Below are 72,089 nucleotides of genomic sequence, written 5' to 3' on the forward strand. Positions count from 1 at the left end.
AGGCCTGAACTTTTCTTGAAAAAATTAGACATCTCATTTTTCTCTAGATATGTTAACTGTTTCTAGCAAAAAGCAACCTTTAAATCCCGAAAATTTTTCCAAAGTTAATGCATCACCAGGAAGTGAAAAAGTTTCCCTTTTCCCTGGTGATCACAGTCAGTTAATTGCAGACTCCTGGCGTCCACTGGCCCACCCGGTGTTTGTACGTCCCACGCAAGCAGAGCAGAAATCACGATTGCTGATCAAGGAGAGGTGAACCCCATCACTAAACAGTTTTCAGAGGTTTAGCAAATCATTAGCAATCTCCTCAGCAGTGCAGCTAATCTCATCATTCGAATGTCTTGGTTGTTCTGTTTTTCTCTGCCAGATAACACTTTATCAGACTGAAATGGAACTTCCCTCTGATCAGGAATAGGGCATTCAACAAACTATACATATACCTTTGATAGCTTCCTTTTTGGAAAGCGAGGGAGTTTAATTGATAAAGTACCAAAAAATGAAACTGGAGTCCTAAAGTCTAGACACAGTTTTAGCAGCCAAATTGTAAACCAATGGGCTTAGTTTTGACAATCATGTTAAACACAGAGAACTAGAAAAATTTGCTCTCATCGTCTTTCCTTAACCGAGCATGTAAAGCAAGAAAAAAAAAAAGAAAGAAAAAAATACAAATAGAAAATGCTTACCAGCAGTCTGGAAAACACTTTTGAAACAATGTCTAAAAAATCAAAATGTTTAATTAAATTTACATTTATTTAAAATAAACAATCACTCTATGCATAAAATTTTAATTCTTGTGTTTGGGTTTTTCTCATCTTAAATTAGTTCTTATTTTTAGAAGATGTCTATATTATATATTCTACATAATATATTATATATTCTGTATAATATAATATATTTTATATATTATACATTCTTTATATATGTAAATAATGAATATATATAAAGAATATATATATTAAAGAATATTATTTAAGATTATTCTTTAAGATTTAAAGAATATATATTTTATTTATATATATAGATTTTTATATATATATATATAAAGTTCCCTAAAGGAGTAATATATATATCTATATATTCTTTAAGATCTCCTATCATTTTTTCTCTCTTTTTTCTAATCTCTCTTTTTAACAAAGCAAAATACAGGTTGAATATCCCTAATTCAAAAATTTGAAAATCAAAATGCTTCAAAATTCAAACTTTTCTGAGCACCAATACTCAAAGGAAAAGTTCACTGAAACATTTCAGATTTCAGATTTTCAGAGTGGGGTTGATCAGCTAAGTATAATGCAAATATTCTAAAAGTCCAGAAAATCCAAATTCTGAAACACTTCTGACGCCTTTTGGTTAAGGGATACACAACCTGTATACATAAGAGAACTAAGAGAACACTCACAGACGCTACAAGCACCTGACTACTAAAAAGACTAAGACCGGGGCTTATAACTACACTGATGAAAAAAGTCACAAAAAAAATTAAGAACCACTTTGGAAGACAGTTTGGTGGTTTCTTACAAAACAAAGCATACTCTTACTGTAAGAACCAGTGATCGTGCACCTTGGTATTGACCGAAATGAGTTGAACTTATGGCCACACAAAACCTGAACATGAATGTTTTTAACAGTTCTATTTATAATTGCCAAAAGTGGAAGCGACCAAGATATTGTACAGTGGAGGAATGAATAAGCAAGCTGTAGTACATCCATACAATGGATAAAAATAAATGAGCTGTCAAGGCATGCAAAGACATGGAGATACTTTGAATGCATATTGCTGAGCAAAAGGAGCCAATCTGAAAAGTCTACATATTGTATATGATTCCAACTACATGATATTCTGGAAAAACCAAAAAACTCTTGAGACAGTTAAAAAAAATCATTTTCCCAGGGTTCAGAAAGATAAGATGAAGAATGAATGGGTAAAGTAGAGGGGACTTTTTAGGAAAGTGAAACTATTCTCTATGATACTGTACTGGTAGATACGTGACATTATATATTTGTCAAAACCATGGAATGTACACCGCAAAGCCACAAAGCAAGACCACTAATGTAAACCACATATTTTAGCTAATAATAATATATCACTATTGGCTCATCAATTGTAACAAACAACACACATTAATACAAGACGTTAATAATAGGGAAAATTGGAGTTGGGGGAGTGAGGGTGAACGTGGGAACCCTGCACTTTCCACTCAACTTTTCCATAAACCCAAAACCGCTCTACACATAAAGTCTATTAATATTTTTTAAATAATAGTCTTAAAAATGCAAACTAATAATGGGTTAAAATGTCATTGAAAGTGTCTATGAGTGTCATTCCACAAATATGTCTTCAACAGCTTAGCATTTTTTTGATATTTTTTGTTCTGATTGGCTATCAGAGTAACCACTAATTATTTTCCTTCAATAAATTATTTCATGATTAGCATTAGGGAGATAAGTGATTCAGACCTTAAAACTTATTTAGATTTATAGTCTATAGAAAGGAACACATGTTTCAATATCCTACCTGCCTTTACCAGTCTAACTCCAGCAAAATGAGATTTCTTCCACTTGCCCCTACTAAATCAGTTCAGCTTTGACAGTTGATTACTTTGTAGACACAACCTTACCAAGAATGCTCTTAACCCCATCTTTCTATTCAATGATGAATTATCCATCTCTCCAAGGTTGACCCCTCATTACCCTTAATCAGTATGTCCTGCACTGTCCAATCTGCTGCTAGAGCATTAATAACAACCCAGGACAGGAACTTCCAGTGGCTTTTACATGGAGACCTGGGTCTGGCAGAGGGGCCCCAGGGGTTGCCACTTCGTATGTGTTTGCCACTTCCAGCCACCATCCCAAGTTAGAAAGGTGCTCAAAACATATCCTACTTTCTATATTTTTCCATATTGAAGTTCCAAGTAAAATTTCTTCTGTTAAAAAAAAAAAAGACTTTGCTGCCAAAATGCTTTTTTGAAAAACCACTGATATAGACCATATCATCTGCTTTATTATAATAAAATTAACTGAATTCTTTTTAATTTGATGTTGAAACTGCTCATTCTGCTAGTAAGGGATATTGCCTCTAAAACAAATACACCGATAGCTAAAATTATAACAAGTAGCTACCACCCAGCAAAAACGTAATGAGCAGATCGAAGCAGCAGATACTGACCTAGAAGAAGACTGAAGAGGTGGGAACCTGGAGCTTGGGAAGACAGGAGGATTTCCATGTTATTTAAGATTAACTGGTGGCAGGGAAAAACATGTGTGCTATGGTTAAATATGTCTTCCAAAAAGCATATGTTGGAAACTTAATCCCCAATACAACAGTGTTGGGAGGTAGGGCCTAATAAGAGACGGTTAAGTTGTAAAGGCAGAATGAGTGGATAAATGCTGTTATCTCAAAGGGGGTTTGTTACTGAGGGAGTAGGACTTTTTAAAACGGGGAAGTTCAGTCCCCTTTCACACACACACACTCTCTCCCTCTCTCCCCAACCTTTCCTTTCCACCATGGATGACTCAGCCAGAAGGCCCTCTGCAGATGCCAACACCTCCACCTTGGACTTCCCAGGCTCCAGAACCATGAGAAATAAATTTCTGTTCATTACAAATTACCCAGTCCCAGGCATTCTGTTACAGCAGCAAGAATAAACCAAGACACTGTGAACAAAGGGAACCTGTTAATATATTTATCCAATTCAATGAAAAGATTTTGCTGGACAGAATGACAATCTTCATCCCCTAGGAACACTTATATTAGTCACTTTTATTGAGACAACCTGGGTATGTTGCCTGAATGCATGAGGCCCCTTCAGCCTTCTGGTGGCAAATATAGTGCTTCAAACCTGTATGCCACATAACAGAAGAAGTGAAACACTTGCCTGTGGGTGTGGGCACAGGCACCCCTAACAGAGACCACCTTTCTAGTTTATTTGGAAAATAAATGTGTTTTGTTTACTTTCCCTTTATTTCTTTGTTTTTCATCAGTTGTGAGTCAGTCCAATGAGATGCTCCTTGGTCTGGCTCCCCTGCAAAACTGCTGGCCACGCCTTCCTTCTTTCCACAAAACTAACACAAGGCTCTTCTGTGCACTAGAAAAGGCTTTTGTCGAAGACCTGGGATAACAGCAGGTAATTACTGCACAGGCAGGGAAAGACATATGATTGAAGGCACACTAAAAATGTATGTACCATCCCCCACCCCCGGCACTGCCTCACTGGCCAACTGCTCAGCTGCCACCAGCTCCCTGTAGTTCCGGATCTCCTTTGCCATCCCTTGCTCTCTCACCTCCTTTCTAAGCCTGAGCTTCCTTCACAAAGTGACTGCAGCAGGCTCAAAAATTCTAGGCACTTGATTCCATGTGCATAAAAGCTCTGCATCCTTACTATTCCTACTGGGGCAATTTGTTCCTGCAAAATTTAGGGCTAATAGTTCCTCATCATAGGTTGTTGTAAGAAGTAAGTAATTTTTTTTTTTAATTTAGTGCTAACACTGAGTATTTTATAACTTTTTGAGCACAGTGTTTGCCACTCAATACCCGATAGCAATTGATACTACAATTATCTTTCTCATCCAGGAGGCTGTGATAGACATGACTGTACACAGCAACATTCACTTTTTCTGAATGTTATACGCCCACAGGCCTGTGTTTCACTCCTTCTTTTATGTGGGATGCAGGCTTGAGCCACTGTATTTGCTATCAGAAGGCTGAAGGGGCCTCATGTCTTCAGGCAGTATACCCAGGTTGTATCAATAAAAGTAACTGACATAAGTGTTCCCAGGGGATGAAGATTGTCACTCTGTCCAGCAAAATCTTTTCATTGAGTTGGATAAATATATTAACAGGTTCCCTTTGTTCACAGTGTCTTAGTTTATTTTTGCTGCTGTAACAGGCACATATGATCTCACTTTTCTGTGCTTTGCTGTTAGGCAGGGCCACGAGCCTAGACCACGAGTCTGTCACATGGATGGAGACAGCAAGTGATATGCAGCACCTCCAGCCAAAGCCCAGAAGAGCCGGTGTGACTCCCTCACACTCTCTGCTCCCTGCCGTGACTTAGGGGCCTTGTGCTACCTTGGTCATGGCAGGCCCCTAAAATTGAGTCATCCTGGACTTCTGAGTCACCCTGGGGAGGACAGCTACCCTGGTGCATCTTCTAGAACTGCACCAAGTGGAGAGTGAGGGGAAAACGCACAGTATCATGTACACATCTGAGATGTTTGTGATTCTTGTTGCTGATACATGACCTAACCTAACCTGACTAGCAGGGACATCAGGGATGAGTTTTTGTGATGGACTGAATTGTGTCCCTTCTGAAATTCACACGCTGAAGCCACAATCCCCAAAGTGACTATTAAGATGTTAGGATGTTGGGTTTTTTTTTTTTTTTGAGATGGAATTTTGTTCTTGTTGCCCAGGCTGGAGTACAGTGGCACAATCTAGGCTCACTGCAACCTCTCCTTCCTCGATTCAAGTGATTCTTCTGCCTCAGCCTCCCAAGTAACTGGGATTACAGGCACCCGCCACTATGCCCAGCTAAGTTTTTGTATTTTTAGTAGAGATGGGGTTTCACCATGTTGGCCAGGCTGGTCTCGAACTCATGACCTCAGGTGATCCACCCTCCTCAGTCTCCCAAAGTGCTGGGATTACAGCTGTGAGCCACCGCACCCAGCTGATATTGGGCTTTTAAGAAGGTAATTAAGTTAACAAGAGGCCTTTAGATTGGGGCCTAATTCAGCAGGACTGGTGTTCTTCTACAAAAAGAAAGAGGCTCCAGGGATTCCCATAGACACAGGTCCTGTGAGGACCCAGGGAGAAGGCGGCCATCTGCAAGCTGAAGAGAGAGGCCTCAGGGGAAACCAACCCTGCCAGCATCCTCATCTCAGACTTCCAGCCTCCAGAACTGTGGGAAACAAATTTCTGGTATTTAAGTCACCTAGTCTGTGGTATTTTGTTCTGGCAGCATGGGCAGACTGATACAGCTTTCCGAAGGCTGATAGTACCAGGCACCAGTCCGAGATGGACCAAAGCCCAGGAAAGAAAAATTTAGAGACCAAAAAGAGAAGCACTTTTCACATTGATAATATTGTAGGGCCGAGAGTCTGACTAACAATAAACAAGGGAGATTTTTGTAAAATGCGGGACCCCCACCTGCCCCAGTCACTGGACCACCCCACTCTACCTCTGGTCACCGCCTCTGCAGTTTGATTCAGCCTCTGACCTGACCACACTGGGTAAACCTCCCTCCAGTCAAGACTCATCCTCCCATGGGAAAGCCTGTAAAGAGAGTAGGGAAAAGCAGCTACAAACAAAGATATTTGTATTTGGAAGAAGACAAAAGAGCTATGACTAATACTTTCTAGGATGTCTTGCCTCTTTAACCCTCTCCCTGTTTATTATTTGTGCTAATCCTGTCTGCTCCCCTGCAGTTATATCCAGCCAGGACAGACCTCTGTGTCTTGTATGAGAGACCTTGGAGCAAAGAAGGAGGGAGGGCGTCTCCTGCTGTGCTGCAGACTTGGAGAGAGAAGAATACAGAGAAGAAGGCAGTTAAGGAGTGAGGCATCGTCACATCCCTGAGGCCCTGGGGAGAAACAGATGAACAGAATTGGCCTTGGAGTTTTAAGAATGAGGACAGCCAGCCTGCATTGGGTTATAGACCTGAAGTCTGACGGGAAATTACCTTGGAAGCAGAGAGTAAAAGAGGACAATCTCAGAAGTGATGATCTAAACGTTATACCTTTAGCAGATCTTGATAATAAATTGTCAGAGGGAATTTAGTATAAAGTCAGAGAAAAGCTAAAATTCTCAAGGAATTTGACATCATGTTAAAATGTACAGAGACCTGGAAAAATACTGAATTTTCTAATTAGGGTTTTCGAATAAGATAGGATTTGTGGAAAAAGAGATCTCTGAATCAGCTGAAAAATAACTGATCTATCAGGCAGGTTTACAGCAACAAAAGGCTCCATAACACAAGATCCATCTGAAGCATACGCAATGGAGAGGTCATTCGGAAGGTGTAGGCAGGGTTTGGGGAAACATCCAGGGGTGCTCAAACACCCAGGGATTAGCAAAGTCAGGGGAAGAGGTCACCACCCTATCCCTGAAGGGACGAGGAGTGATATGGTTGGGCTCTCTGTCCCCACCCAAATCTCATCTTGTAGCTTCCATGATTCCAATGTGTTATGGGAGGGACCCAGTGGGAGATAACTGAATCACGGGGGTTGGTCTCGCCTATGCTGTTCTCGTGATAGTGAATAAGTCTCGGGAGATCTGATGGTTTTAAAAATGGGGGTCTCCCAGCACAAGTGCTCTCTCTTTGCCTGCACCCATCCGTGTGTAAGACGTGACTTGTTCGTCCTTGCCTTTCACCTTCCACCATGATTGTGAGGCCTCCCCAGCCATGTGGAGCTGTAAATCCAATAAACCTCTTCTTTTGTAAATTGTCCAGTCTTGGGTATGCCTTTATCAGCAGCATGAAAATGGACTAATACAAGGGGAGAGTGTGGTCTTAGCAGAGTTTGGCAAGAGCTGGACCAGGAAGATGGCCGGGGTTGAAGCTGGAGTGAGCAGAGCAAAAGGCACCATCCACCAGAACCCTGGAGGCAATGAGGAAGCAATGGAGTGAGCCCCCCTCCTTCCTGCCCCTCCCATCCTCCAAAACCACCCCGTGTTCCCCAGTGGTCAAAACCGCTGGGAGCCAGAGGGCAAGAGAGCCTGGTGCTTCGGTCCACAGAGCCAGCCTCACAGAGCACAGGGCAGGGCAGGAGACCCAAAGAAGAGCAAGCACATCTCATCTTAAAACGTCAAGTGGCTTGGACTAGACAGACCCATATACCCTGACTTCACCAACAAAGAAAACGTGTCATCTCATGGGTAAGGTCCCAAGATAGGCCTGATTCCTCCAGGAGCTCAACAAAATCCACAGGAAGCCATGCTCCTTCTCTCTCTCCCTGCACCTGGTGGCCTTTTCCTCAGGCCAGCTGTGCTCCCCAGGACTTCGAGGTGGCCCTGCAGGTGGGGGATCTCCGCCCAGTTCAGGGAATAACTACGGGTATACTGTCTGTAGTGAATGTGGAAACAATAATAAAACCAGCTGAAACTCTGCTTTTGGTTATCCCCATGTGTCTGCAAAGCTGAACAGTATCAGTGACAATAATACCCTCCGAGACACAAACTTCCGTTCCGTAAATTCTAAGCAATTACTTAGCAGTGTCAAGTTTTAGTAATATACATAAGCTTCAAATTAGCACATTTTATTACTTATCCTTTAATAAATAAAGTTTCAGAGAAATCCTGGTTATGCTTGGCCCCTGGTATACCTGCAATCAGTACCACATGGCAGTTTCAACAGTGACTTCCTAAAAATTTGGAATTCTTTGAGTTCACTTCAGCCACAGCTCATGTCCCCAGTTCCTGAGGGAGGAAATATTCCAGCATTTAAACAGTGGCTTTGAAATAAGCTATAAAAGCATAGCAACTGTGTAGATGACACAGTTAGAGATGCTTCAATTCTCTCAGTCTACTTGGAGATCTAGAGAAAGTTTAAAATCTATGACAGTGAAATAGTACAAACTAAACGTGTAATATTTTTCTCTGGTAAGTGCGAACTTTAGTTCATACGTGAACTATGTTACTGATATTGAATACATTCTTTAAAATAAAAACTCCATTTTTTAAATCGTTAGTTGCCTCAAAACTAAAGAACAAATCAAGAAAATATGATTGTAAGTGATTATCATTATAGCAGAAAAATATGTGTCCAGTGTACGTATGTGGGGGCAGGGAGGGGATGTTAAAATGGCTATGCCCCTCATGCCAAATACATCTGCTGTGCAGGGCTCAGCCAGTCAGGGTGGACCCTCCACGCTCCACAAGCTGCTGTAGGGTAGGCCGTATCCTCAGGAGGTCCTTCATATCGGCAAAGTCTCTGAGAACTCCTGACCGACTTCCCTTGGGTGGGGACACGGCCAAACCATATCAACCATATCAGTGCCCTTAGGCAGGAAAGCCTTCATCCTTTGTCTCTGGTAGCAGATGTGCTTTTTTTTTTTTTGAGACAAGGTCTCACTCTATTGCCCAGGTTAGAGTGCAGTGGCATGATCTCAACTTACTACAACCTCTGCCTCCCAGGCATAAATGATTCTCCTGCCTCAGCCTCCTGAGTAGCTGGGATTACAGGAGCCCGCCACTTCCATCCAGCTAAGTTTTGTATTTTTACTAGAGGGGTTTCACCATGTTGGCCAGGCTCATCTCAAACTCCTGACTTCAAATAATCCACCTGCTTCAGCCTCCTGAAGTGCTGGGATTACAGGCATGAGCCATAGCGCCCGGTGAGATGTGGTTTTTGATTCGAATACTGAATGAGGCGCATCACTACCGATTGACAGTAATGCATTCACAGGGCAACTACGACTAAGGAAATGAGTATATCTGTCTGAATCTAAAATAGAAGGAAAAAAAATTGAATTTTGGACAATTTTAGAGTTAAAAAAAGTATTTGAACTATGTGATTTTTTGAAAAATGCATAGTTTAATGTAATTTATTTCATCTTATCTAGTGTATCTCTTTATCATCAAAAAGATAGATGCTTAGGAAAACTTTGGACACATGTATCAGTTTGGAACAGACTGCATGATTAACAAGAACGTCCATAATCAGGTTCCGACATGCAGAGGTCAGTGGCTACTGGCCTTGGTTCAGCGTCTGGGCTAGTGCCTCCCTAACTCCCTAGAACTTTTCCTAATGACTGTTGCATCAGAATCACGAGACAGCTGCTCCACCTCCAGTCATCAAGTTCAAACGCCAACTAAGAAGGAAGATGAAGGATGAAGGGCTTTCTCAAGGCTGTGCCTCACTGAGGGAGACTAGAATTGCAAATATTTAGCTTTCTGCATTCTATGGGCCTTATTTCCTAAGTTGAGAAAAACAAAAACCAACCAACAAACAAAAAAAAACAATAAAAAAACAAATTCATATTTCTTCCCTTCCACTCCAACTCTTTCATACCTGGATAATTGACTTAATGGGTTCACTAGCAGAAACCAGAATAATTTCGAACCATGAGCTGACTCAGTAACTTTTACATTTGGACCCCTTAGGCTTTGAGAAATGAGTAGCCAGGAGTCAGGATGGGAGTCGATCCCGTGAGTCCACAGGATGTTTCAGACATGGTCCTGTCATCCCATGGCAGAGCCTGGATTTTGGAAGCCTGGTTTGGGGTTCTGGGTTCTGGTTTCATTTTGCACTAACTGAATTCTACTCTAAGCCTCTGTTTGCTCTGCATAATTGAGGAACAACAGTCATCATTATCCTATTGGAATATTGGGAGGTTCAGATAAAATATTCCGAAATGGTTGTGAAAACCTAAAAACATTATAGCAATATGAGTTACTATCATATCCTCCATGTTAAATTAGTCCAAAAACAAGAATAAAAAATGTAGACATAGGTAGGAGTATGTGGCTAGCTCATTGCTTCTCCTAGAGGCCTGTCTCAGTCTATCCCAATTTCCTTAAAAAATAAAAAAAAAAAAAAAAACACCAGTGCACAAATCCTCCCCTTTCTCTTCGAGTGCGCCTTTCACTTCCTGGACAGGCCCTCGTCTGCTCATCTCTCTGAGTTCTCTCTCCTTCCCTGCTTTGGTCTGCCCCCAGGAAAATTTACCCTGCAGATGTAAAGCTTTGTTTTCATAAACAAAACCACTGACTCCACATGGCTAGAAACAGCCCATACTTTTGAGCACTGAGATGTGCCATCTTTCATGTCTGAACAGGTTTAGTGGCACAATCGGTATTCGGTGCATCCAGAAATACACTCGCATATAGTAAGATAACTGCATTTCCATCAGAATATCATGACTATTAGGTGAGATAAATATACTGTCAAATGTAATGACATCCTCCTCCCAGCTCTGTCATAAAGAAGTATTGAGAACACATAATTGCCCTCAAAAGATGTCTATTTTATGATAATCATTACCTAAATATTACACACCAGAGACTTGTACTATTAAAGAGGGCTGGAATTACTTATGAAATATTAGCTTTTTACTTAAGCTCTTTGGACCTAATTCATAAAAATTAATTCATGGTTTATAAGAATGTTCTCTATTCTTTAATAGAATACTCTGTAATTCATTAAATTCTTTAATCCCATCACCCTGATCACGTACATTTCAATTTTAGTCCTTCAGAAGGAAAAATAGACTAACTTTTAGTGAGGAGAAGAAACACTGGTGTCAGCACCCAGGACCCACATCTCAAAAAATCATGAAGAAATGTACAGAGTATGGAGAAAACAAAGGTGAAACAGTCAACCCAAATAATGCTGCTTCTCCAATATATCTGTGATTATTTGGGAGTAAACCTAAGCTAAGAAAATGTTAATTTTTGATTAATTTATTTGAGAATATGTGGATGCCTTCTGAGGTTGGAAGTATTATTTCTAGTTTTCCTGGTACAATCCCAGGGTTTCCTAGAATGACATCCCCATGAAGTTTTCAGTGTCTTTAAAATGCTGTCCAGAAGTAGTGTTAGCCCTTGGGGCCCACAGATTGTGGGTCTGTGTATGCCAGTAACTTTGCTCAAGAGTCTTCAGGGAAACAATTTTATAAAATGTCATTTATTATTTCTCACAATCATAATGGAGTAATTGTTTGCTCAATGTATTGATTCACATCTGTGTCCACCTCTGGACTGTCGTACCCACAAGGGCAGGCAGGCTTCGTCTGTTGGGTTGACCTCTATATCCTCTAAGCTAAGCACAGTGTTTTCCACATGATGCTATTCCAGTCAATATTTTTCAACTGAAAGCCAACATATTTTACTAACTTCACAGTTGTCCAATGAGGATCATTAATATTAATTCAAGTCACAATATGCCTATTGATTTTTCTACTAAAAATAAAGGCTTTTAAAAATGAGGAAAATAATCTCTTGTACACATTCACATTAACCCTATGAGGGAGGAGGATAAATTTTATTTTCTATGTGTTATAAATAAGGTACTGAGATGCCAGGAAGTGAACATCAACAATCACACAGGAGGGTGAAAAAGTAACTTAGTATCAGCACATGTGGGTTCTCTTTTCAACTTTCACCATTTACTTTGAGCAAGTCACTTAATGCTGGTGTCTTTGTTAGAGACATTATCAAGAGCAAGATGACTTCCAAGTCCCTTTCTAATTAAACTACCCTCTTCTATAGAGCACTGTCCTAAGAGATATTCAGAGAAAGAAAAAAGTTAAAGTGTGCCTGGTGTCTGCAGGACATTGCATTTGGGCCTCATGGAGTAGAATCTGATTGTAGGACTGTAAGCACATGGAGAGTTATTTTCTCACAAAACCCAAGTCCTGGGGCAGAAACTCAGCTGGCCCAATTGCTCACCCATGAGCCAGGCATTTACTGCCATGTCCTTAGACGGAGACCCTTATCTTCTTAGTTAAAAGTGGCCATTCCACTTCCAAGCTTCAGTAATAAGTTATGGGTGGAAAGGGAAACTAGAAAAGGCTCTTCCTGGTTGAGTTTTCCACCTTAGTCAATATCATAAAAGCTTTTCTGAAAACCGTACCCCAAAAACTTCCACTTGAATCTCATTGGCCTAAACTGGTTATATGGTCACCTGTGGCTAAAGGGAGTATGAATTTGTAAGTGTGTCATAGTGGACATCGTAGCCTCTTGAACAAAAGCGTGGTTTTCTACCAAAGGAAAAAGGGTAGAATAGATGTCAGCTGGGCAGCCAACAGTTTACCACAAACCGTAGAGTTATGGAGTTCTTTTAGTGAAGAATTTTTCAAGTTTACTTTGAGAGTCCATATCTATGTGCCCCAAGGATCCATACAAAAACAGTTCATAGACGGATTACTGGTAATAAGGAAATCTGGAAACAATTTAACAGGCCAGAAGTACCCAGACAATTTTTTTTTACAAGAAAAAAACTGCAGTATACTTCATGAAAAAAAGATGCAAAATATTAGCCAATCAAATACAATAATATATAAAAAGAATATTACCACAAACAAGTGGGTTTATTGCAGGAATGCAAGTTTGGTTTAATATTTTAAAAAATCAATCCAACTGAAAAGAACCAAAAACAAAAAAGAAAGAAAATCAATCAATGTAATTTACTATATTAACCATCTAAAGAAGACAACCACATGATCACATCAGTTGATAAGGAAAAATACAGAGCTCTCCATGGAAAATACACGATTTGTGGGATGCAGAACCCAGGACCTAGAGGGCTGACTTTGTGACTTTTTGTGTTTGAGATTCTGCAGGCTTGACTGTGAGATTTGAGCATTGTCAGATTTTGATATTCATGGGGGCCCTGAAAGCAACAGCCCCAAAATACTGAGGGACAACTGTTCATGACAAAACTCCACATCCATTTACAATTTAAAAAGAAGAAAAAAAAAAAGTCTCCTAGCAGACTAGAAATAGAAAGGAATGTCTGATAAAGGACACCTACCCAAAACAAACGAACAAAAAAAACACACCAAAAAATCAAAAAGAATGAAACTTTAGCTAATATTGCACTTCATGAGGAAGACTGAATACTTCCCCCCTAAAAAGCAGCCACAAGGCAAGGATGTAGCAAGGATGTCTCTCAATGCTCTTCAGTATCACACTGAAAGTCTTACACAGCCCAAAGCGGTAAGGAAAAGAAATATAAGGCATACAGAGTGAGAAGGATAAAGTAAAATTATACTTATTTGCAGATGATGTGATTTGAAGCTGGGAATATTTTCTCCAAAATGGACAGGTACAATATATAAAAGTATATTCTTAAGGAAAAATGGGATCTTGACTCCCCTGGAAGTCATCTTTTAGAATTTATTTTAAGTCTTTCTTATGTTATTATATGAAGGTCTGTATCTTATGTAAATGACAATATGGTATCCCAATATACATTTTTTGTACATTGTGCAATAATAGATATTTGGATTGATTCTAATTTTTGTACCATTACAAACAGTTACTGCAAGTTATATATTCTCTTTTATGCAATTGCACAAGAGTTTCTATAGAATCATCCCTAGAATTGGAATAGACAAAATAGTTCAGTTATGAACGTTTTAAGTTGTATTAGATTATTCTTCAAATTACTCTTTTAACCTCTTGTACTAATTTGCATACCTGCCAAGAGTATATGAGAGTGTCTGTTTCCCCAAACCCACAATAAAGAATGATCAAACTTATGGATTAATATTTACCTTTTCATCTAAAAAAATGTCATTTGTATTGACTTAGATTTTGTGAGGTTTGGCATATTTATGTTGTGTATTTTTATTTCTTGTTTTCTATGCCTGCTCATATCACTTGCCCATTCTTCTGTTGGAGGTTTTATCACAGAGTTTTAAAACCTCTTTGCATATCATAAACAGTAATTGTTCCTTATCATGTTTCAATGTTGGTTTCTAGTTTGCCTTTTGTATTTTGACACTGTAGTGGTTTTGTAATGGAATTTAAATTTTTGGTTGAGTCTAATCGATCGCATCTTTTACGACTTCCAATTTTGACGTCTTGTTTAAATTGTCTTTTCCTTACTCAGATACGTTTTCCAATAACAACTGTGAACACACCTCACAGTTAATGTTAATAGTCTGCACGATCTTTGCACAAGCACACCTGGAAAACCCTCCGTTTCCCTGACATTAGTACAATTATCTCCAGGACCTGGAGGACAGAATCAGCAAACTGAGTTGGTTAGCTTAATATATTTTTTTGTTTTCAGTTTAGAGTGCTGGCTTGCATGTTATTTTTACCACAAGGGCTTTCTGCTCCTCCCAGGGAGTCTAGACTTGACCCTGGCTCAGTTGAAGACCCCCAGAGTAGATGAGAAAATGGATATTTCCACAATTTAAGCTAACAGAACTATTAGACTCTAATATCAACAGATCAAGTAAGCAGAGGGCATTCTTATTGTACTCGTACACTATCTCACATATGATCTTTGTCTCTGCTCCACAAAGCCCATTAAATAGACTTTTTACCAGTTGGAGACCATTTCATCTCTTGGTATAGAATTCCACAGCCTCTGAAGCAGCCAAGGATAGCAAGTGCAAAAACGCAACTTCATTTACGTTTTTGTGTGTCTTGTGTGTGTGTACATATGTATGTGTGTGTATGTATGTATGGTACCTACATATGTGTGTTTGTGTATTATTGGCCCTTCTCTTATTTTCAGTGAGCTTTTAATTGTGAAAAGATCCTTGATAAGGTCTTTGTTCATCAGAGAACGGAATAATTTGGACAGGAATAATTGAATCATAGACCACCATCAAACAAAACTTCCCTTATGTACCACAGGGAAACTTTGTTTTTTATTTCTTCGTAGCAGCATAATCATAGTCCAGCTTCTCAAAAGTCAACCTGCAGCTGCTTGTACTCAGGCATAGCACTGGGAGTCTATCTCAGCCACCATGGCTTTAAAGAACCCTACAGGAAAGGAACTTAAAGTTCACGGGTCAAAGTGTCCAGATTCTAAACAAAGTTAAGGTTTTCTTTCTGCTTCAGCCTAGCAGGGGTGTATTTCCCATGAGAGGTTTGTTTTTTTAACAATGGTCTTCGTAACTGATCATCTAATGAAGAATTAGTAACATCTCCCCAGGAAGTATTAAATTAGTGCAAATGATTGTGTCCTAAATGGGTGGACCACATAACAAACTTCTCCCCCTTCTCCCGTTCTTCAAGAAGGAACACAGTAGGATTCAGGGAAAAAATAATAATTTGTGATGAGCATTTACCACATGAAAACACTTTACAGTTGTTATTTTTAAAGTCTCAAGCTTTCAAGAGGAAAGACGTGTTTTTCTTAGGAAAGATTAACAGTAAGATGCTAGGCCTGTGATGGCCAAAGAGAACATTCTCTGGGATTACATCATTGCTTCTTCATATTTAGGGATGCAGGGAACTTCCTAGAATTTATTTGGAAAAGAGTGTAAAAGCTAAGAAATTAAAGTTCTTTGAGGTATATTAGAAAATCATTTATTTAAAGGAGGGAAACCACTGTAAATGAATGATATTGTTATTTTGATCCTTAGGAAGAAAACTAGTTATCAACAACAAAGAAATATGAATTTTTAAAAAGGCTGTATGCCTAATTAGTTTGAAACTAATTTAGTTTGTAGCTTAAAACTAAAACTATTAGTGAATTTAATGGTGGTTCTACCCACTGAGGAATGACTGGGAAAGTCAAACACATTCCATTAGCTATGATAACTCTGGGTTAGAACCTTGGGTTAACGAGAATAATTTTAGTTTATCCTTTATTTATTCAGAATCTACATAGTAATCCTGTATATATTCACATGGTTTAACATGTAATTAAAACAAGTATATATTAATCCTCTCATACTAAATGTTTTTCCATAAACAGGCAATGATAGCAGATTGAAATGTACATGAGCAAGATCTGAATATCTTTCAAAGAGTTAAGCCAATGGCAGATGACAACCTTGCAACATGGTGAGGAAAAGTCCTTTCCACTTTCTGTGACTATCGGTGCATGCCACATTAGAGATTATTTTATTTAAGAAGTTTCTTGCATGTTGCCAGGATTGTCTGAATTCTAAGGCATTTATCTCACTGAATGCTGTGACTGTCTTCGGGCAGGGCAGCAAATGGACTGGTCAGTAGGAAATAATGCAGATACAGTAAGGGTCCCTGGCTGTCTCTTTCGGTTGACATCCAAAACCAAAGTTATTTTCCTTCCAAGGCATAGGATTCTGAAGCTCAAAGGTGGGTGTGTATGACAACCATTCATCAGAGACCTCTTTTCTACTCTGTGCCAAAACGTGTAGTCTGTCATCTCCCGAGGAGTCACCTGGAGACCTAGGTTCTTCAGGCCCCTCCCAGACAGGTGAAGGTCAACAACAAGGACAATTTCTGAAAGAGTGGGGACTGCTCCCTCAGATTTTCCCCACGTACACATTCCTGCTATCAGCAGTGGTGACTCACCCTGCAGAGCCTGCCCCACAAACTCATGCACACATAGCCAGTTTTTTGTGGGTTTTTTTGGGGTTTTTTTTTTTTTTTTTTTTTTGAGACGGAGTCTCGCTCTGTCGCCCAGGCTGGAGTGCTGTGGCCGGATCTCAGCTCACTGCACGCTCCACCTCCCGGGTTTACGTCATTCTCCGGCCTCAGCCTCCCGAGTAGCTGGGACTACAGGCACCGCCACCGCGCCCGCCTAATTTTTTTATTTTTATTTTTAGTAGAGACGGGGTTTCTCCGTGTTAGCCAGGATGGTCTCGATCTCCTGACCTCGTGATCTGCCCGCCTCAGCCTCCCAAAGTGCTGGGATTACAGGCGTGAGCCACCGCGCCCGGCCCCACACAGCGTTTTTACGTGGAAAATCAGTATTCATGATCCGGTTGCAGCAAAAACAAAAAAGATCTTTGGTATTTTCTCAAGCCACCAATTGAGAGTCAACTCAATATAGAGAAAAAGAAAAAGAAAACCTGAAAAGAGAGCATGTTGGCTCTTAGAGGAAGAATTCCGGATGACAGAAGCTCCGCTAAGAATGCGCTTTGAAGGGAAATAGCTGTGGGAAGAGTATCTCTCTAAGTCAGGCTGAAGATTTGCCAATCCTCAGGCTTACAGCAAAGGAAACTCAGCACCGCTGAGAGCTGAGGACTCAAAGCAACTTTTGTTTCTTATCCAATAACGCCCCTAATGTGGTCTTAAGGTTGTCAATTATGGCTTGTTGCAGGTACAATTTCAAAATGTTACTATTGTGCATAAATGAAATAACAGAACTGGTTAATAACAAAAGCACATGCTTTTCGGTAACTGATAAAATCATACAAAACACTTTAAAAATTGAAACATATTCCTTGCCTACTTCTACTTACAATTCCAGAAATACTCTCTTTATTAATACCAAAAGATAAGAAATCAACTTTCATCTTAATGATTTTAAGTATAATTAATGATTTTAAAGTACAATTCTTAAAGGGCCAATATCTGTGTTCAGGAAAAGATGATAATAGCCATAAATATATTTGTTATTCTTACCGTAAAAAAAATTAGTTCTGATTGTGATCACAACTATTCTAACTTGTGATTTTTAAAAGACATTTTAAAGCTATACTTCATTGTTAAACATGTCAAATTTGTATCTGTTTCATAGTATATATTAATTTAATTGATGAAAAATCTTTCACAACATTATCTCAGCTACATAAATGATAGAAAAATGGAAGCAAGCTGCCTCAAACAACATAAGTGTACTAAAAAACAGAATTTCCCACCAGATTCTCAAATATCTCCTGCCATGAAAGGACGGTTGTGTTAGTCTGAAGATTCTATGGGGCCAGGATCAATAAGCCACAAGCACTGCAGGAAGCCAGTAGATTTCCAGATCTTTCTTCTTGGTCATTCCTGACTCACCCTCCCTGGAGCTGCCCTTTTGTTTCTCACCCTCAAATCACAGCCTCTTATTATTGTCCTCTTTTTCCTTAAAAAAGTAAATCAAGATCTTATTATATACCTGTGAAACCCATTTGACAAAAAACAAAAACAAAAACAAAAACAAAAAATGGAGAAGGTCATCTATTCTCCCACATGCCACGAAGAATCGCCATATGCATTAGAAATGGCCAGAGTCAGGGTGCGGACAGCAGGTGGACATAGATTTCCCATTCAATGGGCTTGGAAAAACCACAGGCTACTTTCCATGTAATCTGCACCAGCACCAACACTGCTAGCTTGTCGTGCGTTTTGGTGCTAGAAAATCATACAGTGGCACCCACACCTGCCAGTGAGGTATCCTTTTCTCTAGTCTGCCTATTTTTGAGGTGTTATATTTCTTGACAATACCAAATCAATAAACCTAATTTACAGCAACATACCACATTACAGCATTTTCTATCACACTGCCAAGAAGCAGCAGTCTAAAATCTTGACAATTTAAACCACATACCAACTCCTGACATTCAGATCTTTTCTAGTAAAAAATATAATACATTTTTTATGTAGAATACAACTTCTGTCTTCCCTGCTTCTGGCAATAGCAACATCACATCAAACAGTCCTTTAGATTTAAAATGCTGTAGCTCACACCTTCCTTAGGTCCTTTCTTCTTCTGTGTACCTCTTTCCTACCAGGCACCAAGTTTGATGACTTCTTCATAACATCTTCCATTCCGTTTCCAGTGGCTTTATCTTTCTCCAGTGATCAGTCATTTCAGACCCAGATTATCAATCTTTTTCTTATTTTCCTTACTACCTCTCATCTCCACCAACTCTAATTCATTCTACTTAAATAGCACCTGATTGGTCTTCAAAAAATCGTAATTTTTCATTTCACTCACCCAAAGCTTTCAAAGGTTGATTCCCACTGCTTTAAACTGGCTTTCCCATTCCTCCAGCCTCTCTAGTCCAGCTTTTCAAGAGGCTCTCTCACCTCTCTACAGGTGCAGTGAGAGACTGGACTACTCATACACCCTCAAACACGCCGCACAGAGGCCTCACACCACGCTTTCTTCATATACCGCTCTGATGGGAAGATGCTTCCCATCCCTCTGTACTTATCAAAGTCATACAAGTCCTCCCAGGCTCATCTCAAATGCAGCCTCCTCCATAAAGCTCCCACATATTCCTGCCTGCAAGGATTCCTCTCTCCTCTGAATGTCTCTGTCTGCTTTCTCTCTGGATTTAATCTGTGCATTCTGATGCATCCTTTGTATATGTTTATTATCCATTCATATACATACACACACAGATACAGATGCATACGAATCTGTATAAATAGGTACACATATATTTTCTTTATGTAATTGCTATCATAATAAATATTGTTATGTGACTTGCCTCTTTCTACACTACCATATATGTTGGAGATCTGACCCTATGACACCTGGAGGATAGTGGGTGTTCATTTCTTTTCTGTACATCTCTATTTTTCCATTTTTCTTGCATTTTATATTTTAATCTATTTATTTATTTAGTTAGTTAGTTATTTTGAGATCAGGTTATGAAACTGGCTAATTTTTGTAGTTTGAGTAGAGACAAGGTTGGCAAAACTGGTCCTGAACTCCTGGGCTCAAGAGATCCATCCTCCCTCGGCCTCCCAAAGTGCTGGGACTAGAGGCATGAGCCACTGCGCCTGGCCCAAATTTTCAACAATAATCATATATATACTTTGTAACGGTGCATGCAAAAAACGTCATTCGCAGACCATAAAAACAAGCAGATAGAGAAGATGTCAGCATAAGGGATCATGTTCTCAACTTTCTATCTAGTAGGGAAAAAAAGATCATTTTTAACAATTATAAAAATAGGCAACGGAGAGCACAAAGAGCTTATCCACAACAATAATCACGATTTTGTTCAAAATATACTTAAGGGCCTACTAGGCTCAAAGGACTCTGATGCTTAAGTGCAAAAATGAATTAGCACCAATCCCCCCATCAGAGTGGCAGTTTATACAAGTTTGCAGTAGGGCTCTTATGCATACTGTGTTTCTTTCCTTGAAGCTCCCTTTACAAAGAAAAGACGTCTTTTCAAAGAAATTCATTTGACAGCAAGGCCAACCTATTAACCATGATGTTATAGACAAGAGTCTATTGTTATGCAACGTATTTAATTGCTTGATTTTAATATTTAAAAAATGCTATTTTAGGTGCCTTTGAACTTTCAAAGCACTTTCATAACTATTACCCCATGTTACATTCTCAATAGCCCTTGTGGTAAGTTAGGCGTCCTCCTTCCGTAGACAGGAAACAGACCCAGGTGGCCACGTGCCCTTGCCTTAACTAACCCAGCTAGCAAGGCAGCAAAGGAGAGCTCCCGGCTTCTAATTGTATGCCTTTCCCCCGAACCAAGCCAAGGAATGAAACTTATTTTTTGACAAGAAAGATTTAGTCCCGGTCCCAGAATGAATTTTAACAATAGAACTATGTTATAACTAAGTTGCATGGTGAGAGCCTGGTATACAGTGAACTCTATTTTATGGCCAAGACCATGTGGCACACACCGAGCATTCCAGTCCATCTTTTCCATGACTAACCTGACCTGGGTAACTATGAACCAGGAAAGAGATTTGTTAAACACATTCCACTTGACAAGCACAAATAAATTTATTCAATTGCCTATATTCTAAAACTATCCAAGTAACAACACCATCACATAAATAAAATACATCAGGTTGGTAACAAACCTGTAAGTTCAGGCACACGTAATGTTCAAAATAAATACTGATTTTCCTATCTGATCAAATGCTGAGATTGAGTGGGGGTAGGGGACACTCACACAAAAAGGACCATCTGTTACTTATTTAAGCCATCCTTAGACAAGAATATATTACTTTTCAGAGAGAAAAATATTGTTCTTTCCAGAGGAATAGGAATGTGATATAAACAATGAGATGAGATAAAGCTGTTTATATCAAAGGGTGAATCAGATTATAACACTGAAAAATAGTACACATTTCCTGTTATTGCTGCTATAAGTAAAACAGTATTTGAAAGACAAATTACCATGTTACTATTCTTGAAAATCCCAGGCTCTCCTATAAGTAATGACATTTTGGTACACATGAGACTAACCAAGTGCAGACATATCTCTATCTACATAATTTAAGGAGGAAAAAAATCAATCTTTTCTCCTTCAAGAAAGAGAATACTTTTTTCTTTAAAACTTAAAGAAGCAAGAAAAGTTTATATTTAAGACAAACAAAAACTGCAAATAGCGCAGGGCAGATATGAGTGGCAAGCATGCTCCCTGTGGGACTGAAGTGCAGGCTAGTTCTAGAGACAATGTTCTGGGTCATAAATAGCAGACAGGAAACAGACGGTCCCCAGACTTGAAGTGCTTGCAGCAGCTCACAAGCCCCGAGGGACCTCTGCAACCACAGCTTCAGTGACATGGAGGGCAAGGAGGAGTCACAGCCTCACCTGTGCCAGGTGGCAAAGCAACTTTCTAGTGTGAATCTCTCTCACACACACACACACACACACACACAGCTGGCCTTCCTCACCCGTCCTGCCACCAGTTCTCGCATGTGGACCTGTGTACCCATGGAAGCCATCCTGGCTCCCAGCGTGAACAGACACCAGGCACTATCTCAGCAAGGGTCAGGAGCAGGTCCCTGCTCACCTGACCTCACCTCTTAGTAACTCTCATTTTCCAAATGACAGAGGCAATGGCAGCTACAAGCCTGGGGCATCTGCTCTTCTCTAAATCCAGCAAGAAGCTGATCAAAGTCCCCTTCTCACCTGCTGCTTACCAGGATAACATGTGTGTCCCCACACTCAGAATGACAAGCAAGCAGCCAAAACCACCTTGAATGAAGCCAAACACAGAGCCTACCCACTAACCACTGTCCCCATGTGCCCTAGGCAGAGGGGCTTCCCAGGACAGAGGGACTTCCACGCCGAACACAGGAAAGTCCCAGGCAAACCAGGGCTGTTAGTCACCCTTTGAATGTGTTCTCTGGGCCTCATTTCCTTATGTCTGCTCACCTGTAGGCCCCGCCCCAAGAGGCTGCTTTGGGAAGCCCTGGGCCATCAGGGTCTGATGCGCTTTTCTTTGAAAGTCCTTAACCCCTGAAGAGTGGTCTGAATGGTTACAGTTGCTTTGCATACATCTTAAATAAGAAAATCCATTCATGTGGTCTAGAAAGGAAGCAATAATTCTCTTTTCTGGCTGGATTTTAGTTTCTGGGGGGTTTTTTTGCTTTTTTTTTTTTTTTTCCTTTGAAGACAGGGTCTCACTGTGTCGCCCAGGCTGGAGTACGGTGCTGCAATCATAGCTTACTGAGTCTTCTACCTCTCGAGTTCAAGCAATCCTCGAGCCTCAGTTGACCAAGTAGCTGGGATTACAGGCACACGTCACCACAGCAAGCTAATTTTTACGTTTTTGTAAAGACAGGGTCTCACTATGCTGCCCAGGCTGGTCTTGAACTCATGGGCTCAAGTGGTTCTGCCATGTCAGCCTCACAAGTGCTGGGATTACAGGCATGAGGCACCATGCCTGGCCTAGGAATAGATATTCATCAGTGCTTCTCATTTGGCCACGTCTGGAGACCCTTCTGGTTACCACCGTAGGAGAAGCGGTGCTCACGACATGTCCTGGATAGAGCCAGGGTGCCGCTGTGCCTCGCACAGTGCCTGAAGCAGCCCCCACAGCAGTGCATTACCTGGCCCAGAACGTCCATCGCGCTGAGGTTGAGAGACCCTGGTCTATGTTAACCCTGGGACAGGATCACCAACAAGTTAAGGAGGAGTCAGCTGAGAGCCTCATTCGGTGGCCGGAGGTCTCCCTAAGGGTCCCTCAGTGGACACACTTCCCCAGCACCTCTGTGTGGCAGGGCAGGCCGGCTGTCCCAAAATGAGCTATGAGGGTGAGGCTTCTCCTTGGACTTTCCTTCTTCTTCTCCATTCTTCCCTCCCAGCAGGCCGGACCCCAGCGCTCGCCTCTTCCTGCCAGGACGCTATGGGTTTGGGTGAATCCCCGTGCACGGATAGCAGAGGTGCTCTCCCTTTCCGCCTGGTATTGCTTTCCCAGGGAGACGTGAAGAGGAGAGGAGGGCCCGAGTTCAAGCAGGGAGGGGATTCAGAGGGCAGCCATTCACCGAGGCCCCTCCAGCCCCAGCCCTGGGAGCCAGTCCCGGGGGTGCCGCCTTTCACTAAGGGATTCCGGATTCCGCTCCCTCCGGACGCAGGGAGGTGAGCAGGAGACACGCAGCCTTCCCCTTCCCAGTTTTCTTTGTGTGACCTCTGTCTCCCTCTCTTCAGGAACCAACAAAAGGCAAATGAATTCATTAAGGAGATCAACACCTGCCATTTGCCTTTCTTTTTTCTTTTTTCTTTTTTTTTTTTTTTTTTGAGACGGAGTCTCGCGCTGTCTCCCAGGCTGGAGTGCGGCGGCGCGAACTCGGCTCACTGCAAGCTCCGCCTCCCGGGTTCCCGCCATTCTCCTGCCTCAGCCTCCGGAGTAGCTGGGACTTCAGGCACCGCCACCAGGCCCGGCTAGTTTTTTGTATTTTTTAGTAGAGACGGGGTTTCACCGTGTTAGCCAGGATGGTCTCGATCTCCTGACCTCGTGATCTACCCGCCTCGGCCTCCCAAAGTGCTGGGATTACAAGCATGAGCCACCGCGCCCAGTCACATTTGCTTTTCTTTCTTTCTTTCTTTTTTCCAATTTTTTTTCTTTCAGATGGGGTCTCACTCTGTCAACTAGGCTGGAGTGCAGTGGCCCGATATCGGCTCAGTGCAACCTCTGCCTCCCGGGTTCAAGCGATTCTCCTGTCTCAGCCTCCTAAGTAGCTGGAATTACAGGCATGAGCCACCAAACTCGGCTAATTTTTGTAGAGAGGGGTTTAGCCACGTTCGCCAGGCTGGTCTCGAACTCCTGGCCTCAAGTGATCCACCCACCTCAGCCTCCCAAAGTGCTGGGATTACAAATAGGAGTCCCTGTGCCCGGCTGCATGTGCCTTTCTTTAAGGCCATTATTTAGGACTCAAGAGAGAGACGTCATGAGAAAAGGTGAGGGAATTATGGGGGAGACTGGAGAAGAGGGTAGGCAAGGTTTGGAGATGTGGCTTTGTTCATTAGTCACCAGCCTGAGTAGCACATCAGTGCTTTCAAGTTAAAGGTAGGAAATGGAAGATAATGTATCCTGTTGAATCTATAGGGATAATTAACAGATAATTAAAAATATAATGACCCAAATTGGGACTGAGGAAACACGTTGGCATTAACCTCCTTGCCTGGAGAGAAGGTGCCGGGAGAGCTCGCGGTCCGGTTTGCCACTTATTTAAGACTCCACCTCCACTCGTTCCTAACCCACGGAGAAATCAGCTCATTATTGACTCAGAGGGATGAGCGCCAGGTCCTGACTCACCCATAACTACTTCCTGCAGAAATCCTCCAGCCCTGTTAGAAATGCCTCAGCCAAGGGGACTCATCTCCTCAAACCTGGGGGACCAAGACCTATGAGAGGTCACAGCCTGAGGTGATGGAAGTGCCATGTGCACAAGGTTGATTTGGTGGCTCTAATCCTTATAATATAAAAGCTTGCTTCTTAGCATAGTTCTTGCAGTGTTAATTTTAGAGACATATAACGCAGAGGAGTAGGGAAATAAAGACCTGTCTGGTCCTCCCCCACTTCCCTAATCCATCTGTCTCCCTTGCTATGTCTCTAAACTTTCTCCAGCCAGGACATCAGAGGTACCCAGACACTGTTATGAAACTCCACATGTGTCCCTGGCGGACGCTGCTGGACCCAGCACGCACACCTCTCTGCTGAGAGTCACCCTGGATGAACCACCGTTGGCCAGCGAGGAGCATGTTGCAGCTTTCCCACGCAGTGGATGAGAACCAAGGTTACGACCATCGTGTGGGAGGCGTCTGTGTAGCAATTGCTGGAATCACTGTGAGTAGTCCGTGTCACATGTGTCTCCTCTGATCTTTCAACGTCTCTTCTTCCCTCTCCACTCCCACTGTCTAACTTTATTCCTCTTTTTTTCTACCCCTTTCGGGAGACAGTGTGGCAAAGACAGCGTGGGAAAGAAGACGCATTCTGAAGTCACCCCTATTTGTGTTAAATGATCACTTTAACTACTGCTACAGAAGGAATGTTTATGTCCCCCACCCAAATTCATATGCTAAGACCTAATAGCCAATAAGATAGTATGAATAGATGGGGCCTTTGGGAGGTGAGTGGCTCATGAGGGCAGATTCCTCAAAATCACGTAAGTGCCCTAATAAAAGGGGCCCCAGAAAGACCCCTTGAACTGTCCACGATGTGAAGTGGAGAACACAGCGAGAAGGCCACCTGCAAGTCAGAACGTGGGCCCTCGTCAGAACCTAATTGTGCTGGCACCCTGATCCTGGACTTCCAGCCTCCAGAATGACGACAAATGTTTTTCCTGAGCCATCCACTTCAAAGTATTCTGTCATAGCTCTCCAAATAGACTAAGACATCTACTTAACCTTGGTCAAATGTTTAACCTTGGAGTCCACACCTGTGAAATGGTGACGGTAACACTGTGTATTTCCTACATTATGATCAGGATTAATAAATGTAATTAATTAATCAGAAATTAGTAATTTCTCATTATTCTAGGGTGCTTGATACTGGATTGAGGCTTATTTAATATTTGGGTCTCTTTTTTTTTTTTCTCTCTTTCTTTCTGCTTTTCCTCTTTCCCTTTTCCTATTGAAATAGAATGCAGAGGACAAAGCAAGCAAACAAAAAAACTTCTGGAAGAATCACAGAGTTTTAGACCTAGAAAAAAACTGAAAAATCATCCACTCACTCTCCTCATTTTACAGATGAGGGCATCGAGCCTCAGAGAAATGAAACCTGCCCAAGACCACACAGCAAGTGAGTGGGGGACTCATGACCCAAGACACTTCTTCCAGGCTGCATTCTACCACATCACGCCGCAGAAAACCCAGCAGATGGGAAGAGATGAGGCATGTGGTTGCCATTTCTGTATTACATCCAATTCATATTTCATTTAGAAAATGTATTTCTAGAACTTGTTAAAAAACCTGAATGATTTTGATTGAAGTTTTTCAAAACTGGGATTACTATGCTTCTAATGGATATCAAGTTCAAATTGTTAACATATTTTGCCTTAGTTTGCCACTCCCCTCAAACTATCCAAAGTATTGAATGCCCAGGTTTCCTGTTTGGAAAAGCCCAAGGATCTGTGCACACTCTGGGCTACTCTTGCCCAGCTCCCGACTGGCGCACTGGACCTGGCCTAATGCTGCTCTCTGCTGCTGCCCAGCTCTTCTGCTCCACCCGCGACACTGTACCCAGTTAATCATTAGGGCCCCTGTCTCGGCACAATTCCATAATATAATTCGATCAAATAATCCATGCTAACAAAAGTCTAGAATGGAAGGTGCCTGCTATGGTTTGAATATTTGTCCCCTCCCAAATTCATGTTGAAATTTAAGCTGTATTAGAAAGTGGGACTTTTAAGAGGTGATAAGGCCATGCATGCCCCCCTCATGGTTGGGATTTGTGCTGGTATAAAGGGGTGAGTTTAGTTCCCCCGCCTCTCTCTCACCTTCTCACCTTCTGCCATGTGATGATGCAGCAAGAAGTTCTCTCACCAGATGGTAGCACCTTACTATTGGCCTTCCCAGCTTTGGGGGCTATAAACCAATACGTTTCTGCTCACTGTAAATTACCTGGTTTCAGATATTGTGTTATAGCAGCACACAACAGACTAAGACACTGTTCAACTCACTCCTCACAATCCTGTGTTGTCCTAGGAAAAATTGTGTAATTTAACAATGACTCTTTAGAGACAACGTCCCTCCTCTATCTCTCAGAAAGAGGCTTTCTCAGTAGAAGAAGAGGAGGAGGATATTGGGTGGGGGAGAGGCCTGGGAGTACTTTGTTTTTTCCCATTGGTATGGCCATGAGGTCCCTCTGTTTGCAGCACCTCGGCCTCTGCCTACCTACTCCTGAGTTGGGCCCTGTGGTCATGAATTCTTTCATCAAATACCTATTCCTAAAAACAAGCATGCATGAGTAACTATGAGACAATTGCAATGACGCAAGTGTATGTGACTTATCTCATCTACCCAGTGTGACAGCTTGACACTCAAGGGTGAGATTTTCACCATCGATTCCCAGAACAAAGAATTTAGAGTAATGACCATTTATGTATGGGTGGCCCTGTGATGTCTCTGACAACACCCCTTGTTTGACCAAATTCTCAGACTCAAAAAGACGACATTGGCTCCGCGTGCTTTCTGGCCTCAGAGAACCTGCAATACCAAAGTTTCACATTTTGGGGACTACCTCCTCATCCATGTAAGTACAGTTCTGAAAATTATTGTAAAATGTGTTATACAAAGAATGGGGTAATTTATTGCTATAAATGATCAAACAAGCTAATCAAATTATGCATTCACTCATTCATTTTTTGCAATCATTCATAACACAGATGTACAAAGGAATATCTATGGATTTTTGGGGTTGCAAAAAACAGAATCTTAGCTCCACCACTTACCAGTTTAATAATCTGGCCCTAGGAAAGTTACTTAACAATCTGATCCTCAGTACCTATCATCACTTGAAAAAAAAATGGGAAAATAATACCAACCTCATAGCTTGGTTGTAAAGATTCAGTAAAATAATGCATGCATGTGCCTAAAACAAAACAGTCACAGAATGGAGGTAGGAGCCATACCGTAGATTCCAACATAATGGTGTCAATCAGAAAAGTTCATCAGATCAAGGCACAGACTGCCAATTATGCATCATGCTGGCATTTGATGTCTACAAATGTATCTTCCTCTTACATGAAGCTTTCCTCTTAATCTGTACTTTGCTCATGTTCAACATTTTGGCATTTTTCTAAGTTCCCCAACCTTAGGGCTCTTCTGCTTTCCCACTTAATGTTGGACTAACGAACCATTGCTGGGGCCAATGTCCCATTGTCTTCAGCAAAGTGAGTCCCATGAGCCTAAGCTCCTAGGAAAAAAGTTGGTTTTGGCTGCAAAGGGTGTATGACAGCAGCTGAACCAGGCAGTGCAATATTCATGGGGCTTTTTACTTAGTGGAACTTGAGAGTAAATTTAAAAGACAATTTACTTCTACCTTTCTCATTTTCAAGAACAAATGAGGCCCAGAAAGGTAGGGGATTTGCCAGAATGAGATAGCTCTTAAGTGGCTAGATCTATCCCTACTCGTGACTCAGATTAAACAGTTGCTTAGGAGACCCCAAAATCATCTCTGCATTTCAGAAGATTAAGTGCTTGTATAGACAATATCACATATTATACTACAGCAATTTAATGATTTCCTGATGATATATGATAGGCCCCAGATTATCACTAAAAGGTATTTTAAATTTTGACAACTGACACAATTTGGGAGCCAACAGCAACTCTTGGAATTGGAGTCTAGTTAGCACATGCCTGGCTGGAAGCCACAAGGTGACATACTCCAGTGGCTTCTAAACTGTCTGTGTCACTAGCAGTCCCCATGATTGCATGGCTCAGAGATTGAATGAGGAGGTATCAAAGAGTTTGCCCCACGTCCATCTGTACCCTGAAATCCAATATCTTCTTTTATGAAAAATATGGTTAAAAATAAATTCAAATAGAACAAAAGGGTAGCAGATTAGTCAAGATTCTTCAGAAAAATAGAACCAATAGGATGTATATGTATATCTATATCTATATCTGCAGAGAGATGTATTTTAAAGAATTGGCTCATGGGATTGTGGGGGCTGGAAATCTGAAATCTGTAGAGCAAGCTAGCAGGCTGGAAATTCAGGTAAGCATTGATATTGCAGTCCTGAGTCCAAATCTGAAGGGCAGCCAGCAGGCTGGGAACTCACGCAGGGTTTTTATGCTGCAGTCTTAAGGCAAAATTCCTGGTCTCCAGGAAACCTCAGTGTTTGCTCCTAAGGCCTTCAACTGATAGGAAGGGGCCTAGCTTGTAAAGGGTAATCTGCTTTTCTCAAAGCCAGCTGAATGTGATTGTTAATCACATCTAAAAAATACATTCACAGCAATATCTAGACTAGAGTTTGACCAAACAGCTGGGTACCATAGCCTACCCATAATTTTAGTTGACACATGAAATCAGCCATCACAGAGTAAATAACGAGAAAGGGACCATATCCCACTCCAGATCCTTCCTTCCTTTCCCCAGAGGTAAGCTCTTTAAGTGGTCAAACCCATCTTTTCAGGGAAGGGCACTGGTTCTATTTGCATCCGAATGTTTATGTGTGTAAAAAAGCACCAGACTTTCTCTATTCTTCACATCTCTGCAGTCTTTACTCTGTGCCAGGCCTTCTGTTCAGCACTTTACATGGATTTCCTCCTGTCAGTCCTTTCAGCCACCCAGACATGCAGTTACTATTCTGTCCGCCGTTTTACAGATGGGTCAATGGTGAGCAATATTAACATCCTTTCTGTTGGACAAATCTGATGACAAGAAAGGTTCAATATGCTTTGGAAAAAAAACCAAAATAATTTGAACCATTTTTATTGGGAAATTGGAGGCAAAAACAAGTTCAGAAAAGTTTCAAAGGCGTGCTTGATGCCAAATATGATTTAAAGCCCTGTGTTCTAGAACCCTTGAGTGACACTGGAGGGACGTATGCCGGGGCCGTGTTTTTATTCAGCTCCCCATATTGACAGCAATTTTCCTTGTTTTAAATTATTTATTATTTTGTGTTCCCAATTAAGCTATAATGTGACAGGCAAGCTATTTTACAAGGCAATAAAGAAAATAATCATGCTCCCCGGCGAGTAAACTGCAAGGCCAAAAGGTGAGTTGTTTATATCAGAGAGAGAACCATATTACCACATTGAAAAACAGTAGGCATGGCTGGTTATTGCCACTACAAGTAAAAATGGCTATAGAACAGAACAAGAGAAACTGGTTCCCAGCCTCCTTAAAAGCACTTATTTTTAGAATAATGACAAAACTGTCTGTGTTTGCATAAGGAGCAAAAATGATTGATAGACGGCCTGGAGGGAGCCAAGTCTTACCCCCAAATTAGGACCACAGGGACAAGGAGGTGCTGAAAGGGTCAGGAGCAGAGAGATCTCCCGGGGTGGATGAATGGCAGAAAAATCTAACAGTAGGTTAACTTGACTTGAGGGTCCTATCTTCTGAACATGCTGAACACACCATATCTTAAATTCAAATTAGCCCGTCTATGGAAAACGAAAATGATTTTATGAGTCCTGCCTTGTCATTATGGTGGTTTATGGGAAGCCCAGATGGCTACATATGGCCACCAGACGGGAGCTGGTCTTCAAAACAAAAACAAAATAAACCAAAAAGCCCTCACCCTCAAGTAAAGCCAGAAGAACTCACCTGCTGAGAGGCACCATGCATTTCAGCTGGAAGTAGCTGGTGACAAGTGAGCCCAGGGGTGAGAGGGGGAAGGAGCTAAGGGAGTGTGTCGTCAGAGCTCTTTTCATCTCCCCCTGGTGGGTGGCACAGGGCTGTTTGTGGGCTGTGGGTTGGTGTATCTGGGATGTTATAGGAAGTGGCGAGGAAAGAAGAATGAAGACAAAGAGTATGGAGTTTCCATTGATTTAGCCAAGTCTGTAACAGAAGAAAAGTGCCTTCCTTCAGAACTTCCAATACAATGTGTGAGAATGGACCTGTTACAACGTGTATTACTCGCAGGGTGCCCCCACTGCCAAGAATAGGGCCAGCCTTAGAAGGCACTCTGAACCAAGAATCAGCAAGTGACTGAATCTGTGAGACTCGTATTGATCAGCCTCAAAAGAAATGAGTCCTACCTTCTTGGTCTCTTAAGAAATTCATTCTCTTGAAAAGCAATTCAAAAAGAGCTTTCCCTAATACACATTAGATAAACGATGAGATATCCTCCTAGCTTTCTCTCAGGAAACTTTGACTTTATATGTTTTCAATTTATTCTCCTCTTTTTTTTTTTTTGTTCATTCCTTCCCTACTTTTAGGCTTTGTTGTTCAAAAGCTAGCTCATAGAATTTTTTTAAATCTTTGTATTCATGTATCCCCAACTAGAGCATGATCTTTTTTTGGCTGGTGGATCCTCCCCAGAATGTTTGCATGTATTAGGGCTCCGTTGAATAGATGTTGGTCATGAGGAAGGATGACCAGCTAAGGGAGCTAATGACTTAGACAGATACTGTCAAATTGCAAGGAATAGAGGTGTGCTCAAGATACCTTGGTTGGCGAGGTTTATTGTTACACAAACGCACTGGGTGGTAGCCAGTCAACCAAGATGGCGGCCCTCAGTTCCTTCCCTTTCTTTGTGTACATGCTGTGCCCCATGACCAGAGGTAGGCCTTTTTTCTCCTCCCTTGTATTTCGGCTGGTCTCCTACCTTGCTTTCAACAGTGAAATGTAGCAGTAGTGAAGTTGGACCTGTTCCAAGCCTAGACTTCAAGCCTTCTGTGTCCTACTTAGAAGCCAGTCACCATGCAAGAAGCCTGACTGCCCAGAAACCAGCAAGCTGTGAAGAGTCCAAGCTGGTTACAGAAAGAGGGGGACGCTGAGGTGCCAGACATGTGAGTAAGGCCTGCTTGAACCTTCCAGCTCTGCCGAACACTCAGCTGAATGCAGTGAATCAGCCAGTCTAGCTGAGAACACAGTGGAGCAGGGGTTCTGATCCTGCCCGGATTCCAGACCCACAGAATCCAGAGAAATCATATGACTTTAAACCACTAAATTTTGCAATAGATTAATGTACAACAATAGATAAAACACACAGAAAAGTCAAGAAAATGTTTTTGAAGAAAAGTGATCTCCGTAGGTTAACTGCAGTGGGTTAATACTAATTTATTGTATATTTCAAAATAGCTAGAAGATAATAATTAGAATGTTCCTAGCATAAAGAAAAGACAATTTCAGGTGATGGATATCCCAATTACACTGAGTTGATCTTTACACGTTATATGAATGTATTCAATATCACACGTACCCTGAAAATATGTACATCTATTATGTGTAATAACAATAAATAAAAACTTTTTAAAGAATAAAAAGCGGTTGCACATCTAAACAGCGCTTACAGAGTCTGAGGTGTTCTCTGGGTGTTTATTACATGTTAGAAAACTCCTAAGTCCCTCACCATGGGTCACAGAGTAGGTCACGGTCCCTCAACAAGGGTCCAGTTGTTCAGCCACCCTATGGGTCTAAGGCCTGGCCGCTCCTTGGCTGCAGGTCAGCCTCAGGATGGCTGACTTGGGATCAGGAGCAAGACCTTGGCTTGGTCACTTGAGGATAAGGTGGCTGGGCACAAGGTTACATGTTTGGGAAACAACTCCTACAGCTTTGATAGAATTCAGAGACCGGGATTCACATGTAAATAGCACATTCCCTATGGGTTATCCCATCTCTTAAGTCTTCTGGGCTGAATGGAGTGCCCGGGGCACTAGAAGTGGCAATGATCAGGCCTCTGAGGTGGGCCAGGGCCCCACTTGCTCACATATTAGTGTAAATACCCTCACCATACGGGGAGGCTGTATGTGGGATCAGAGAGAAGCGGAATGGACAGACAACACAACTCCTGCCTCGAACACCACTAAACCTTTTATACGCTAAAGAGATGTTCGCCTTTCCCACAATTGGAGGCCTGGCTATTACCATAGAGCCTTTTCCTCAGGCTCCAGTAAATTTCTGGATTCCATTTGTGAGTCTGGATATGGATGTGAATATTTTTCTGTCACTGGGAAAACAAAAGAAGTCCAAGAGAATGATGCTGTGGAATCGTTGCAACTCAGAAGTACTTTCTTTACCAATATGCAGAGAAAATAAGACCCGAGAAACAGCACCTGCTCCTTGCGGCTTCACTTACAGCTAGTGCTTTGGGATTGCTGTTTTTTCTTTTTTTACACAGGGTTTCTCCTTGAAGAGGCCACACTTCCTGGACGCTCTTCATGATCCTCCTCCCACCTGATGTGCCCTTTATGCTGTGAAAAGGAGTGTAACCCACCCTCAGAGGCTAGCATTTCCTGAAGACACATATGGAGAATTAAACGCTATTGCAACGTGGAAACATTAACTTTAGATCATTAACATGCTTCAGGGCTCTCTACTTGCCAGTAGGCTCTCTCTGGCTAAAAAGTAGGTTCATGGTATTGAATGTTGAATACTCACGCAGAAACTGCAAACTATTCATTACAGGAGTCCCACCTCCCCCAGACACTTCTTGAAGTTTAATGTTTCTGGTGAAGAGAACCAGAGATTGGTGATTTCACAGACTTTCCTGGGAAGAAAATAGAAGAAATTCACTCCCACCTCCAGACAATGTGGCTTTTCCCAGATGGAACTTATTGTGCAAAGCTGCACACAAATAAAAGAAACTTTTGGTGAATTTGATTTAATGTTTACAAAGTATACTTATTAAACAGACATTTTCCTATTGAAAATTTCCACTGTGGTCCTGGAAAAAGATCAAGGTCAGTTCTTACTAAGTAAGCTTATTTGATGCAAACTTCCACGTCAGTCCACCAAAAACAATGATGAAGCATTCGGCGTGGGAGAAACAGCCCTCGCCCTGCTCAGGACTGTGAACCTGGTGAACTCAGTCCGTGGCACCACCCCGTTTCTTTTCTCAGCTCATTTTTTCCCTCCTGGGGCTTCAATATCTCTTTCATGAAGGGGTCATCCCTGTGCCCACTAACGAGCAACTCCTGTCATGCCAGCACAGCACGGCAGTCATCTACAACAGAGAGCAAATGTAGGCTAGGGACTTTTTTTTTTTCCTAATTATGGAGCGAAAGATTTTTTCCCAGCTAAAAAGAAGGTATTGGGGGTGGAGTTCCCATGCAGCCAGCACTACGTGGTGGAAGCTGTTGCCAAGTCTCCTCACGTGAAGGGCGGCCCCAAAATAGAGAATTCTACAAGGTGTTCCTCTGAAATGGTGCTTCCCAAACAATGAACCATGAACCCCTTGCAGCTTCGGAGCTTGCATCTATTTTCTTAAAGGACACTGAGAATACAGTTCCTATGGAGAGGGAGGGAGGTGAGGTCTTGGACATTTAATTTTTCCATTAAAATAAGAGGTTTTTACGTGAAACTGTTGTGAAGCAGTGCAATTTTTAGAAAAAGAACAGCACGGCCTCATTAAGGAACTGGTCGTCCGATACAGATGCAGGTCAAGTTGACAGGAGAAAAATAGTGAAATAAAATATGAGGGACTTAAAAATAATACTGAAAACAGATATTTATATACACAGAGACTCTAATATATACACACACACACACATAGACAGAAAGTTGGATAGATTTCCTGCATATTTACTGAACTGAATGCAGGTAGTTAGGTTAGTTGCGAAGTTCAATGGAGAAGCTAATGTTTGAATGGATATTTTCAACTTGATAAAATGTCATTCCAGTCATCCATTTAACAAAGCACCATCCCTAGCATCACCTACTAGGACTAGGAGGTGGCTCAAGCAAGTAAGGGCAGTCGCTGCCCCGAAGATAAGTTCGGTCTGTTGTGTGAGTACACACATCCATCTGGTGTGATCTACTAGGTGGGGGCACAAATATATCGTAACACTCACATTTCCCACTTAAACACATCAGCACCCACATGTCCTTTTACCCACAAAGTCTAGCATTAGCCCCTCCCATGCGGTGAGCCCCCAGCCTTGGACCCCGAGGTCACAACGTCTCTCTTATTCCACACTCGTGCACCCAGTCGTTGATCCCCCAGGCATGAATCCAGGTCCAAGAGGCCGGGCCCATGCATAGGTCCAGTTTCAGGCCAAATCGTGACTGGTGATTTTTAAAAATTATGCCAGCTCAGTATCTCCCACCTTCCTGGGGGCCTACCATCAGAACTCATCTGCTCCAGGGTCTCTCACTTAAAAAGAGAGGCTGTTGTAAGGGTCTTAATTTTTCCCTCCCGAAACAACCTCGTGTTCCTTATGGCAATCTCTGCCTCCTTTTCCCAGCATTATGGATTCCCAAGAGAAGAACAGCCTTTGTGAAGACAGAGAAAAAGAAAATGAAAAGATGATGCAGGGAGTCAGCTCCTCTCACTTGCCCAGTCAAGAGGGTTGCTTGCATCACCCCCACAAGGCAAACAGAAGGAAGTCAAATGATGTTTTTCCCATAATTAGGAAGATCTGCTTCACAGTGACCTGCTGCCCACCCCCAGATTTTCAGGAGCTCAGCAATTTTTAAAAATTCCATCTCACCAGAATGCCACGCACACAAATGGCCAAGTCATTGCAATTGTGATAGATGTTACAAAAAGCACAAGGGGATGGGAGTGCAGAAAGCAGGGGGAGCTGCACCCCTGTGCCAGTGGGGTGGAAACTGGGGGTGCAGAGGTGGGCTTTCCAAGTGGGAATGAAATCTAGGTTTAGGCCCAGTGGGTGAGGAGATGTTAGCCAGGTAGGCAGACGAGCAGGGGTGAATGGGAGACTGCAGGGAGAGGGAGCTGGATTGTTTAGAAAACCAAGACACCCAGATAAAATGATGCAAGATCAGGCTGGAGCATGAAGTCTGGGCCAGAGCCTAGAGCTGTGTAGGCACTTAGCCAATGTAGACTGAGGAGTGCGTGTGCTTGCAGATCCCGCGAGAGAAATGTGCAGAGCCCTGGACTAGCAGAACTTGGAAGCATGGGTTCATGCGGCTGGGACAAGGTCTCTGTTTGGTCCCGGTGGTAGAAATCCAAGAATAGCATTGGGTTTGACTAGGATTCTGGTTTTCCTAAGACAGTCCTGGCTTATACTTATTGTCATTCCTCTTTTCACTATGGAAAATATCCTGGCTTACCACCCTCAAATGGTTTGTGATAATAATAATTTTATGATAATGATAATAATAAACTGCACAGAAAGAGAGAGGAGAAAGAACAAGAGAATGAAAAAGCAAATGTTGCAAAACATTAAAAATTGGTGAATCCGGATTTATTAGTTTTCTTCTGCTGCCATGACAAATTACCACATATATAGTGGTTTAAAACAAATATAGTCCCCCCTTTTTTTTTTTTTTTTTTTTGAGGCACAGTTTCACTCTGTCGCCTAAGCTAAAGTACAGTGGCACAATCTCAGCTCACTGTAACCTCCACCTCCGGGGCTCAAGTGATTCTCCCACGTCAGCCTCCAGAGTAGCTGGGACTTTAGGCACATGCCACCACACCCGGCTAAGTTTTGTAGTATTAGTAGAGGCAGGGTTTCGCCATGTTGACCAGGCTGGTCTCAAACTCCTGACCTCAGATGATCCATCTGCCTTGGCCTCCCAAAGTGCTGGGATTACAGGCATGAGCCACTGCGCCCAGTCACAGAGGTATTCTCATACGGCTCTTGAGATAAGAAGTCTGAAGCCTGTTTCAGTGGAATAAAGTCAAGGGTCAGCAGGGCTGGAATGCCTTCTAGAGGCATGAAGGGGAGAATCTGTTCTCTTGCCTTTTCAGTGTCGAATGGCTCCAGCATTCCTTGGCTTATGGCCCCTTCCTTCATCTTCCAGGTGCATCGATCTGACCTCAACCTCTGAGGCCACATTGCCTTCTCCTCATCTGTCAAATCTCCCTCTGCCACCTGCTAACAAGGCCATTTTAACTACATCTAGAGTCCACCCAGGAGATTTTCCCCATCTCGGGATTCTTGGCATGAGCACACCAGCAAAGTTCCTTTAGCTGTGTAAGGTAATATCCAGGAATTAGAACCCGAACATCACTGGGGGCTATTATTCATCTTACCACACTGGGTCAAGGAGATATGTGAGTGCTTCATACTTAGCTAGGTTTTGTAAGTTAGAAATTATTTAAAAATAAAATGTCTTAAAGGATGAACAGGTATGGAAGATAAATTATATGCTCACTCTAATAAAGGGCAGAAACTCCCCTCTCCCCAGCCCCTTCAATCTTCTTCTCTCTTAATTTTATGAAAAATACTTAGTAGATCATACAGGTACGACAGCTTCTTAACCCAAACATGCCCATGCACTTGCTGAATTGTATTTTAAAGGCAAATGCTAACACAATGTGATCCTCACTGCTATCTTTTTTAAAGGCTGAGAAAAATCTTTAAGTTTCCCAGCAGTGAAATTTATAAATTTAACATTGTCAGAGAAGGCAACCTTCTACACTCTTACAAAGACTCTAATAATTAAAGAGCCAAGAAGGAGTCTCAAGAGCTTTTTTAAATTATTATTTAAACATGCTTTCCTCTGCAAGGAAGGAACAATCCAACGCAATTATAAATGTCTCTTTGCATCTGCTCGTGGTCTCTGCACATTGCCACATATTTATTCAGGCCTGCAACTTGAGATTCCACACTGTTATTGCCATCACTCAAGGCTCTTTTGCTGTCCCTAGGCTCATGTTCTCTCGTATCTACATAGGGAAGGTTTTCATTCCTCGTCAGCTGTCTCCTTTCATCCAAATTGCTCATACCCTCTACCTCCTGAACCCACTTATATCGTCCTTACCGGTATAATGGTATTATTATTGCCAGTCACACTAATAACCTTAACTAAGGTCTTTCTGTGGAAGGGGAAGGAGAAGAAGTGGGGTAAGAGCCATGGTTCCAAAGGGCCAAGAGCTGCCTTCAGCAGGATTCTGCACCCACCACCTCACCAGGCCCGACCAGCACTTGAATGGGTAGGAATGAAAGCAAAGTGATGCTCCCCATTGCAGACCCTTGAGACACAGCCGTCGGGGCTGGAAGAAGAATCTGGAAAGCCAGGAAAGGCTTAAGGGGGAGAAATAAAGGGAAATCCAAGGAAACAAAAAGGAAACTGAAGTCAGACAAAACTGGGCGTGGAGCCCTGCTTCAGACAGCTTTGGAGGTGGGTGTAAACAGAAACTCAGGTTTGGGGAAAACAGCTCCATTCTAGTTATGGACAGGACAAACACATTGCAAAATATTTGAAAACCAATACACAGCAATTTCCTGAAGAAAAGGAATTGAACTACAAAAGAAAAGGTGGGGAGAACAGGGGTACTTTGACAAACGGCCACATTTTCATTTGGGCTTAAAACTTTGAAAGACTCACTGGACAAATAAAAGTGGGATATTAAAGGTAGTATAGAAAGATACTTTGCAACTTGTTTCTTTGTGATATTTCCATAAAAGAAGGAAGTCCTGAGAATTTTTGCTGCGGCTGTTTTCATTGTACAAGAACTAATGTTTTGCTTCTTGTCATTGGCCAGATTGGCGGATTACCATCTATAATATACACAGAATATACACAGAGCCAACTTGCCTCAGTTCAAAAGTCATTTGCTTCCCAGACTTGCATTCCTTCAGACTCCATTCGCAAGTTTCCTTTTCCATGATCTTCTCTAAATTCAAATAGCAAAAAATGATATGCATCACTGAATTTGAATATTTTTACCTTCTCTTTCAACTATTTCATAACAATTCTGCAAAATTTACCAGAAGAAAGGCACCTGGTGATGACTATCCACACTCCAGACCTCTCCCCGCTGATCCTTTAAGACGAACCAAGGAGCTATAAAGACCAGGTCGCCATGAATGCAAGTGGATTGTCAGCAAAGGGGAGCAAAGGTCTCACCGCCCACTCCCTTTTTGCAGACATCCCCATTCAGATTTCTGTCGTTACTTCATGTAATTACTTTATAGAATTATAGAGGAGGTTCAATTCTTGAGCTATCAGCCAGCACATCTTTATTTTATTCTAGATTTAAGGAACTCTTAGCTAACCAGTGAGACTTAAACCTTTCGCCCTCTTAAACCTTCACCTTTTCCCACATCAGAACCACGATCTACACAGTTGATGAGCTGGCTCTGCTGACCCATTTTCTGAATAATCTTTACTGACCTGCAGGACATTTCAGCCAGGTACTTGCAAGCTGGAGGTGGGCCCTGGCTTTATCTGATCGTGTGTCCAGACAAGTTATGATGACATCCTCTTTTCTTTCCATTGCTTTCAAATCTCCCAGAGAGAAGGCTTGAATCCCCAAGCTTTCATACTTGCCTGTCCTCTCGTTTGCAAACTAAAACAAGCTTCATTTCCCTCCTCCTCCCTATTTTCTCTTCCTTCTTTTTTCCTTTTCTTCTCCCTTCTCTTCTTCACACAAAAAGATCCTTCGATTAGTTAACGGAAAAAGGGCAACTAGGTTTTCTAGAGGCACACGAATATTGAGCTCAGAGTCAGTGTTACTGACAACATTTTACAGAACAACATTTTCCATTCATATGTTAATGTTCTAACAGCAAATCTTTAGCTAATCTGAAGAGGCAGTGGGATTTGAGCTCCTGGTCCCTACAAGGAGGCTGGTAAAGGTGGCTGTTACGCCTGCAACAAGCAGACCATATGCAGTTGAGCCACCACCAACTTCTCTTTCCCCCGCTTGCAGATGGCCTACTGTGGGACTTTGCCTTGTAATTGTGTGAGCCAATTCTCCCTAAATTATTCCCCCTAAATTTATTATATTTCCGTTTCCTATATACATATATCCTATCAGCTCTGTCCCTCTGGAGAACACTGACTAATACAACTGCCATAGTTCCTAGCAGCTTCCCAACGACTCACCACCTCTCTGCACACGGGCCTCCCCTGGGCCTGTCCTCCTAAGCAAGGTTTATTCTGTGCATCCCACTTTGAACTGTCCCCAACATGTTAAAACCTGCTTTTCACAGCTGTACTGTCTGATAACCTACAGCGTGTGTTACTGAAAAACCTAGAGGCAAACTTGTTCTCCCTGATTTCTTAACTCCAACGAGTGAGCATCTAACTGCTGAGAAATTTGGGAGAAGGAAAGGAATGGGCCGACTTCCTGGTACCTTTAATCCACGGGCCCAGGCCACCACCTACACACAGCACCAGCTCCCAGCCATAAACTCGTGCCCATCTTTGCTTTTTCTACGTTGAAGGTTCTGTTGTGATCCTTTCATCTCCCTTGCAACTGTTGTATCAAAATCTTCTTTCAGGTCATCCGTGGTGCCTGAAATGTGCCAAATTTTCCTATGGGTAAGTCAAATACTCCTTAGAACCCACCTGCCTTAAGAATTAATCAACCCTAGGGCCGGCGTGGTGGCTCATGCCTATAATCCCAGCACTTTGGGAGGGCGAGGCAGGCAGATCACAAGGTCAGGAGATCGAGACCATCCTGGCTAACACGGTGAAACCCTGTCTCTACTAAATATAAGTTTTTAAAAAATTAGCCAGGCTAGGTGGCAGGCGCCTGTAGACCCAGCTACTCGGGAGGCTGAGGCAGGAGAATGGTGTGAACCCTGGAGGTGGAGCTTGCAGTGAGCCGAGATCATGCCACTGCACTCCAGTCTGGGCAACAGAGCCAGACTCCGTTTAAAAAAAAAAAAAAAAATTTAGTCAACTCTTAAAATTCGCTGCCATGAGGTATCCATGATGTGAGCTATATTCCTTCTGAGACTGTAGATGATAAGGCCGTGGTAGTCCTCTTTCACTTGGATAGTAATTGATGTAAGGTACCAGTGACCACTCCGGCTCAGGTCCTAGAATCGTGGTGACAGTGGTTGAAGGAGCTAATGCATGAAGGTCCACAATAGAACACACAGGGCTTTTGACAGGCAGACCTGCCCTATGCACTTTGACAGAGGGAACTGGGCAGCTTGGAATTTTCATTTGCATGTGACTCCTTTTGGAGACAGGTTCTGTATTAGTCCCTTTTCACGCTGCTGATAAAAACATACTCAAGACTGGGCAATTTACAAAAAAAGAGGTATTGGACTTACAGCTCCACATCACTGGGGAGGCCTCACAATCGTGGCGGGAAGAAAGGAGAAGCAAGTCACATCTTACCTGAATGGCAGCAGGCAGAGAAAGAGCTTGTGCGAGAGACTCCCAGTTTTAAAATCATCAGATCTCATGAGACCCATTCACTATCACGAGAGCAGCACGAGAAAGACCCACCCCCATGATTCAATCGTCACCCACCGGGTCCCTCCCACAACACCAGGGGATTATGGGAGCTACAAGATGAGATTCAGGTGGGGACACAGAGCCAAACCGTATCAGGTTCTGACCATCAACTCTGCATTCAGGACTCACAGCATCTAGGACCTTTTAATTCTCAAACAGAATTTTAGCCTTACCACTTGAAGGACTTATCTACTAAATAAAATCCCTAGGCCCACTCCCTTTTTGGTGCAAAATGTCAGGGTAACCAAGTAAAATAAAGTTTCTTTCTTGATCCATTCCTGCTGCTATAGAAAAATACCTGAGATTGGGTCATTTATAAGCAACGGAAATGTATTACTCACAGTCCTGGAGGCTGGGAAATTCAAGATTAAAGCGCTGGCAGATTCAGCATCTGATGAGGACCTATTTCTCACAGATGGCACTGCCTGGGTATCCTCACATGGTGAAACGGCAAAAAGGCCAGGCAGCTCTCTGAAGCCTTTTTTTTTTTTTTTTTTTTTTTTTTTTGACGGAGTCTCACTCTGTCACCCAGGCTGGAGTGCAGCAGTGCGATCTCGGTTCACTGCAAGCTCCACCTCCCGGTTTCACGCCATTCTCCTGCCTCAGCCTCCTGAGTAACTGGGACTACAGGCACCCGCCACCGCACCTGGCTAAATTTTTTGTATTTTTAGTAGAGACGGGGTTTCACTGTGTTAGCCAGGAAGGTCTCAATCTCCTGACCTTGTGATCTGCCCGCGTTGGCCTCCCAAAGTGCTGGGATTACAGGAGTCCACCACTGCACCCGGCCTGAAGCTTTTTTATTAGGGCACTAGTCCCATTCATGAGGTGGAGCCCTTGTGACCGGATGACCCCCTGCAGGCCCCATCTCTTAACACTCTTGCAGTAAGGGTTAAGTTTCAACATGAATTTTGGAGGGAAACAAACATTCAGATCATAGCAGATTATATGTAATCGTCTAAAATAGTTCTAGGAAATAGAATACAATTTTCCTCCTTATTCTCTTTTTTTTTTTTTTTTTTTTTTAGATGGAATCTCACTCTGTCACCCAGGCTGCAGTGCAGTGGCACAATCTTGGCTCACTGCAGCCTCCACCTCCCAGGTTCAAGCGATTCTCCTGCCTCAGCCTCTGGAGCAGCTGGGATTACAGGCATGCGTCACCACACCCAACTAATTTTTGTATTTTTGATAGATAGGATTTCACCATATAGGCCAGGCTGGTCTCGAACTCCTGACCTCAGGTGATTCACCCGCCTTGGCCTCCCAGAGTGCTGGGATTACAGGCATGAGCCTCCACGCACAGCTACAATTATTAAAAAGGTATCTTGTCAGTGGCCTTTGATGATAGTGAGGGGAAGCATAGAGAAAAACACATGTTCTTCTTGTGCATTAACCATTGAAAGCTCTATAAATTATTAGGAATGAATCCACTGTATTTCTTGACGCTTAATTTGTTCTTCCAATGCTACTTAACATACTGCTTTTAAAATAGGACATCTTTTGGCTCATGCCTGTAATCCAAGCACTTTGGGAGGTCAAGGCAGGCAGATGACTTGAGGTCAGGAGTTCGAGACCAGCCTTGCCAACATGGTAAAATCACATCTCTACTAAAAATACAAAAACATTAGCCAGTTGTTGTGGCAGGCTCCTGTAATCCCAGCTACTCAGGAGGCTGAGGCAAGAGTATCACTTGAACCCAGGAGGTGGAGGTTGCAGTGAGCTGAGATTATGCCACTGCACTCCAGCCTGAAGTGCTGGAGTGACTTTTAGACAGAACGAGACTCTATCTAAAAAAAAAAAAAAAAGGCAGCTCCTTCTGAAAATGTCCTTTTGGAGTTTATGCTTTTTTTTTTTTTTTAACTTTAGGTTTAGGGGTACATGTGAAGGTTTGTTACACAGGTAAACTAGTGTCACAGAGGTTTGTTGTACAGATTATTTCATCACCCAGGTATTAAGCCCAGTATCAAATAGTTATTTTTTTCTGCTTCTCTCCCTCCTCCCACCCTCCATCCTCAAGTAGCCCCCAGTGTCTGTTGCTCCCTTCTTTGTGTTCATGAGTTCTCATCGTTTAGCTCCCACTTATAAGTAAGAACATGTGGTATTTGGTTTTCTGTTCCTGTGTTAGTTCGCTAAGGATAATGGCCTCCAGCTCCATCCATGTTCCCATAAAAGACACGATCTCATTCTTCTTTATAGCCGCATAGTATTTCATGATGTGTATGTACCATATTTTCTTTTTCCAACCTGTCACTGATGGGCATTTAGGTTGATTCCATGTCTTTGGTAATTTGAATAACGCTGCAATGAACATTTGCGTGCCTGTGTGTTTATGGTAGAATGATTTATATTCTTTTGAGTATATACCCAATAATGGGATTGCTGGATCAAAGAGCTGGATCAAACAGCTCAAAGAGCTGTTTTTAGCTCTTTGAGGAATTGCCACACTGCTTTCCACAATGATTGAACTAATTTACACTCCCACCAACAGTGTATAAGGGCTCCCTTTTCTCTGCAACCTTGCCAACATCTGTTACTTTTTACTTTTTACTTATAGCTCTTCTGGCTAGTATGAGATGATATCTCATTGTGGCTTTGGTTTGCGTTTCTCTAATGATCAGTGATATTAAGTTCATAAATGTAATGTTAATGCCCACTGCAAAACCCAGACTGCTCAATCAGAGAGAGTATAGATAGTTAGGTAATTATCTATAATATCAAATCGATCTGCCCTCTCTTGCTTTTTGGTTCATCCAGAAATCCACAAAATGAGTCCCTCCACACAGGCCATCTCAGGTGGTCTCTGCTCCGTCAGAGCCTTGGTTCACGATTGTCTTTTTCCTCTGTCACCCTGCAGTCTCCGGGGCTCACCTGGGTCATTGATTACTTTGCTCCTTATTTCTTAGGATCTAACCCACTACAGCAAATGGACCATGAGCAGGTGGCATCAGAAAAGTGGGGAAAGTGTGGCCACACCTGCCCAAAAGACCAGCAGCAGACTCTACTGTCATTCTTCTCACTTCTCAGTGGGATGCTGGCCTCACCACCTCCACTTAACTTCGCATTTTTTAAACTTTGTAAATCACTTTCAACTCCTTCTCTCCCTCCTTAAAAATTTATTTTAAAATGCGAAGGAAATTCCAAGGATGGCGATGCATGCCCTTTCTAATTAATGTTATAATAAAATGGCATATTTGTATTTATTTTTCTATAAACACACATTCACATATATACACGTGATTAAATTGCCTCTCAGTGCTGCCCATCTATAAAACATTCTTCTCATTGAAACAGTCACAGGCTCTGACTGGAGTTCCGTTTCACCCAACACCAGCATTCCAGCAGTGTTCTGCTGTATACCTGTGCACAGTGCAATATATATATATATATACATAATTATATATTCAAATTCATGCACACACACATACACTTTTTGTTTGGATCGTTCAAGATAAAATATGCTTGAAGTCACCTTAATAGTAAAAAATCAAATTGAAAAAAGACAAAGTTAATAACCTGACTTATGGCTATCAAAAGACAGTAGGGCCTTTTTAGCAACTGTGCTTTTCCAGTGGCCTCTGATAATTTCTCAGTGCTTATTACCCACCTGAGCATGCACATTTTAGATACCTTGTTCTATTATACCCATTGTATTACATCAATTCTTTCAGCAATTTCCTTGTAAAATTAGATTTGTGCTTCTGTTCTCTCCCGTAAAGCACTGAACCAAAGAACTGTGGTAATCTCAATTGCCTTTCATGCCAGATTTAACCTTATGATACATGCATTAAATACAGATTAACATCTTGTCTCTGAGAAACTTACATTTAGTAGACCGGCCAAAGTTTCATTAAAATATAAATCAATATACAATTCATGAAAAGAAAACCAGTCAGCTATAGCATCTGCGTTCTTCTTTCTAGGAAAATACATTGCCCCTGCTCAGCTGCAGCACATGCAGGTAAAGTGAGCTTTTACCCAGGACGATCAACCGAATGGATTTTCCTAAAGTTATGGAAATGAACAAAATGGACTTTTCCAGGTCCACAAATCTCAATTTGGAAACTGATTTTTCAAAATGAACCTAGGAAAGCTGACCTAATTCCAGTGATCTCTGAGGCTCTATTTCAGTGGCTAGCGCTTTAGATTTACTTCACTGCTGCTTTAAAACCTATAAGAGCAGGGGCTATAATTTCATCAGGAAACTAATTCCCCTCAGGAGTCAGCCTCGTGGCGAAATGAAAACATACTATATATTTCAGGCCAGATGGGCAGTCCTACAATTGCATAGTAGCAATTAGATGGATCTTTTCATTTCTTCCTAGAGCAGAGTAAATGCAATTTCAACCAGGCGAGTTTCTTCCCTCTCCTCCTCCCGCATGACAGAGAGACTCCAGCAAAACCCCAGGAAGTATGAGCAACAATCAATTGGAAACAGGTACAGAAAAGGCACTGAAACCGCCATTTCTACCCAAATCACCACCACATGAAGATATAATCGATACGTTGCAAGAAGTGAAAAAAAAGGAAAAAGAAAAGGACAGATTTTGTAGTCTTGTCATAAACTCTAAGTCTCTCTATTCTCCTTGCATTATTGTGTTTTTTAATATCCCCAATTCTATAAAAATTATCCCTTTCATTATTTCAGCATCCCTTGGATAGCTAAGCCATTGTTTTCTCTGTAACTCCTGTTCTTTTATTAATACTAAGAAAGATATTTCTTATGCTCCAGGACTGAAAATGGCTTTACGTATGAGTGAGGCCAGTAAGAAATTTACCCTATGATTACTAAAAAGGTTGATGTCACTCTTATTCCTTATTCCACCTATAATATGGGAATTATTACATTAAATCTTTCAAAGGAATAATCGAGAAGTAAACTAGAAACTTAACGGTAAAATGCATTGGTATAATCATTGTGGGTTCAGCTCTATCTACAGAATATCTTTTGTTCCCAAGTAAGTCAAGAACACTTTTCTGTCTATCTTAACCCAAATTGCTAATGGGACAACTTTCTTTCCCACTGAAGTAACAGTTCTTTTGATACTGATCTGTGGCAAAAATATATTGATAAATACAAGGTTAACCACTCCCATAATTATAATATTTTTACCTAATTGGAAGTACTATTTTGGAAACATTTCTATTGCTGGGTATATGAAATAACTATGCATTTAGCTGGAAAAGTCTGGTCCTAAAAATGTGTAATGCTAAGATAAATCATTTCTAGATCTGGTCTCCATAGAGACCAGTTTCTGAGCTCTAGGAAAGTATTTCTCATAGAGGGAGGACCACAGGAATAGTGCTGTGGTGTTCATAGGACTTGATGTCTCAGAATTACATGAAAGAACTTCCTAACATATCTGAAATTTGATGGTGGTGCAAATAGAAATAATAGAACCAAACCCTGTAGAAATAGGTTCCACTTTCTCAGTATTTTGTCGTGCAGATAGATGTGAAGGAGGTGAAATGCTGCGTGTGAATGACCTTCTCGTTTAGGTGTCCCCATGTCTGTCCTGTGTTATCGAAGAAGTTCATATTCCCAGCTGTAACTGGTGAAAGCATGCTGAACTGTGCAAAGTGGCCTCAGGAAATGTAAAGTTTGGGGGCTGGTAAGATAGCAAAGATTTTCCATGTTGATCTTGTCTTGTCCAGGCCTTAACAAATTCACTCGGATTCATGACCTTCCCTGGTTGGCATTAGAAGAGACAGCTCTATCAAATGGACTAACTTGAGATAAATTATGAACCAGACCCTGTTGGGTCTGGTTATGGTGAGGATGAGAGGGAAGAATGCTTCTGCTATCAGCTGAATACCCAGACACAGCTCTGTCTGCAGGGGACTTCAGAATGGATTGAAAAAATGTAAGTTTCAAACTGCAAACTCTCAGAAAGCTAGAGCACTTTTTCTGCCTTGCAGAATTGAAATAATACTCTTTTTTCACAATACCTGGGAGGAATGTTTAAATGTATATTTACCTCTGTTCCTTGTGCAAGGACTTAAAACCATATTCATGATAAATGAAAATACTTGTTTAACAGCACTTTTAAGCTTCAGAGTAGTCTCAAATAATAATTCTCCCAGAAGAGTTGGAAATTCATGTAAAAAAGTATGTATGTTAATAGATAAATTATATATATATATATATATATATATATATATATGTTAGCAGATAGAGGAACTGAGTAATAGTGAAGGAGTTGAAAGTCAAAGGGATAACGCCAATATCAAAATTTACCTCTTTCGGGTTTTGTTGTTTTACGTACTGTGTGCTGATGCTTTAAGTGCATAGGACATTTTATCCATAAGAATGGGAATGAACAGAAATCTGCAGTATGTGAAGAACAAATACTGCTTTCCTTTGTTTGTACAACATTATAGAGAGCAATGTGTGAATCAAATTAACTGAAACCCAAAAGGATAATTGACTTGTTTTTCCTTATACATACGCCTTTAGAACTGCAATGATAATCATGACCTTTGGGTTATTTCCTGGAAGTTAGTCACTAATTTAATTAAAAGAACTGGAGGTTATTTCCAGAGACGTGATAACAATACCCCGAATATAAATCATGTTACACAATGCTGCTTCAATGGCAGGTCTTGCTTAAATTTCTCAAAACAGGAATAAGAAGAGTAGTCCCCGTGTGAAGCAGGAAACATCAAAAGAGATTGGGCAGCTGTGCGCCTTCAAGTTAACCATCACTGCATCAGAGAAGGGACGGGCAGCTGCACGAAGCCAGACCCATCAGGGAGGAAGAGCAAAGGCAGAGTGGCTTCAAGACAGATCTTGTCTTCCATCTCTGCTAAGGAAATGATGATCTGCCTGAGAAACAAAACAAAGTCAAGAAGAAACACAAAGAAACATCTGTAAGGGGGAAGATACCTATCCAAGGAAATAAATAAGAAACACAAAGTGACAGCTGCAAAGAAAAAACATTTAACACCTTTATGCTATGCATGTTCTACAAAAACGAAGACCAAATTAAATGACATCCAACGGAATGGACTGAAGATGTGAAGATGTTTAGCAAATCTATAGGAAAACACACAGGAAAAAAAAAAAAAAAAGATGTTCTATTCTAACAAAGCTTGTGTTTCTTTCCGGTGCTGTGTATTACTGACTGCACAACATCAGTAATTAACGGAGAATGTAAACGCTGACAAATGGAGGCAGATACTTGGCACCATAGTTCTCCTCTCATCATTCATGTTTTAAAGCCAGTGAACATGAAAGTACAGCCATAGGTGGGAGAGACAAGGGCGATTTTCCAAAATTTATTGTATAATTCAAATCTGCTACAGATATTAGAAAGAGAAGTGGTTCTGTAACGCAAATCATAGAGTACACGATCTCTTAAATCACAGCAGCAAGCAACGACGTGAACAGGGACTGGCTTTAGTTACTGTGGCCATCTTAAAGTAATAACTGCATTCCTTTTACATTATAGAAGGTGCTTACCTAAAGTATGCCTACTATGTCACAGCTTGACCAATAATATGTGTCAATTATTCTGTTACAATGATGTTTTTTGTGGTTATTTAATAAATACAGATGAAACCCTATGACCTCCCATCATTGTGCTGGGCACTTCCAAGTCGCACTTTTTATAGCTCATGTGTGTGTTTAAAAGACAGGTTAATACTATCTCAGTGGCTTTATCCACACCACGTCAACCTGAGACTCGAGTGGATTTTAGAAACTCACAGGAAAGCTTTGTTATTCCTATCTGCAGAATATTAAAACCTCATTTTAAAAGAATATTTGACAACATTTGGTACAATACTCCAGCTACGCCACCAGGTACAAATGTGGTGAGCAATAATGTCCTCGGGAGGCACAGCCAGTGCAGTGACACACACAGAGGCTCAGATACAGCCACGAAAGAATGAGTAATTTGTTTTCATCTCCTTCTTAAACATGTTATGTATTTAAAAACGTTTACTGTATGTATGCATTACTTCCTAATCACTGTGTGTGTGTGTGTGTGTGTGTGTGTGCGCGCGCGCGCATATAACTGGATGAAATCTTTTTTTCTCCCCTTGTGGCAGTGGCAATACCTCTGCATGAGATATTATTCAAACACTGGGGGAAACAAAAACCCAAGTGTTTCTAAAGTCAAAATCCAATCCTATCACCTCCTCCTCATTCTCAGCTATGACCATTAAAAACTCGTGAGAATTCACTGAGAGCCTTTATTCACAGTTAACCATTCTCTGAAATAAAAGCAGAAAAATCCAGAATTCTTTGCTCAAAGCATCTCGGTCTATTCAAACACAGTTGGAAGAGGCCTGGATTACGGCGCACGATAGAGGAAAGGCCACTGGAGCTGCTAAGTCAACATGTGACCTACTCAGACTCTCCCAGACCTCGGCAGGAAATATTCACCACGAACACAGCCTGTGAGATGTTGCGCTGCTTTCTACATTAGGGGTTATGCATTATTAAAAGGCATCTCATTACGATGGAAATTATGACCTTGTCACCAGCACTATAAATGTCAAGAAATACCACTTTAAAAGAATATATTGTCTTGATTATAGAAGGAAACCTCTTCCTTTAAAAAAAGAGAAGAAAAGAAAGCTTGCTTTTTCATTGAAATCCTTTTCATAAAAAGGGTTGTAATTAATCATGGCTATTTCATCAAGCTTCTATAACACAAACTCTTAGAAGTCAAAGGAAAATTACACACACATGCACACGCACACATACACACAATTCAAGAAATATTGGAAATCTAGACCTTCCTCAGTAAATAACTGTCAATCATGTACATATTCTCTGACAACCCACCACTTTCTAAGCGGTATTAAAGACCATGTTGTCTAAACACAATATTACTGTTTATCGTACAAAGCAATGCTTCCCCAACATAAACATTCACGTAACTTTTGTTGTATGGCAGTGACACCCACGTTATTACTTCTTAATATAATTCCTTAAAGCAGACCACTTTTTAGAAATCTAATTGTCCACGTCAGCCTCAGGAAAACTATTGGTATAATTGATAACATATTGATAAAATATTGGCAAAATAGTATCTAGTAAAATATCTTGGATTTTGTATGCTAGCTGCACTTTTTTCCTAATATCTATACATTCTTTTTAAAACTCGAGCAGATTAGTATTGTTCACATACCATACCACATAAAACATTGATATAAGGTATTTTTCATTACAGTGAAATTCTCCTGAGAATACCTAAGTCAATGCCATGAAAAGGGACACCCCTGGCAGCTTCAAATGTTGACGAGACGGCATCATTATGAGACAGAAGGAAACGCACTGGGCCTAATGGAAGAGAGGTGGATCCAGTGAGGACTCTGTGATAACCACCTTGTCATGATATGCTAGGGTCCTTTCCTCATGGGAAAATGGAGATAATATGGAATCCTGAATCAGAATTGCTTAAATTAGCAGATATGCAGGTTGTTAATAAAATGTGTTTTGCTAATACAAGCTATAGTATTGTACAGCAGGATATAAACGTCAGTGAACTCTGTTGTGTGTGACATTTACATATCCCTGCTCCGTCCCAGGCACTCTGTTAGTGACTGGCAATAATGAGAAAAAGAGATCTAGGTCCCACCCTTAAGAGACAATTATTTCATTCAAGCTCATGTGCATCTGTCAGGATCACGACTCACTCAATTATTGATACCTTCAAGGAAGTTGTATTTGGATACATGTCTTTGATCACAAAGATGATAGAAGGCTCCTCACCTGTACTTTGAATATCACTGATTTGATATTTGATGTTAGACTGCTTAAACTCCATACGTTTTTGAAATACGTGGATTTAACTTCAGTACACTATCACAGTATTTCCTATACCTAGCAAATGTCAGAATTGTTGGAGGCGCTAGATGAAAACACAGACAGGCTCCACTTCTGCTGTCAACGAGTCAAGACCTCGTTGGTAGGAGGAGAACTCACTTTGGATAGCGGTTTTAACAAGAGTCCCCAGGTGATTCTGTTTCAGACAGTAATTCTTAAAGTGTGGCCCCGGAACGGCCGCATCAGCATCACGTGGGAATTAAGAAATGCGAACTCTCAGGTCCCACCCCCACTTACCGAATGAGAGAGTGGGGCCCAAGCCCTCCAAGTGACTGTAGTGGCACGCTAAAGTTTGAGGAGTGCTGGTGTAGGATATATAGTATAGAAGCAGAATTAAATGCATGTGCTGAGTATTCAAGGTTCGGAAACACTACATTATAAATAGCAAATAAAACACTGGTTCTCAACTTTGCCACCTCATTAGGTGATCATTAGGAGCACACGGGATGCTTTCAAATATCTTGAGGCCCAGTACCACACAACAGATCTATTTATATCGGGTCCTCTGGGAGAAGAACCCAGGGATCAGTATTTTTTAAAATATACATTTCTAGGTGTTTTATTTGGATAGAATAATGTTTCATTCAAACATTTTTAAAAATGATACAAATATGCTTATTTTCTTCTTTGTGGTTTTTTTGGTTGCTTGTTTGCCCCAAACAAATAGAACATGAATGTACATTTAGGATGGTTTATGTTTTATCCTGAAAATTTTAAGACAAAGAAATTATAGTATAACTTATTACATAGAGATATTGTATATGTACCATACCTGTGCCATATACGTGTAAACGTGTTTATAAATGTAGAGTATCAAGCTCGATGTTTTGAAATTTATTTTAAATCATATAATCTTGAAACCATTAAACCATATTTTTGTGATTACACAATGTATTTCATTTACACAAACACACATTTTTGTCAATAGGATATAGGACTTTTATCTTCTCAAAGAGGTCAAGTGTTAAGTCAGAAACATCTTTCAAAGGAAATGTGATAAAAGTAATGTCAAATTCAAGCTAGTGATCTATTCCAGAACAAAGTATCCTATTTTCTCTCTTCAAAGGTTTCTAACAAGTAGGTATTAAACTTCACCTTAATGTTTAACACACAAATTATTTTTCAAACTGCTGCTTTGAAAGCAAAAGCCATGAATTCTGTAATGTCATTGCATTTCTTTTAGGATTCCATCCTGCAAATGCTAAAGCAGCGGTAACTCCCAGTAGGATTTTATCTGGGCAAGAGGCAAAACTAAATGCCTGAAGTGATCCCACTGTGCACTAATCTCAAGGCTAATTTGTCAAATCTGCGTTTCATTTGTTTTCCTAGCTTTGTAAAAGTTTATTGATAAGCCATTTTTGTCATCTTCCTGGGAATTAGATGCCGATCAATCTCGTTTGCATTCCTGACTCTTTAGTAATTAGTGACCCAGTGGGTCTCCTACAAGAAGGGTAAATGCGAGGACAAATTCTATTGAGCAGCTCTTATTGTAAACAATTTGCTTTCTTGCTGGCTTCCCAGGTTGCTACATTTTGAAGGTTCTTACTTTTTCTATTCAGAATTTGTTCTGCTTCAGAACATCATAAAAGTGATGTCAACCTTTTGTATACTTTATTTCTGTTTATTGTGTTCAGGGCCAATGATCCTACAAGACATAAAACATCTGGGACTGAGAGATCCTTTTTATGAAGGTGGTTTTGAAAGGAAAGAAGGAAACCCCGACACCACACCCCTCCTCTGCAAAATCAAAGCCAAAGCTGGCTTTGAAGGTCAAGAAGCCTGTGCTGAAAGATGTTCACAGCCCTGAAAGGCCCACAGTCAGTCACTTTTTCTGTGGCGGGAGCCCCAGGTATTGTACAAGCGGCGTGTGTGTCCTTGGACAAGCCCTGCATACCCTCATCAAGTTCTTGAAGCACAGAGACAATGATGAAAAAGATGGATGGTAGCACCCTACTGGTGTTTATTAAAGACATCAGGGCCAAGAAGCACCAAAACAAGCCGTGAGGAGGCCCAGCAGCACCATGTGGCCAAGACCAAGGTGGCCATCGAGCCTGGTGGGGAGAAGCCTACCCTATAGGACCAACCCATAGGAGCATGATTTGAACACTGCCAGTCTCTCTAGCACCCTCTAAACTGAGCCCACCCTGCTGATGGTAAAGATTTGTTTTAATCACCCAAATGAAGGAAGGGGAGAAGAAATTCTCTGACTCATCCAATAACATATGTCCCAGATGTCACCTAAGCTTTCCTCGTAAATATTTTAAGGATGCTTCTAAAACAGTCTCAGTGGGAACCATACAAGCTCCCCTTTGAGCAAACTCAGAAAGAGCAGTTTAAGTTGCTATTGACCTATCTGAATTCTCTTCTCCCACTCTGCACCATCCACCTCCCTCCCTCCTGCCCTGCTCACCACACTGACACACTGGAACAATTCGAAAAGTAAAATCAGTTTCGGAGTTTGATCTAGATGACATAAACCAGTTGCTTACTAACTATGCACTCTTGCAGAAGCTGCTTTCGCTATAAGATTAAAAGAACACAATGTATTTGCAAGAATTTTGAGGTAGAAATAATAGATATGAAATGCCCGGACACAGAGCATGTGTTCACAAGACGATTTCTATTATCAAGAATATGAGCAAAAAAACACCACACCACAGGAAAAGTGGGACGGGAGGCAGTGGAGCAATGGTCAGAACAGATTGACAGTTATTCACCGCAAGAGTCATCTTAATCATTTAAATCTGGGGGTCAGTTCTGAACCTTTGAGAGGTTCCAGGTTGCAAACACTCCAGGCTAAGAGTCGGTGAACGAATTCTGGAGATAATGAATTTGGAGATGGGGGATGTGGATTCTGCTCCATGTCCCTCCTGACTGACCGTGGACACGGGGAGAGACAAAGCCTATTCCTGTACATGTCTGAGAGGTAAGGGACTGAGAATAGCTACAAAATCACTTCAGGAAATGACTCAGCTGCTTTTGTACGTTTATGTGGGTTATTTTAGTCACGTAAATGGATCAATGTCTAAATAAGGCGGCGATACTCAGCCAGTTCTTCTGCATCAGGCGAAAAGCAGGACTGTGTGCTGGACAGTGAAAAGGCAGGTTCCGGGAAGCGGGTGAGATCCAGAGTGTGGAGTCCCAAGGCAAACGCTGCCTTCTTACCATTTCACCTCTGCGGAGGAGGCCCCTGGCTTTCTGGTGCCTGGCGGTTACCTCGGGATTGCTTTGTGAAGCGGCACACACATGCCTGTCCCAAGGCCTCCAGGATGCCCTTGCTCAGCTCAGCTGAATCCAGCCTCTCCGTAACGTCACCATGTTTCTTTACCTGCTTTCTCATCCCTCCTTTGCGAAGAGAAGAAAGAAAAGGTACAAAGGTGAACTGTGGCAGACATATTCATGATCTCCTCTCCATCCTGCTCTCTTTTTGTTTTCTCTTTTATTAAAAATTTTTTATTTCCATAGGTTTTTGGGGAACAGGTGGTATGTGGTTATACGAGTAGGTTCTTTAGTGGTGATTTGTGAGATTTTGGTGCACCCATCACCCGAGCAGTATACACTGAACCCCATTTGTGGTCTTTCATCCCTCACCCACTTCCCACCCTTTCTTCCTGAGTCCCCAATGTCGACTGTGTCATTCTTACAGCTATGCATCCTCATAGCTTAGCTCCCACTTATGAGTAAGAACATACATGTTCTTTGCAAATGCAAATTGTGCTGCTATAAACATGTGTGTGCAAGTATCTTCTTCGTATAATGACTTCTTTTCCTCTGGGTGGATACCCAGTAGTGGGATTGGTGGATCAAATGGTAGTTCTACTTGTAGTTCTTTAGGGAATCTCCACACAGTTTTCCATAGTGGTTGTACTAGTTTACATACCCACCAGCAGTGGAGAAGTATTCCCTTTTCACTGCATCCACACCAACATCTATTATTTGTTGATTTTTTGATTATGGCCATTCTTGCAGGAGTAAGATGGTATTGCATTGTGGTTTTGATTTGCATTTCCCTGATCACTAGTGATGCTGAGCATTTTTTCATATGTTTGTTGGCCATTTGTATATCCTCTTTCGAGAACTGTCTATTCATGTCCTTAGCCCCACTTTTTGATGGGATTGTTTGGTTTTTTTCTTGCTAATTTGTTTGTTACTCCCTGGTTCTTAGCAGTAGACTCGGTACAGTATTCTTAGGATCCCACTGCCTGGAGTGCATAAAAACTCTCTTGCAAATGCCAGCACTCAGCTATCTCCTTTCTCAAAAGTTTGCAAATGAGTAATTAAGAAATGTTTTTGTCTAACAGATTGCACATCATTCTTTCAGGCAGGGAACTCTTCACCCCTTACTCTCCCCACTCCTGTCTCTCTCTTTATTGTGTAATACACTGGGGACACAAAAGCAAGAATGAGATAAAAGGGGCAGCATCTTCCCTCACAAAGTATAATGGAAGAGATGATAAACACACTTATAATTTTGCATTTTAGGCTCCAATGAAAATATAAAATATATTTATATGGTAAGTATCAAGCTTAAGATGCACTGTAGGTGAGCTACGCTGAGAGCAAAACTCTGCCTGGTAATGATGGCAAAAAAGGTAAGAAAGGTCTCTGGGATAGACAGAAGACGGCCCTCCCAAGGTGTTCATGCCTTAATCTCCCCAAACTGTAAGTATAAGAGGTTATATGGCAAAGGGGAATTCACACTGCAGGCAGAATGAAGGGTACTAATCAGCTGACTTTTTTTTTTTTTTTTTTTTTTTGAGACGGAGTCTCGCTCTGCAGCCCAGGCTGGAGTGCAGTGGCGCGATCTCGGCTCACTGCAAGCTCCGCCTCCCGGGTTCCCGCCATTCTCCTGCGTCAGCCTCCCGAGTAGCTGGGACTACAGGCGCCCGCCACGCCCGGCTAATTTTTTGTATTTTTTGGTAGAGACGGGGTTTTACCATGTTAGCCAGGATGGTCTCGATCTCCTGACCTCACGATCCGCCCGTCTCGGCCTCCCAAAGTGCTGGGATTACAGGCTTGAGCCACCGCACCCGGCCGTAATCAGCTGACTTTAAACAGATTATCCTGCATTATCCAGGTAGACCCAAGTAATCATAGGGATTCTAAAAAGTGATCAAGAGGCAAAAGGGGAGGTCAGGGTAATGGGACGCCTGGGGGACCTGTCATTGCTGGCAAAGATAGGGCAAGAAGCCATTGCCTGCGACATGTAGGAAGCCTCTAGAGACTGGAAGAGGCAAGAAACTGACCCCACCTTCACCCTTTCATACAGGAATCCAGCCTCATATTACCTGGAACCCACTGAGACTGGGGAAGACTTTTTTTCTTTTTAAGTAGAAGTATTTTTATTTTAATGCACCATAAGATGATAATCTCTCTAAGAAATACCTCTCCCTCCATGTGTGAAAATCTTAAAAAAACAAACAAACAAGCAAAAAACAAAAAACAAAAAGAAAATCAACAACAACAACAACAACAACAAAAAACCCACACAGTGTTCATAGCCATCAGGAGCTTGGAAAACAAACTTTGGTGAATGCGAGCAACTCTGCTAAACAGGACAAGGGTTACAGGTTCTCACGTCACTACAATAATTGACAATCTTGGAACGGACTCCACTGCTGATGTCCTAAAAGGACAGAGAGGTGAAATGAACACTTGTAATTAAGAAGAGCCCGTCGGGCAGGGGATGTTCAAAACCAAAATTTGGCCTGGCACAGAGACTCACGCCTGTAATCCCAGCACTTTGAGAGGCCAAAGGCGGGTGGATCACTTGAGGTCAGGAGTTCGAGACCAGCCTGGCCAACATGGCAAAACCCATGTGAACCAAAAAAACAAAAATTAGCTGAGTGTGGTTGGGGGTGCTTGTAATCCCAGCTGCCCAGGAGGCTGAGGTGGGAGAATCGCTTGAACCCAGGAGGCAGAGGCTGCAGTGAGCAGAGATTGAGCCACTGCACTCCAGCCTGGGCACAGAGTGAGACTCTATTTCAAAAAACAAAACAAAACAAAACAAAAATCCGCATAAATGTGGCAGTGTTGGCATCTCTCCTCCCCTTCCTCCTTGCTTCCTCTCCTCCTCCTCACTCAGGCTGGTATTCTCCTGCCATGCAAAAGGGCCACCACTGTTTTGGATGTCTCCATGTCAGACTTCCAATCTATAAAACTGTAAGATAATAAATTTGTGTTCTTTTACACCACTAAGTTTGTGGTAACTTGTTATAAGAGAAACAGGAAACACACGCCACTTCCCTGAGGAGCTGACAACTGAACTGAGTTGTTATAGATTTAAGCCAAGCTAGGCAGGGAGGTGACAAAGCATATCCTATGTGAAGATAGCAAGATTCCTGGCACTGGAGCCAAAAGATGATGGCAGTGAGGGGTAGGAGTCAGGCTGGAACTGATAGGCACAGCTGGACCAGGGAAAGATGGTTTGCAGTTTCACTTTTTCCACAGATCAGGGTGCCTTTGTTGGACTGAACCACTGGCCGCTCCAGAAAGGTCTTGTAACCTTTCAGAGTGTGTGCCTTTGTTCACACCAATCCTTCTACTTAGAGTAAGCTTCCTACCTATTTCCACTAGCCCAAATCTTATCTTCAGCCCTAAAACATGAATTACTGTGTCCTCTGATCACCTCAGCTGAAATGGTCACATCTCCCTGAGAACTTTTACGACACTTTATGTTCCTCAGTTATGGTCCATCGCCCTAATGGCTCGAGTGAGAGTTATTTGTGCGTCCAACTCATACTACTTATTATTAGCGTCTGAAGATGAAAACCGCCATCTACCTAGAACATCCTTCGTGACTTCTCTCATGCCACCATGATGCAGTGCGTCACAAAGCAGGTCCGTGATACATACGTCTTTGATCAAATGTTTATGAACAAATAAAAGAGTGACATCAAGCCCAGGAAACACCTTCCAGTCTGGAGGAAAAGGACCTGTTCCTGATCCATTAATCAAAACAGAAGGCCAGGCAGTGAATCCCAACAAAATAATAGATGCACACGTGTTAAACATTTCACACGTAAACATCTGTTCACGGAACTTCTGAGGTGGGGTCTTCTGATTGGTATTTTGTCTCATCTCTTTGCATAAATCGCACCTAGAACACATCTCTATTAGATTGCTAGGGCTACCATAACAAAATACCCCATACTGCATGGGTTAAGCAACAGAAATTTATGTTTTCACCGTTCAGGAGGCTGGAAGTCCAAGGTTAAGATGTTGGCAGGTCTGTTACTTGGTTGGCAGTTGGCCACCCTCTTGCAGCCTCTTCACACGGTCTGGGTGTGAGCATCCCTATCCCTGGTGTCTTTTTTCCTTCTTATAAAGACATCAGTCACATCAGATTAGGGCCTACTCTAAAGACCTCATTTTCACTTAATGACCTCTTTAAAGACCCTATCTTCAAATACGGTTACATTCTGAGATACTAGAGGGTTGGGACTTCAACATATGAATCTGTGGAAGATGCCATTCAGCCCATAATAACATCGCACATGATTTTCAGTTTCATCTGCTTTAAAATGGATCATCAAGAAGTACATTTTGGCCAGGTGCGGTGGCTCATGCCTGTCATCCCAGCACTTTGGGAGGTCGAGGTGGGTGGATCATGAGGTCAGGAGATTGAGACCATCCTGGCTAACACGGTGAAGCCCCATCTCTACTAAACATACAAAAATTAGCCGGGAGTGGTGGCGGGTGCCTGTGGTCCCAGCTACTTGGGAGACTGAGGAAGGAGAATTGCTTGAACCCGGGAGGCAGAACTTGCAGTGAGCTGAGATTGCGCCAATGCACTCCAGCCTGGGTGACAGAGCGAGACTCTGTCTCAAAAACAAAACAAAACAAAACAAAAAGTACATTTTGAGTGGAGAATCCTTCTGGATTCTTACATTTTCCCTTGGTCTTTTAAGAGTTTTCTCCCCCACATCTAATTCAACAGCAACTTTTCGCTCTTCTCTCATGGCCATCTTCCAAAGGAATTGCTTTGATTTCACGGAAATAACAAATCCCTTCTCACATTCAGACATCACTGGTTTACCTTACAGTGAGTTAAGTCATGTAATTACAACAGCAAGTGAAACTGGCATCAATAATTCTAGAAAGAAATGTGACTGACTTTTGGTGAGCTTACAACTCAACTTTTTAGAAGTCTGAGAATGCAGAAATGGGCCAAGCAGGGAGTAACCCAGCAACCATCCACACGCAGCCTGTGGTAGTCCTGGGTCCTGCTTCACAGCACAAATGGGGACACAACCCAGTGGGGGCACTTAGAGGGACCCTGGAGTAATAGAACCTGGGAACTGGACAACGTCAAGAAGTCTCATACCCCAACTCCTCTTTCAGTAGAATTCTTGTTGGATTTGTAACACTGTTTTTAATCACAGATGTCAATGATTCAGTGAAAATCCCTGACAGTGGGCATCTAACAGTTGTTGGATTCTTCCTGGTGATGGGGTTTTATATGCTCACAAGGCAAGCCTGTTCCTTTCCCAGATGTTTTCATTGGTGAGAAGCACCTGCTTTTTTTTGAGATGCACTCTGCCTCCCTGCAATTCCCATGTATTTTAGCCCCTAGGAGTCATACCTGTCTTCTAAATACAAAGCTTATATTTTATCCATTAAACATCTAGAAACTTTTTTTTTTTTTTTTTGAGATGGAGTCTTGTTCTGTCGCCCAGGCTAGAGTGCATGGCATGATCTTGGCTCACTAGACAGTCCGCCTCCCGGGTTCAAGCGATTCTCCTGCCTCAACCTCCTGAGTAGCTGGGATTACAGGCACCCGCCACCACGCTTGGCTAATTTTTGTATTTTTTAGTAGAGATGGGGTTTCACCATCTTGGCCAGGCTAGTCTCAAACTCCTGACCTCGTGATCCATCCACCTCGGCCTCCCAAAGTGCTGGAATTACAGGCATGAGTCACCGCACCCGGCCCATTTTTCTTAATCTTATGTAACATCCCCGTTCTTCCCTTCATTCCTCATGCCATAGGATCTCACATCATTTTTCATCCTAATTGCCTCGCTCTGGACACATTGTATTTTACCAAAGTTCTCTTCAAATTGTAGCACCCAGAATTGTCATTCTGCAGATCTCGGCTGACCAATCCAAAACAAACTGAAACGACACCTTCCCTGATTCTTTACATTTCCACTAAGATAACTAAAAATCACCTTGATGGCTCTCAAGCAAAACACTCAGATCTTTTTTCAACTAACAAGTATGTGAACAAGTTGGTCTCAGATTCACATTGTATAATATCAAAGAAAAGGTTCACTTGAACATGACTTGCTGTTTTGAGTCTCTCACACAGTGTAATACGTGTTTGTGTCAAGTCCACATATGTCATGAAGAATCATCCATAAAGGAATGACATGAACTCAGCTCTGCATGTGCCAGCTGTGTGATTTGCACCAGAGTTCCCAAATTACAGCCATTCACTTACAACTGCTGTGACACTTAATATGTCTTAGTACTACCATTCAGTTATTTAACTAAATCAACTCATTTTCCAAAATGTAATTATTTAAATAGAAATTTTTATTACATCAGCACCACAAGGCAGGGTAGAAAAAAAAAGAAATTTTTATTCCAGTAAAGATCCTCAACAACCGGTGTGCCACATCTCAATTCTCACCCAACATGAACTGAACGACCGACCTTCTCCCCAAAAATCTGCCTGAGGTCAGCTTTCCTGTCTCAGCTGATGACAACTCCATCTTCCAATGACTCAGGTAAAATCAAAAGACAATCAAATAAGCCGACTTTGGGATCATTTTTCATACCTTCTTTCTGATCCAATTGATCGGAAAGTCTTGTTGGTTCTATCTTCAAAACGCAGCAAAATCTGATGCTTCTCCCCGATTTTACAGCTTCACCCTGAGTCCAAGACCCTCTCTTGCCTGGATGTCTGCAGCACTCACCCAAGTGGTTTCCCTGTTTTTATCTTTGAGTTTAAACTCAAAAGCCAGAGTGATTTTTTAAAAATATAAGTTGGTTCATGCCACCCTCCTCAAAGCTGCCCAATGATTTACAGAGCACTAAGAATAAAGGCCAACCCCCTGTAGTGTCTCCCATTTCTGAAATGATCTGTCCCCACTCCATCTGCTCTCTCTTTGACCTCATCTCCTATGCCCCCCTCCGCTGCTGCTCACCCCACACCAGCTCGCTCGCTGTTCCTCTAACAGCCAGGCACATGCTCACAGGAAGGATCACAGGACAGATCACAGGAAGGACATGGCCCTGGTTGAGCCTCCTGCTGAGATGATCTTCCGAGAAGTTGGCCTGGCTGGCTCCTTTGCTTCCTTAAAATTATTGCTCAAATGGCACTTCTCCGTCACTTTTCTGACTTCTCTGTTTTAAATTGGAACATCCCTATTCCCAATCCTCTTTACACTACCTGCTCCCTTCTTTCCTTTCTCCCACGGGACTCATGATGCTCTAATATGGTAGGTGGTTGTTGTTGTTGCTGTTGTTGACTCTGTTGCCCAGGCTAGAGCAGGTTGGCAAAATCTCAGCTCACTGCAACCTCCACCTCCTGGATTCAAGCAATTCTCATGCCTCAGCCTCCCAAGTAGCTGGAATTACAGCTACATGCCACCGCACCTGGCTAATTTTTGTGTTTTTAGTAGAGACGGGGTTTCGCCATGTTGGCCAAGCTGGTCTCAAACTCCTGACCTTGTGATCCACCCACTTCGGTCTCTTAAAGTTCTGGGATTACAGGCATGAGCCACTGCACCTGGCTTTCTATTATACTTTCTAATGTACTAATCTACTGGGTCAGGCATTTATTTTTTGTCCCAGCCCCTCCTGTGAGGAGGTAACCCTGCAAGGCCACAGATCTCTGCTTTGCTCACTGATGCATCCAAAGCACCCAGAACCGCACCTGGAGCACAGCCTGCCTGGTGGTCTTCTCCACCTTCACTGAGCAAAGTGGCTCAGAAGAGCCCTAACCTTTCCATATCAGCCAGAGGCTGCATGTCCATAGCAGCAACGCCGACCCCACCTCCACAAAGAAAGAAGACCACCTCTGCCAGGCCCTTCGCTTCATCAGCACAGACCAAGGGTAACTCACTAAAGCCCTTTGCTTCCCCTGCTTACTGCAGCCTAAAGATAGTTCTTTAGAATAAGGTGCGAGGATATAGTACAATTTTGTGATATGCAAGTATCTCACTTTTATTATGCAGTTGGCCTGAGGATAAATTTTGTTTAGAGCTCCCTGTTTTTCTGATAGATATATGACCAGTGGGTAGTGCTCAGAGCGAGTGACATAGAAATAATTTAACAGATGTAAGGATATGATTTTTATCCTCCACTGTTTCTCTCTCAAACATCTTTAGTTTCACAGCTTCCTCACTGCGACACCTTACATTTCTTATATATTACTTCTCAACACAGTAACTCTGTTAAAGTATGAAGAAACCTAGGTTAAAATTTTCTTTTTCCTTAGACTATTCTTCTAAAACCAACAGGAAGATTTAGCTGGAGACCAGCTAAAGAGAATAGTGACACAAATATAAAATATCAAATAAAGAATGAAAGTGTTTATGTTGGTCCCTTCCTGAACCTAAAATAGCTCTATAACAAATAAAGTAAAATAATCTGAATGAAGTAACAGCAATAACAAAAAAAACATGGTTAATTAGCAAATCCCATCTCAAATATCTGAGAATTATGAATATTCAACCTCTGATGTGAAGAGGGAGAAAACTTACTGAATCTCATGTGTGAGTACCTCTGTCACTATCTTGAGTTGAGTATTTACAGTAACTTATAGCTGCAGATTCTTGACTGTACAGCCGTATGTTTTATTATTCAACCAGATGTAGGCCATAAAACTGGTTTATCTATTCTGGGGTTTGCTTAGTACTAATAAAATAAACTTCAAATCCCTAACTTAATGGCTGCTCTGATATTGTAGCACTTCAGCAAAGGACAGTTTTGCTATCTGGTACACTGAAAATGTTCTAAAATCAAAGTGTACTTGGAAAGATATATTTCTGCTCCTAAAGATTTCATAAAGACCCTTGCAATTTGGATGAATTGTGCTGTGCAATGACTTGTTTTTCTATTGATTTCTAGGCTGATGGACCATAACCTTCATTGATAGTTCATTTTGGCTTCCTCCAGACTGAAAAGGAAATAGCACTGAGTCTCTTCTCTGCCTTGGAGCCTACATTATTGATATTCTTTCATCATTATGTAGGAACATAAAGCTTCTGTTATGTTGCAATTATTATGTGTCTTTACTAGAATGTAGTTAGTGAAACAAAAATAGATGAGGCAGCCCACCACAGGGCTGTCCTGCTGTTCTCTGCTACACTGAGTACAATACACAGAGCTCAGAGAAAGCTCCCCATTCATGCTGATTTTTTGGCAACAGTTTCACAAAACAAATCTTTCTGAAGTTCTCAAAAGTGAAAATATCATAATTAGCATTTTAACCCAAAAGGAGCTATGCAGAAGAGTTGAGTCAATTTTCATACAACAATGTATTATTTTAACTCATCTTTCTCTAGGTACTTTCTATGAATTTCATACCATTTTTAAGAAATGAAATAATGAAACAAGATTATGAACCTTCTGTGGAAAAGAGCTGACAACATTTTGCCAGATTTTAAAAGTCTTTTGAGATTTCTTGCACTAGATTTTATCTACATGCCCAGACCATGGGATGTAGTTCTATCAACCTATGACTATTGAGATTCCTTAAAGCTTACGAAGTTAAACATTCATAGGAACAAAATCTTTTATGCCTTTTTTTTAACTTTTCATTAAAGGGAAACAAAAAGATCTAATGATCATGCATACTCACCAAAATAGATATTGACACTTCTGAGAATAACCACTGAAAGGCAGCATAAGTTAATTCAAGGTCAGGATGAGTATGAGAGAGCTCACTGGGTTTACTCCCTGTGATTGATAACAATCACCTGCCATTTGCAGAGTACTTCTGGTTCCCTCCCCCTTCCTCAGTACTTCCTGGTACTGACAGGGACCACGTGACTGGTTCCAGCCAATGCATTGCAAGTAGAAGTGATGGGTCATTCCTGGGCTGAGTGTTTCCCTGGGGGTGCAAATCCCTCCAGAGCTGTCTTTTTCTCTGGTACAGCCACCAGTTATGTGCAAGATGGTCACTCTGGCTACCCGGGTAACAAAGGGACAATGCCACCGCCCAGGATGTACATGAGCTTTTCTTATTTTAAGCCGCTGACATTTGGGAGTTGATTCTTACTAGCCTATTCTGACAAATTTTTTTAAATGATTATTTTCGCATTATTATTTAGTTAAACTGATTCTTCATTTTGCCTTATAAAGATGGTTATCTACATTAGAAACAGTATACAATTTGGGCGGGTGGGAGGTGCATCATATCTCCAAGTTATTAATGTGCAGTGATGAACAGACACAAAGCAGGAAACAGCCATGGCCATGAAGATAGTTGTTTTTCTAAATCAGGGAACTAGAAAAGCCTTCAGATTCAGACCGGGCAAGGACTAGGGCTAACAGTTACCTGTCCCCAAATTCCTTTTGTTTTACAAGAGAAGTCTGGTTAAAATGAACTTCAGAAGTTGCTTTGAAGAGGAAAAATCGGGGGAAGGGAGACAAAATATACAACTAGAATCAGCTAAGCAGGCAAAAGTACCTGGTATTTATACTCTCATTATAGGTATATGAATTTCAGAACTTTGATTTTTTTTTTTTTAAAGTAACAGCTGTGACTTAACATTCATTTCCCTCACCTACTGCCTGCTGGTCAGTGAAAGAGATCATGAGACTGCCAAGTTATAGCCGCTTGCTTTACCCTGGGGAGCGACAGGAGCAGCAGGTGTGGCTGAAGATGCAAAGGTCTGAGGTTCCTTTGCTGCATGTCGCCTCCTGGCCTCGCAGCTGTAAATGCCCAGCTTTTTACCATCTCTGTGTTATGACCATGGGAACACTCACATTTCACTTGCTCAAAACAATGTGCAAGTCATACGAAAAGCGAACTTGATCTCTTGAACTTCCAGAAAACCCTCACTTGCAGTGGGTGAGCTTTCATTTTTAGAATACAAATACAATTTAGGATCCCTCTTCACACTGGCTTCTGCATCATCCCACAGCTCATTCAACAGATTTTCTTTTCGCCCGTGGCAATGTGAAATAAAATTTTTATTTTTTTTTTGCTTCTCAAAATGACAATATTGAGAACATCTGGTTTGTAGCCGTCTTAAAGTTTGTTCTGCAATGCCGTTAGGTTTAAACATCTGTCATTAAATCAAGGGATTGACAAAATGCTCTGAGTTGAATTGCAACAGAGGGTACTACATCATTAAGTATCTTTTTTTGGAAACAAATTGAAAGAGAGTTAATTGTCTCTTCTTGAAGAGAGTGGGCCCATATCACCAAAGGTATCTGTTTTCTTTTCCAAATGAGAAAATGTATTCAATTTATTCTAGTAATTTTCCATTTTCTGTCCCACTGACTACTATATTTAATTACCCTAAATCACTCTCCACATAAAGACAGTGATGCGCTTCTGAGAGTCATTACAAAGATATTGTTTCGTAAGTGTCTTTGCCTATTTGAAAAGCACTGAAAGTTTTCAGCAGTTTTGCCCCCCGCTGGTTTCCTAGGCAGGCACGGATCAATATGTCATTTGATAAAATACAGTGCAGGGACACCGTACCTCAGCAGAGTCCGGGTTCTCCTGATGTTTCGTAGTGTCAGCGTCTTGCTCTGTTTTCACGTTCTCCGGGAGAGAAGAACTGATCAAACATAACGTGCACTGTCATTAGCTGTTTAAGCCGAAAGTGATAGCAGATGAATATCATTAAGACTCCAGGCCCTCTTAAATCCAGAAAGAAAACTAAGGCTTGATGAGTAAAGAGGCTGGCAGGGTGCCCTTCAGTACCCGCACCCAGCTGAACAGCTCATCCCTTGTGAGGGAAGTCATAGGCGATTGATTAAATATAAGCTCTCTAGATGGCCTGATACCACTCCCAAAGCTTTTACAGTGATGTCTTTTCCAAGTCCTGGAATAAAGCAGCTTTTCTCTGCAATGGGAAAACCCTAATGTCTTCCTTTTATTCCCTAAGTTCAAGCTGCTTTTAGTTATCATTTATGTAAAGGATTAGATAATGTGAGAATATTTATTATGCTTGAAAAACATCATTTTTAGTCAAATTTTAAAATTTTCAATTTTTATTTTAAAGATGGGGGTACATGTGCAGGTTAGTTACCCTGACCATAGTTACCCACTAGGTCGTTTTCAACTCATCCCTCCAAAAAAAATTTTTAAAGGATTTGCTCGTTGAGAAATCTAGTATATAGAAATGCTATCTTTTCTGTATGTAATTATTTTTAATTTGGATAAGATACCTTTTTTGGATGGTTACTAAATTATCCAGAATGCTAGATCCCAACGCACAAAGGAAGAGAATAAAAATTAAGCAAAAGCAGGGGCTTTGTGTAAGGAGGAGCTGTGGGGTTCAAGTCAGGGTTTCACCCCTTAACTAGCTGGGAAATGTGGGACAAGTTTATTTAACTTTTAAGTCTATTTTCTCAACTCTCCAATGTTAGTAATAAATCCTATCCCATGTGGTTGTTATGAACATTACATTAGATAATGCTGATAAGGAACCTGGCAGGGAAGTGCTAAATAACAAGTAACTATTCCCAATACTTCCAACAATTTCTTTTTTTTTTTCTTTTCTTAATTTTATTTTAAGCTCCAGTATACATGCGCAGAACACGCAGGTTTGTTACATAGGTATATGTGTGCCATCGTGGTTTGCTGCACCTATCAACCCATCCCCTAGGTATTCAGGCCTGCGTGCATTCGCTATTTCCAACGGTTTCTGAATATCGGAATCATTTCTGAATATCACTGAATATCCGATGGACATCTTCATTACTGTTTGTCAAAGAATATGTGATCTTGGCCTCCAGGTTTCTCCTTCTCAGGGTGGCTTTCTCTGAGATACGACTTTAACTGATTTTTTTTTTTCCATTTTTATAAGAACTAAGAGTCTCACTTTTGTTCTTGGTTGGTGGGGTTTTAATGAAATGGAGAATTGAGCACCTCGCCAATTAAAGTTGACCAACCAGGCACACGAAAGACATTGACTTTTCAAAGCTCAGAGCCAGCCTGAACCCATTATGCATGTGAACAGTATCACACATCAAAATGTCCTGTTCAGCCCACTCAAAATTAGCATTAAAATAAAATGGGTAGGTAGACACTTTTTAAATCTTTTTAAAATTTCGAGGAACAAATCAAGAGAGTACTTTACAAAGGCAACCCTTGGGCATTGCCTTCCTTCCCATGGACGAGGGCAGAGCTGACTGTGTGTAACCAGGTTTCCGCTGTACACCATCTTCCCTCATCTCCCATCTCAACTGCTGAGTAGAGACAACCCTTCAATTATTATCTTTACTTGATTTTCAGATCCATAAACATGATGTTAAAGGAAACCTCAACCCCATAATGAGATGTTGTAATATTTTGCATCCTGTTTTAAAAACCTTTTGGCTCTGATCATAAGTGGGGAGGATATTGTTTAAATAGCAGTACCTCCAGTGAGTACAAAAAGATTCCTAGAGTTATCTTCCAATATTTCACAAAAAGCAGTTTATTATAAAAAGTGTTCGGATGTTTGTATCATTAATAAGAAAATGACTTGATTTTTATAAAATGAAAAAATCATAGCCCTATCTGTGATTACAAACATATAATTTGTATGTGGTATTCATATTGAACTCCATCCTGTCCCCAGCCTACATATACTAGGACTAAATAATACCAGATAAAACACTGGTACAAAACTAGAATATGGGTTTTAAATTAAACAAGTCTAACTTTCAAATTGTATGTTTCCTTATGCCGTGGATAAGGCAAACATTACAAAATGTAAAACCTTCTTGAATGGACACTTCAAATTTTCAAATGAATTCAGCCTTTTTGAGGTTTGAATTTCAATTATTTTCGACAAAATGGCACTTCCTGGCCTTGCAGGGAAAAAATATGTTTAAGGGGGCTTCTCAAAAAGCTTCCTAAAGGATCCTGTCCCTCAGGATGCTTTCCAAGGCAAACAAAGTCTGAAGAAATGAGTGAAAATTCAGCCGATCCCTACAGATTAACTTTCTCCAGGAATCAGCTCCACCTGGATGTCAAATGGCCTAGGAACAGACCCACAGGTGTGTTTGGTGTTTGCTTCTAGGGTCAGTATCCTCTGATATAAACAAACTAAAGAGAACCGAGTGTGTTTTTCCTTTGGTAGAAAAGGCATGAGAAAGGAATTTTGTTTACCCCAATAACTTCAAAATATTTATGAATATTTGAGTTGGGTTTAATTTCTTTTTAATCTCATCTACCTTAATGATGGAAACTGCAAAGCATTTCCCCTGTACTCCTTAGATTTTATAGAAGCTTGGCAGAAAATTTAATATTTTCCAATGTACATTGGACATAAATGTGGAATTCTAGCAAACTATACTATTGTTAGCATCTGGGGCGATAGTCCACTTTCATAAGTAATGTAAATTACTGATCATTCTGAGGATAAACACCCAAAGATAAACAAATAAAAGGAGATGCTGGTAGCTTCTATTTAATTTAATAGACGTACAAACATTGGAAAATTGCAAAGCAGCAAAAAAAACTAAAAAAAGTTTTGGGGATTGCCCAAAGAATAGGTAGAATTCTTTCAGCTCTGTTTTATTTCTTATTATATTTTTTTTCTAAGTTCCCTAAAGATATTTAATGGGAGATGATTACACAGGGAGTGTGTACAACAGCTGATTTAAAAGCAGGTCAGAATCAGATTTAATGATTTAAAAATTACAATTATGATTACAAATATGCGGGGGAAAACGTACGCAGTTTTTTTGAAAAAACTATCAAAGAACGAAAATACAGTAAAGTGTTAATAGTTTCTACCTTTGGGTGGTGAGTCCATTACAGTTTTGATTTTGTTTTTGTTTTTTGCCTGTTTGTCCTTCGTGTTTTCTGTATTTAGTAGTAGCTAAACACACATATGTAACTTTTATTTTCATGTGAATTGTTCAAAGGTAAATGACACAAAACACACACATACGTATATATAATAGAAAATAACTAGGTGTGGTCATGCTACGGACCACTTTAAGAACTCCACTCTTGATCATTTTTTTTTGTCTGCTTGAGAAGTAAGACTATGACATAGTTGAATGACTATATTTACTCTGTGCATTTATTTTTCAATAATACTTTCATTCTCAGAGAGCTGGCTTGGTCATTTTGGCACGCCTCTACTGTCCTAATGTCCCAGCAGGACCTCAGACTCAACATGTCCAAAACAAATAGAATGATCCTCCCATGTGCACAGTGACACATGCATATATCCCACCTAAATCCGCAGCTTCTGTAAATAATGACAGAATTATGCCAGCCTTAAAGGTTCTGGAATAGTGGCGGCTCCTCCCTTCTTCCTTGTCTCGTACTGTGAGACTCAGCAGCCCAAACTCACTTTGAGCTCTCTTGATTTCCATTGCCACTGCCCCATCTCCAGGTTCTTTCCCTCTCTGCTTCACTGTTACAGCAGCTTCCTCTTCTTCCTGGCTCTACACTTTATCCTCCTGACATTTAATACAAACAACTCTTCTGTCATCTGCCCTTAGGAAAACCCCCAGGTTTTTCAGACAGGCCGTCTACTGTCCTAGCTTTGGAGGTCAGGAGCTGGCTATCACTGCCCCTGAACAAGCCCTGAGCTTCCCTCTGGTACCTGCACGTGGCACGTGATTTTCATGCTACCCTCCCACTGCTGCCATTTGAAATATTTGCTGTCCCCAAAGTGGCTCTTCCATGATGATCACAACCCAATGTGAGTTCCTCCTCTCCTTTGCGCCTCCCTAGTACTTTATCTGTGCTTCTCTCTACGTCCATCAAAACCTGCCACATGAAACAGTTACCTCATACTGGAGGCTCAGGAAGGGCAGCCACTCTATTCCTCTTCTTTGCATCTATGCTTTGCGCCATGTGAGCCTCTTACCCGCAGTGGTTGAATTTAAAAATATGGATTGCCCTGATACGAAAGATTCTGCAGACAGGAAACCTGGAAATTTCCATTAATAAGTTGATATATGTAAAGCTCTCAGAGCAGCGCCTGGCACGTCGTAAGCACTGTGTAAGTGTTATCCATTCATCCTATTAGCTATTAATCAGAGCTCAAATACAGGGAAATTTGAGCAAAGGCAATGAATGACTCAGCTACTGAACTATGTCAAAAGAGTGAAAACCAAATGGAACAAACACATCTAAAATTCAGAGCCCACTACACACATCACAATGTGGGACCCCAGCAAAAAGCCCTGCCCAGCTGAAGACAAAGGTTCCTAAAGCCTGAATGCAAACAAAGGCCAACCTAACGGCACCTAAGGGGAGGGGAATTGGAGAATGAATTCCCTTGGGGGCATTCCTAACCGTTTCTGACCTCCAGGCTTAGCCCGGGGCTTGGAAAGTCACTCCAGACAGTATCTTTTATCGAAGTGACTGGTGACACCACCCCCAAGGGGAAGGTTGACCTTTTTACTTCTTTATAGTGAAGAGTAAAATGTGGGAGGAAAAGGTTAAGCTAACCCAGTCTCTGGAAGGTAACTCCCCTTCCACTTTCTATTGCGCGTTTGCAAGAGTTTGTCGCTGTCACCTGAGAGGAGCCTGCCTGCCTGCCTGCCCACCAGTCCACCAGCACCAGGCCTGAGGAAGGCCTGGAAAGTAGGGTGCAACCACTCCCCTCTTCTCAGTTGAGTGCAAAAGAACCACAGCCAGCCCGAGTTCTTCTATAAGACCCCGAGAAAGAGCCTTCTTGGGAATACGGAGCATCTAAGGTTTATCCCCAGAGGTGGTGACTGCAATTAACAAGAAAAGTTGAAAATTTTCAATTTCAGGAAAATTTCCATTTTAGGCAGAAGCCAGAACAAAAAACAAAGGAATAATTCTTCCCTTATGTACAAGCTCGCCTCCCATTTTCTTGCAGGAAGTAATCAGCTTCGTGGTACCTCATTTGAATCAGAAGTTTAGACATTTATGTAATGATGAGTCTTGTTATGAATCTTAATCAATATTTTCTGGTGTCCAATTTTGTAAGGAAATAGAATTATCACGTGAAAAACCTCATCTTGTTTCATTGCATTTTAACTCTCATTGATTCCAAAATAATAAAACCTCAGCAACGGCAGCTGTTGAAAGTTCTTGGTTCTGAGACAGGAGGATTCTCAGAGAAATTGAAGAGATTACATCCCAGGACGCCAGCTGTTTATCCTCCATCATTTTACATCCAAAATATTGACAGTGTCCCAGGCAATTGGCTCTTCACAGATTATTTCATTGAGTCAGTACAGCAACCCTAAGAGGTAGAATATTGTGATATAGAAAGTTCACACACTCAGAATTCAAAGTAAGTCTATCATTTAAAAAAAAAAAAAAAGATGGAAAAAAGGAGGGAGATGCTTAACCTGTCAGAACTGGAATCCTCAACCTTTAGGTTGTTACCTCATCAGAACTTCAGGTTCTGGGGCTGGGCGTGGTGGTTCATGCCTGTAATCCCAGCACTTTGGAAGGCGGAGGAGGGCAGATCACTTGAAGTCAGGAGTGTGAGCACAGCCTGGCCAACATGGTGAAACTCTGTCTCTACTAAAAATACAAAAATTAGCCAGGCGTGGTGGTGAGCGCCTGTAATCTCACCTACTCAGGAGGCTGAGGCAGGAGAATCACTTGACTCAGGGAGGCAGAAGTTGCAGTGAGGAAAAAAAAAATTCAGGCTTTTTTTTGTAAACACACGAGTTCAACCAGGTATTCCTTCCAGGAAAACACTGTCTTTGCTCATAAAGATTTGCTTCGTGAGTCAGATATAAGAGAGAGGACCTTATAATCATCAGTCCTCTCTGATGGGAAGGGAGAATGGGTCTTTTATTAATAAGTTACCAAAGC

The 72,089-nt window shown here is 41.5% G+C and overlaps 1 long non-coding RNA gene across 1 annotated transcript; it reads left to right on the forward strand.

The window, feature by feature from the left end:
• Positions 1-24,851: 24,851 nt before the first annotated feature.
• LOC112611097 lies at positions 24,852-26,063 on the forward strand. Its single transcript, XR_003116546.1, has 3 exons — positions 24,852-24,954; positions 25,156-25,374; positions 25,488-26,063. It is a non-coding gene; the product is annotated as an uncharacterized LOC112611097 (long non-coding RNA).
• The last annotated feature ends 46,026 nt before the right edge of the window (positions 26,064-72,089 follow it).

The sequence above is a fragment of the Theropithecus gelada genome, chromosome 17, assembly GCF_003255815.1.
Source record: "Theropithecus gelada isolate Dixy chromosome 17, Tgel_1.0, whole genome shotgun sequence".
Taxonomy (NCBI): Eukaryota; Metazoa; Chordata; class Mammalia; order Primates; family Cercopithecidae; genus Theropithecus; species Theropithecus gelada.